Source organism: Gossypium hirsutum, chromosome A10 (genome assembly GCF_007990345.1).
Source record: "Gossypium hirsutum isolate 1008001.06 chromosome A10, Gossypium_hirsutum_v2.1, whole genome shotgun sequence".
Lineage (NCBI taxonomy): Eukaryota > Viridiplantae > Streptophyta > Magnoliopsida > Malvales > Malvaceae > Gossypium > Gossypium hirsutum.
Genome location: NC_053433.1, coordinates 7,049,681 through 7,121,769, shown reverse-complemented (window position 1 = coordinate 7,121,769; position 72,089 = coordinate 7,049,681). Strand labels below are relative to the sequence as shown.

Below are 72,089 nucleotides of genomic sequence, written 5' to 3'. Positions count from 1 at the left end.
AGTCCATTTGCAGATATTTCATGTATTGCGTATTATGAACTAGTCTATGAGTTCTATGCAACATTTAGCTTTAATATTAATGCATTGCGAACTGTTGAAACTCAGGATATTGTCTGTTTGTGATTACTTGGTAGAGATCTTAGGATGTTGATTTTAGATTTTAACATTATTGTGGGTTTCGCTAACCCTAAAGATGCTCAAACTAATTCATACCATATTGCTTTATTGGATATACCAAGTATTTTCGATGCTAATGATGCTTATTCTGTTTTAACTCAATCTAGGAATCATCATTACAATCCTAAAACCTCTAAGGATTTGTCAGTGCATGAACCAGTTTTAAGATATATCATCGGTTTTTAGTTTTCAATTATTCAGGCCGAAATGATTCATCATTTGTTTTAACCAAGACAGAGTTATTCTTCCTGTGGTGTATGCATTCTAGATATAAGCTTAATTTAGTATATTGGTTTGCACAAAATTTTCATGGTGTTTTATGCTTTAATCTACCTCTCGTACTTAATCTACCTCACATACTTGGGCTATATATTACAAATTTAATCTCCCAACTTTTTCCCGCCGAAGTCGATTTTTTCTCCTTTACATGTGCATATATTATGGATCATCTAGATGAGTATTGTTTAGATTCTATGGGTTTGCTTGTCGGCACCCCTACTGCGTATTATTTTGTTCCTCCAAGTATACAGATTGCTCACAGTAATAGGGTCTTTCACCAACTATAATATCCCAAATTTCAGCGATGTCGGAAATAGTGGTTCGAGACCACCAAATCCAAAAAATGAACCAAATCCGAAAAATGAACTCATAGATTATATTATTTAATATTTATGAGCAAAATGTAGCTTTTAAAAGATTTTTGAAATAATAAATTATGTTTTATAAAGATTTATTTGGTTAAGAAATTGAGAAAAAAAGTATCGAGATCTCGGTGTTATAAACTGAGCCATAAATATTTTTATAAATATTTATGAAATGTCAATAAGGTAGTATTAAAATTTCATTAGAAAATTTTGACGTTTGGGTGATTAATTAAAAAAATGACTAAATTGAAAAAGGTGTAAAAGTTGCTAGAAGGATTAAATAACTTAATTGTCAAATGAGGAAGGACCCAAAGTGCAAATAAGCCCAAAGAAGATATTTTGGGCGGCAATAGCTGAGAAAAATCAGGAAATGGGTGAAATAAGGGCAAAATTGAAAAATTGCAAAAATTAGCTAAATAAAAATAGGACCAAATTGGAATATCTAGAATTCTCTTCATTTCTCTTCATTTTCATCCGCTAAAAAACAGCCATGGAAGCGGGTTCAAGTTGGTTTTCATACTCTAGCTTCATGTAAGTTTAATTCTTGCTTTCTCCTTGAAATTTCTAAGATTTTGGACTTTTACAATTGGGCCCAACTTAATATGTCATTAGTTTTTGATTCCATGGCTAATTTTTAAAGTTTCTATGGATGAGTGCTGGAAGCATATGATGAATAAATATAGAATTGAATCTTTAATTTGATATATGATGATTTTATCAAGTAAAATTGATGGAAATTGATTTTTGGACCTAATTATGAAAGAGTTTGGAATTAAGGTCTAGTGCTAAAGTTTTGATTTCCATGGGTTCTGAAGTAGTTTAAAATGATAGACTAAAGTATTAATTGTGAAAAAATTAGCTCAATTGAGAGGCTAATTGAGAAAGGACTGAATTGTATGAACTATAAAATTTGGGGTAAAATAGAAATCAATATTTTGCATTAAAACTGTTTTGGATAGCAGCAGTAGACTAACTTTGAAAAAGTACCAAAAATTTTAGAAATAGAACTAGAGGATGAATAAAATATGAAATTAAAGCTTATTGGGTATAGTTTCTTATAGATGAAACGATGTAAGCAATGGAATTGTAAATCATGAGATATAATAAATTTTATGAGATAAGGTCAGAATAATTTTGGGTTCCCCTGTTCTAAATCTGGAAAATCATAAAAAATTGAATAAAAATAATTAGTGGCTTAAATTTATATTTTTAGAATCTTGAATGAGTATATTTTCAATTGAAACAAACGAGAACATTATTCAAATCCCGTACGAGGAGATAATTAATTTTTACTGAAGAAGTGTTGGAATTGTCAGACAGCAGAACAAGGGTGAATTTAAAGAATAAATTGTACTTATTGGTTAAACCAAAAATTCTGAAAATTTTATGGTAAGAATATACATGAGTCTAGTTTCATGTAAAATTAGTAGATCTTAATTTGGAGTTCTGTAGCTCAAGATAAAAATAATTTAGTGACTATGACACAGATGAACAGCTTGAATATTCATATAAGTAAATAGTAAAAATTATAGATAATGTTACTTACAAGTGTGTTATATACATTAAGGATGTGGAATGGAGAGGAGGAGGAGGAAAATATGTGAGTGACTAATGCATAAATTGATCACATGCTCGATTATATTTGGTAAATGTTAAACTTTGTTGAAATGAAAAATGTATAAATTCGTGTTTGAATTAAATCTTATACATTTTAAAGAATAATTTGAATATTTGATATTGCCTAATAAATGAATATCCGATATTGCTTAGTAAATGCCAAGCCAAATATAAAAAAAATATGTTATAAGTGGAATATGTGTGAAAGAATGTGGTAAGTATTGTCATGGTTATTATTGAGCTCATTCACATGAATTTGTCATTTAAAATTGTGATAGACAGGAAGAAATAGTGAATGGCATGCTTATGTATGGTTATATTTATTTATCTGAAACATAAGAAAATGATGGTTATATATTTGATATATAGAGACATGAGACTACGATATATGAACATGGAATATATTTTATAGATGTGTTCGTTCATAATTATAGAATTGTGCAACTCAAGTGTACTATTTGTATAAAGATAGTATTTCAAATGATTTGATGGGTGAAGCTCCAATGTGAGATAGTTTGAAATCAAGAAAAATTGTTATGAAAGCGTATTTAAAATACATAGATATGATTGTTATAAGTTATGTGAATAAATGATGTGTAAAAGTATATGCATATGAGAAATTTAATGAAAGTTGAGCCCATACATGTTTCTTGATATTTATATGAATTATGTGACTAACAATGTGATAAGAATAGGTATTAGTGCTCATGATCAATTCGAATAATTATGCTTTGCATAATTATGTTGAATATAGAGAAGTGGTAAGTTAATTACTATGTTATACGAATTTGTTAAATATTACATGTTTAATTTGTTTTATTTTTTCCCCTAATTAATAATGATTCGATAAGCTCAAATAATGCCTCGTACCCTGTTCCGATGACGGATACGGGTAGGGTGTTACACAAACGTCATAATTTTGCTACAAGGGAGCCAGAGAAGCAGCCTACTTCATGTCGAAACCATTTTTTAAAGGGATGTTTGAAAAATGGGGATTGACTTTTAAAAAACGAAAACGGGAGTCGCCACCAACCTTTTTAGGTGTGATTGGATCACCTTATAAAACGTTTTGGTCTACGAAAATTAAGAAAGCAGGTTCGGGAGTCGGTTACGTACGAGAAAGGATTAGCACCCTCGCAACGCCCAAAATTGGTACCAAATTGAATAGTTTTCTGTCTTAATGTCAAAAATTTGAAAGGATTTAAAAACAGGATCCCTTTTTTAAAACCGGAATTATTTAAGTTGAAAAATCGAGATTCCTTAGCTCCGAAAGAATACAAACATCACATCCAGCATGATAGGACACGATATTTTTAAACTCTCGTATCTGAAATCATCTCGTGATTTACAATATCTATTTAGAAGGATACTTTAGGTATTTAGACAAACGGGAAATCGCAACCCAGCATGTTAGGGCACTATTTCTTGAATTCGTAAATACGAAAAACATTGCCTCATTTTAGAAAAATTTTGGATAAAATATGACAATTAAATGAAATATATATTTTTTAAAATAATGATTTGAATAAAATTTTAAAAAATAATTTACTAAGAGTAATACTAAAAACAATTATTAAAAAAATTAAAATATATAAAAAAATCAGGGAAACATGGATTAAATCAAAATAAAAAGGGTTGAAAAACGAAGATGAACAAAGAATAAAATAAGAACCAACCGTAGAAAATAAGAACGTAAGAGGGAGAGAAATTTAAGTGAAAGCTCTCAAAAATTTTTATTGTTTCCCAAAACTTCAGTGTGTTTACAATGAAGGGAGAGGCCTCTATTTATAGTTGAACCTCCTCAAATCCAATGGTACAGATCAATTACATCAACGGTTAAGATTAAAATGTATCTACAAATTAAATCTCTAAGATTACAAAATCATATCTTCTAAGATTGCATATCATATCTAATATTGCAATCATATCTAAGATTGTATCATATCTAAGATTGCATATCATTGAAGATTATATTTCCGTATGAGTCAAGCTTGTAGATGGACCTTAAATCTTTTCAAGTAATGGGCCATTCCGATCGGGCCAAATTATATTTGTAATTCTGGACTGAACTTGGTCTTCGTTTTTTTTTGGGGTTTATTATTTTTTTGGACTTATTTCTGGGCCCGGGCAAAATTGAGTGTCTATAGCTGCCCCTCTTTGCTCATTACTATGTAATAGGAATAGAGCAAAGACTATAAAAGGACCAATTTTGCCTGGGCTCGCCGAGTTTTGAGTTCTTGATCCTTGATCTTCTTTAAATGGCCTCTTGACGGCTTCAATCTGCTTCACTGCAACTCAGAAGGTGATATCTGCTATCTTTGATCTGCTCCCCATCTAATACAGAGACGCCAAATCTGTTATCTTTGATTTGCTCCCCGTCTAATACAAAGACGCCAAATCTGCTTCTTCAATCTGCTCCCCGTCTAATACAGAGATGCCAAATCTGTTATCTCCAATTTTCTCCCCGTCTAATACAGAGATGCCAAATCTGCTATCTTAGGTTTGCTTCGATGTAAACACATGAAGGTCAGATCTGCTATGTCTTCAATCTGCTCCCCGTCTAATACAGAGATGCTAAATCATCTTGGATCTACTTCAATGAAGGTCCAATCTGTTATGTCTTCGATCTGCTCCCCGTTTAATACAGAGATGCCAAATCATCTTGGATCTGCTTCAATGAAGGTTAGATCTGCTGTGTCTTCGATCTGCTTCCCGTCTAATACAGAGATGCCAAATCATCTTGGATCTGCTTCAATGAAGGTCAGATTTGCTGTGTCTTCGATCTGCTCCCCGTCTAATACAGAGATGCCAAATCATCTTGGATCTGCTTTAATGAAGGTCAGATCTGCTATGTCTTCGATCTGATCTCCGTCGAATATGGAGATGTCAAATCTGTTTCTTCGATTTGTTCTCTGACAGTACAGAGATGCCAAATCATCTTAGATTTGCTTCAGTGTAAACACGTGAAAGCCAAATCTGTTATATCTTCGATCTATTCCTTGTCAATGCAAGGATGCCAAATCATCTTGGATCTACTTCGATATGAAAACATCCGAAGGTTAGATCTACTATGTCTTCGATCTGCTCTCCGTCGAATATGGAGATGCCAAATCTGTTTCTTCGATTTGTTCACTGACAATACAGAGATGTTAAATCATCTTGGATCCGTTTCAGCGTAAACACCTGAAGGTCAAATCTGTATACTTTAGCCTGTTACCCTACTGCTTAGGGGGTTAAGGCACATCAATCTTCATTGTCCCTTGAAGGACATAACCTGTATAATATGTATGAGTTCATGCCTAATGATTAGGATGCTATGATCGAAGTGAGTCAAATGCTCCTAATTGAACCTGTTATAATGCAAAATGTTTATGAATATGACCCCTATTCCAGACGTCACCACTCATTCTTTCGTCGTAGTTTATCCTTATTTCTCTCGAAGTATCATTCCTATTCAGCCTGTGGGTTTGTACCATTCTTCAAATGCTATGACCCACTAAAAATGCCTGTAAGATGATCCTCTCTTAGGATCGAATCGTTTGATTTGTCCAATCATCATTTTGGACTAAAGAAAGAATTTCCTCGAGTTCTTTCAAACCTCACTTACGTGAATTCTTCGAACAATTGTTCTGTTTTAGTTTCTTATATTATCTAGAAATTTCCAGAGTAATGAGGAAAACTTCATTTGTGAAAATTATTTAGTTCATCTATCATTATTTTAATACAACATACTTTAAGAATAATGGAAGATGAATTTAATCTTGAGAATAATTAGATTTGAATAAATTTGTCAAAAATACAAAGGAAATTAATCTGAAAGCCTATCTTTGAGAAGAAAAATAATCTAAAGATAGCAAACAGGACAAAAGTTAGATGCCCTAGATATCGCAGCTTGAGCGTTTATATGCCAGCTCCATGAAGACTTTCTTGAATTCAACATGTGTTTAAAAGATCCAAAGAACTTTGTTTATGTCCCAATATGCAACGCGTTTCACTCTTCGTTGAATCAGATATAGCAAGATTACCGTGTGCTCTTCAAAATTTAAGCTACCCTTTCGGGTTTTCAACTCAAAACCCCTTTGGTCACAAGGCGCCCTTTGCGGGTTTTTACCTTGGCCTCTCTATTTTTTTTTTGAAAACTCAAGGCGCTCTTTGCGGGTTTTCACCCTGAATTCTTCTCTCCTTTAGACAAAGTACTTTTTGACTGAGTCTGAATTCACTGGATTAGGCAAACTCTTCCCATCCATTTCCGTTAAGATCAATGCACCCCTAGAGAAGACCTTCTTCACGACATACGGCTCTTTCTATTTTGGCATCTATTTTCCTCTAAAGTCCTTTTGAATAGGGAGGATCTTTTTCAGCACAAGATCCCCCTCGTGGAATTCTCTTGGTCGCACTTTCTTGTTGTAAGCTTGCATCATTCGCTTCTGATACATCTGACCATGACGAATGGCCTTTAGCCTCTTTTCCTTAATCAAGTTCAATTGATCATATCGCGATTGTATCCATTCAGCTTCATTCAACTTTATCTCTGATAAGACTCGAAGAGACAGTATTTCCACTTCAATGGGTAACACTGCTTTCATCCCATAAACCAACGAGAAAGGAGTTGCCCCGGTAGAAGTTCTGACAGACGTTCGGTAAGCTAAGAGTACAAATGGTAACTTTTCATGCCAGTCCCTATAGGTTTCAGTCATTTTCCCCACTATCTTCTTGATGTTTTTGTTAGCAGCTTCCATTGCCCTATTCATCTTTGGGCGATACAGCGAAGAGTTATGATGCTTAATCCTGAACTGACTGCAAACTTCTGCTATCGTTTTGTTGTTCAAGTTCAGTGCATTGTCTGATATGATCCTTTCAGGTATCCCATACCGACAAATAATCTCTTTCTTCAAGAAACGACTTACAGCCGACTTAGTAACATTCGCATAAAAAGCAACCTCTACCCACTTTGTGAAGTAATCAATAACCACAAAAATAAAACGATGCCCATTTGAAGCTTTTGGTGATATTGGCCCAATGACATCCATGCCCCACATAGAAAAAGGCCATGGAGAAGTCATAACGTGTAGAGGTGAAGGTGGTACATAAATCTTGTCTCCATAAATCTGATATTTATGGGATTTTTTGGCGTAGTTGATACAATCCCCTTCCAATAATATCCAAACCTCATGATTTGTCTAGCCATCGTGAAACCATTAGCGTGTGTCCCACAAACACCCTCGTCAACTTCTTCCAAGATTAACTTAGCTTCCACGGCGTCAACACATCTCAACAGTATTTGGTCATTTCTTATTTTGTACAAGATGTCCCCATCCAAAACGTAGTCGCAGGCTAATCTCCTTAAAGTTCGCTTATCATTTTTAGTTGTCTGTTCTGGGTATTTACGATCTCTCACATATCGTAATATATCCTGATACCAAGGGTTATCATCTTTTTTTTCTTCCTCAATGTTACAACAGTGAGCTGGAGCCTCGAAGATACTCATCTGAATGGGTCTCATCTCCTCCTCTTTATTCACTTTAATCATTGAAGCCAAGGTTGCTAGAGCATCTGCCATCTGGTTTTCGTCTCGTGGGATATAATTGAAAGTCATGTCATCGAACTCCTCAAGTAACCCCAAAATTACCTTTTGATAATTGATCAATTTAGGATCCCTTATCTCTCATTCACCTTTAAGCTAGTAAATTACCAACGCGGAGTCTTTATAAACTTCCAAGGTTCTTATTCATCGCTCTATAGCCGCTCGGAGTCCCATGATGCACGCTTCATACTCGGCCATATTGTTTGTGCAATCAAAATCCAACTTGTACGTGAATGGATAATAATCACCATTTGGGGATACCAAAACTATCCAAATTCTATTTCCCACTGCATTGGATGCCCCATCAAAGCTCAACTTCCAAAGATAATCCTCTGTAGCTGCTACATACATCAACTCCTCATTTGGGAAATCAAAATTCAATGGCTCATAGTCTTCTAGAGCTCTACTAGCCAGAAATTCCGCAATCACAATTCCTTTTATAGCCTTCTGGCTCACATAAACTATGTCAAACTCTGAAAGCAGAATTTGCCACCTCGCCATTCTTCTATTCAAAGCTGTTGGGTCCATCATATACTTCAGAGGATCAAGTTTTGAAATAAGCCAAGTAGTATGATACAACATATATTGCCTCAACCTTCGAGTCGCCTAGATTAAAGCACAGCACAATTTCTCAATTGGTGAATATCTCATCTCACATTCTGTGAATTTCTTGCTGAGGTAGTATATCGCCTTCTCCTTTCTTCCCGACTCGTCATGTTGGCCAAGCACACATCCCATAGAATTGCTAAACACTGATAAGTACAGAATTAATGGTCTACCTAGATTAGGCGGAGATAACACAGGAGCATTTAACAAGTATTTCTTAACCTTATCGAAAGCACTCTAGTATTTCTCATCCCAAGTACCTTGGTTGTGTTTTCTAAGGAGGCGAAATATAGGGTCACATTTCTCAGTTAATTGTGAAATAAACCGAGCAATATAATTCAACCTTCCAAGAAAACCCTAAACTTCTTTCTGAGTACGCGGTGAAGGCAAATATTGTATGGCTCTAACTTTGTCTGAATCAACTTCTATTCCTTTTTCACTGACCACAAAACCTAGTAACTTCTCCGACCTGGCTCTGAAAGTGCATTTTACCGGATTAAGTTTTAACTGAAACTTCCTTAATCTCAAGAATAGTTTCTTTAAAACCTCAATATGTTCCTCCTCTGTTTGAGATTTGGCAATCATATCATCAACATACACCTCAATTTCCTTATGTATCATATTGTGAAATAAGGTCACCATAGCCCTTTGGTATGTTGCCCCTACATTCTTTAGCCCAAAGGGCATTACCTTGTAACAGAAAGTCCCTCACAAGGTTATGAAGGTGGTTTTGTCCATGTCTTCAAGATGCATCTTTATCTGATTGTACCTTGAAAAACCATCCATGAAGGAGAATAACGAATATCCCGCTGTGTTGTCTACCAAAGTGTCTATGTGAGGCAGAAGGAAATTATCTTTTAGGCTAGCTTTGTTCAGATCCCTGTAATCAACACACATTCTTACCTTCCCATCCTTCTTAGGAACTGGTACAATGTTAGCTACCCATTTAGAATACTTCACCTCTTGTAAGAATCCTGCATCGAACTGTTTCTTGACTTCATCCTTTATTTTTAATACGATATCTGGTCTCATTCTTTGCAACTTCTGTTAAACTGGTTTACAATCCTGTCTTATTGGAAGACGATGCACCATAATATCAGTATTTAACCCTGGTATATCTTGATAGGACCATGCGAAGATATCCTTGAACTCACGTAACAACTCAATCAGTCCTTGCCTTATATCATCAGTAATATGCGCGCCAATTTTCACCTCTTTCCCTTCCTCTAGGGCTACATTCTCTACTGCCTCTTTCTCATGTGGCATGATTTGTTTCTCCTCCTGTTTTACCATCCTCAAAAGATCTAGAGACACATCACAATCCTGGTCATCTTCAAAATCCTGTGATTCCTCTAAACACATGTCTTGCTTACGAGAGAAATCAGGATTTGTAATATCAATGCTCATGTCATTGATATCTAGGGATCTGTGAAGTATAAAGAATGAATGAATTTAAGAATGATTATTTATGTGCTATGAATGAAAGAATAAGAATTGTTAAAATTTAATGGAATGTTGGTTGATAAAAATGAAACAATACTCGTTCAAATTGATAAAAGTTATGCTTTATTAAAAAATAATAGATTATTGTAAGCCCATTTCACAAATGAAATCCTATTACTCCTAGGCTCTAGAGTAGCAAGAATGTTTTGAGAATTACTCTGAAAATTTCCTAAAGACTACAGGAAGTTCCTCTATAGTCCAATTGTTCAGAGAGCTTCCAGTTTGTAAGGGCGAATGCCCTCAAGGTTTCCTTACTCCGATCCTTTGTCGTGTATAGCATTAATCAGATGACCTTCTTCTAAAAGTAACCCTCTTGATATAAAGGTTTGGGATATTGAAGGGAATGTCATCGGCTCCCACTCTACTTCTCTTCTATTAAGGCACGCCTTTCTTCCCTCTTGACGCTTCTCAACTTCCTTCCTCCTTTGCTTATTATCTGGCTTGAAGCCCAGACCAAAGCGATCTCTCTTCTCTTTTAGTTCTGGGATTTAAGTCCCTCATTGCAGGTATTTTCCTAACCCCTTTCCTGCCAAGGCTCCCTTTCCCACTATCATTTGTAGAGCCATCCTCGTGGCTCTTGCTATCTTTGGCGCATGTGGCTCACTCCCTTCTGAAATGAAGGTTGCATTCACAAATTCTAAAGAGTGAAAGGAACACTTAATAGACTCTTCGTTTGTCTCAACATAAGGGGTCTTGCTAGTGACTGTGGCTATAATATCCTCCTCTACATTGATGGTTACTAACCGTCCATCCGTCACTAACTTTAATTTTTGGTGCAACGATGAGGGCACTGCTCCCGCTAAATGTATCCATGGCCTTCCTAATAAGCAATTGTAGGAGGGCTTGATATCCATCACCAAGAAGTCTACTTCGTATATATTCGGCCCAATTTCCAAGGGGATGTCAATCCTTCCCATCACCTTCCTTTCTGTACCGTCAAAGGCTCTTACCACATTTTGACATGTCTTAATGTGAGAATCATCAATGGGTAATCTGTTCAGAGTAGACAACGGTAGAACATTCAAAGCCGATCCATTATCGACGAGCACGCTTGGGAGTGTGTACCCCTTACATCGAGTAGTGATGTGCAGGGCCTTTGTTGACCCCCTGCCCTCCGGTGGGATTTCATCGTCATTAAAATAGATGAAATTATCCGCACTTATGTTATTCACCAACCGGTCTAGCTTGTTAACGGATATGTCATGGGTGACATATGTTTCGTTGAGCACCTTCATCAATGCATCCTGATGCAGCTCAGAACTCAGAAGTAGAGCCAATACTGATATGCGAGCCGGCTGCTTACGCAATTGCTCGACCACACTATACTCGCTATGTTTAAAGAACTTTAGAAATTCCTTAGCCTCTTCCTCCTTTACTGGCTCCTTGATATGTGCTTCAGCCTCTTTCTCCTTCTCTGTACTAACATTCTTTGTTTTTGTGGGCTCCTCTCTGACGCCCACTGTATCATACTGCTTCCCGCTCCGTGTATGGGAACCCTCACCCTGAACTTCCTTAGAAGCACTTGCTATATCCTCTCTCTCCGGCATTGACACATGGCAGTTATAACTCCATGGTACCCTCTTGTTATCCTTATAAGAAAAGGAAACAGGTTTATGAATGATGACTTTCGGTACCGTCGATCTTTCAACTTCATTACTTCCTGGTAAAGAAATAATGATCCTTGGCCGGTTTTGATTCTTCGGTGCACTTTTTAATGTGCATATATGTCTCTCATTTGGCCCAGCTTCATAAAATCCAGCTCCTTGTTGTCCATAAGGCTTTGTATCAATACCTTAAACTCGTCGCATTCTTGAATCTTGTGCCCCTCTTCGGCATGGAACTTACAATAGTCCCTTGCTTCTTCATTCCTCTCTTTAGAGATTATCATCTCTCTTTTTACCATTTCTTCCCAAATCATCTTCATCAGCGTTCTCACCTCAGCCACGCCTTCCTTTATTCTCCTCTCACTGGTTTCACCAATGGCGTTCACTCCTTGATTTGGTAATGGATTTTCAGTATTCGGGGTATTATTGAACTTCACTACCCCCATCTTAATAAGCCTTTCTACGACCTTCTTAAAACCAGTACAGTTTTCAATCGAATGCCCCGGTATTCCAGCATGGTATTCGCATCTGGCATTTGCGTCATACCGTTTAGGATATGGGGGCTGCAATAGCTTAAGGTGAAAAGGAGAAATAACATGTGCATCGTATAAGCTTTGATAGAGCTCACGACACGTCATGGGGATAGGTGTGAATTGCATCCTTTCAGAATTCTGCTTTGTACCTGACTCTTGCCTTTGAGAACTCTGTTGCTCAACCGCATTTGTTTTAGGTTGACCAACTGTGATTGCCTTCGTGTTGAAAGTGCTTGTGTTATTCACTTCACTATCCTTTCTCTTTGGGGCCGATCTTTTAGTTGTTTCCCCCTTAATTTTGCCACCCTTTATAGCATTCTCAATTATCTTTCCCGCCATGACTATATCCGTAAAACTTTTGGTGGTGCTCCCAATCATGTGAGTGATGAAAGGAGCGTTTAGAGTATTGATGAACAACATGGTAGTCTTCTTCTTCAACAACGGTGGTTGAACTTGTATTGCTACCTCCCTCCATCTCTGTGCATATTGCCTAAAATTTTCATTAGGCTTTTTCTCCATGTTTTGCAGCGTGATCCTATCCGGAGTCATGTCAGTCACATGATTGTACTGCTACATGAAGGCCTGTGCAAGATCCCTCCATGAACTTATTCTGGCCCGGCTCAGTTGATTATACCACTTGGCTGCTGCTCCAATTAAATTGTCTTGGAAACAGTGAATCAACAATTGATCATTATTCACATACCCAGTCATCCTCCTACAGAACATCGTAATGTGAGCTTCTGGGCAAGTAGTCCCATTGTACTTCTCAAATTCTGGCATCTTGAATTTGTGAGGAAGCACCAAGTCTGGGACCAAGCTTAGATCTTTGGCATCAACCCTATGATGCCCATCAGCATTCTCTAAAGCCTTGAACTTTTCCTCCAACCATTTACAGTGATCTTCCAACTATCTTGTAGCCTCAGTTCTTAGATCCTCTTTTTCAGCCATGTCTAAGTCAAGAATGCCAGGATTTGCAGGATTGTCACCCGAATTGAATCCTGAACTAGTTGGGAAATTCATGGGGATCCCAATATCGACCGACCCTTGTTGGGGCCTTATAGTGACAGATGGCCTCCTAGGAAGTGCCTCGGTTTGTATAAGCACGTGGGGTGGGGTGAAACCTGGAGGATGATCCTCACCCTCCTCGCCAGTAATTGCCATGGGAGCCTTTCCCTTATCAGTGGCCCTCAGAAGTTGGGCCATCTCAACCATCATGTTCTTTTGTGCCTCCAACATTTGCTCCCTCATGTTGTTTTGCATCTTTGCCAATTGCTCTTGCAATTGTCCTGCATGTCCTTTTGTAACTGTTCAAATCTTTGGTCCATGTTCTTAGTTTTTGCACGAGTTTCATAGTGATGTGTTGCTTCTAGATTTTCTTTCTCTTACTCTCTTTCTCCCTATTAATTTTAACTAATTAGGCTCTTTCTATAAACTTGAATGCATATGATACAATGAGATGCTATGAAATGCAAATGCATGAATGCAAAAAGATATCGATTCTGATTCAATTTCATTTTAGAAAACGTTATTTAAGAAACAAAAATCTTTTCATAAAACGGATTACAAATACGCTTCCGCCCGTAGGCCTAGAGTCTTAACCCTATCTAATAACAATGTTAACTCTCGTCCTCTGTCTGACGATGACTCATACATTATACTCAGCGTTCTAGCTTGTACAGCCAAATCCTGCAAGTGTTTAGCAACCTCTCGAATCTGAACTAAGGCTTCTCCCATGAGATAATCCCTATTTTCAACTTGATCCTGAAGATGGTGAAGTTCTCCCTTCCACTGTTTTTCTCTTGCCTCGAGCTGTTCAATCTGTAGCTCACAGCCTTGTAGTGCTGCTTACAACCTTTCAATATCGTGCTTCATTTCCTCGATCTTATTCAAGCTTGCCTGTAACTCGATTGCAAGGTTACGACTTTGGTGATGATGAAGAGATCGTCCAAGTTCAACCACCTTAGTTTTTAATCCTTGATTTTCCTTCTCTAGGGCCTGATTACGCGACTGCATCTCTTGGAACTTCTTTTCTCAATACTCGACTTTGGCTCTTTCTTCCTGAATCTCTTGCTGCCACAGCTCTGGAGATCTCCCTAATCCGACCCTTTTCAACATTACCTGGGCCTTTTTGTAGTGTGCCTTTAAATCATCTCGATCTTCCTCGATCTTTCTCTTTTCCTTTTTCACTTCTCGACTTCCATCTTTTGAACATCGACGTCGAGACTTAAGCACATTTTTTCCTCTTCGAGCTTCTCAATCCTCTTTTCAATCTTCGAATTCTTTCTCTCAAACTCTTTCTTCATAACCTCCAACTCTGATGGAATCACTTGCAAGCTCTCCTCTAATGATCGAGCCACTCCCAAAATTGGCCTAGGGACATTATCGTTGACTCTCCTACTAAACCACCCTTTATACTCAAGGATTAGCGTCGAGCCTTCGGTCAAGATCTTCATACAGAAAGGCTTCTTCCAAGCCTCAGAAATCTCTCGCATCTTCTTCTTATAGTGATCTCTTTTATAAGAGAAATCACTTTGAGCTAGACCTTGTGTAACAGGTATGAACTGCCTTGCTCTATATTGCCTAAGAACAAGCAATGGTGCATATCCAACAACTCCCCAAATTCCTGGTAAAGGGACCCAATCAAAACTGTCACAGCGATAAAGGACTTCACTAGGAACCAACCAAGGAGCCTTCCACATAACATCTTCCTCTCGAAGATTCTGAAGAATGTCTATCCACCTCTCATCTGAAATGTCATCTCTCATCGGCATGTCTACTGCTTCTTTTAAGGGAGAATAACCCTTAAAGAATACTCGACAAGGAACCTTATCAAGCTTCCAGAAATGACTGTGGAACCAAACCAACAGCAACTGTGCACATCCAATGAATCTACCTTCACCGGCTCTCCGACATGCACTCAAAGATCTAAATGTCTCAGCTAGGATTGCTGGTACCGGTGTATTCTGCTTACCAATGCGATCGAACAAATCCACAACTGCCTCATCTATGTGCCCCAACGCCTTTGGAAAAATCACCATGCCGTAAATACTCAAAGTCAGGACGTCGACCCTTTTCTTTACACAAAGCCAGGACGTCGACCCTTTTCTTTACGTCTGGATGTGTCGATATCAAATCCCTCAAAATGGCCCATGGAACGCACTAACTATCACCCTTTTGCTGTATATGAGCTACAGCCCACTGCTCACTCATCCCAGTAATCATCACCAACTTCTTTGCAAAAGTTGGAAGACTAGCAGGCCTAACATAAGCCTTGTGACCCTGAATCCTCGGGCAACGCAGTAAAGTCGTATACTCCTCCAAAGTAGGTGCAAGATCAACATCACCAAATGTAAAGCAACTATAAGCAGGGTTCCAGAACTGTACCATAGCTCGAAACAAGTGCCTATCTATTTTGATGTCTAGCAAATGGGGAAGGTCTCCATAATTCTGATAGAAAAACTGCTTAGCCTCGTCATCCCATTGGGCCCAAATGTTTCTCAGCTCCTGAAACTCATTCTGCGTCAAATTAATACGGGTGAAGTCCCATAACTCTGACGTATATCCCTCGGTGACACTATCTCCTTTCTCTAACTGGGTTTTCTCTAACCAGGTACAGACAGAAGCATTGTCCTCCACTCTATCAAGGTATGCATTCCTCATTACAAAACTTTCTAATCTAGAAATCAAGCCGTGAATCGAAACCTTTAAATGCCAAATGACATGCAATGACAGCAAAATAAAAATAGGTTAGTATCATAAAAAAATGATAAACAAGTACTTACAAGGGTAGCTTATTAAAGGTTATCACTATTTTTCCTAAACTCTTTAAAGTTCACTATATGAGTTTTAGCTCTAAAGCTAGGGTACCTGAACCAGCAAATTCCTTGGTCTTCACCAATTATAGACTCATATAGACCAAGTTCAGTTCAAGGGGACACATTTCCCTATGGCCATACGGAGATGAAAATCTTACGAAGACATAGGTACAGCATCCCGGAAGCAATCCACTAGCTCATACGAAGGTGAAAACCTTACGAAAGCGTAGCTTCTCACTCGCACTTAAGGGTGTGACCACAACGGTCATGGAAATGCAATGTACAACAATAAGGTAACAAACATATGCAGCAAACACATGTAAAAGGATCCAATTTTAAATTTTCCAAACTTCCGACATTAAGACAGAAAATACTCAATTTCTTGGCCTGACTCTCTTAAGTCCCCAGCGGAGTCGCCAAGTTGTTGAAACCTTTTTTTAAAGGGATGTTTGAAAAATAGGGATCGACTTTTGAAAAACAAAAACGGGAGTCGCCACCAAACTTTTTAGGTGTGATTGGATCACCTTATAAAACGTTTTGGTCTACGAAAATTAAGAAAATAGGTTCGAGAGTCGGTTACGTACGAGGAAGGATTAGCACCCTCGCAACGCCCAAAATTGGTACCAAATTGAATAGTTTTCTGTCTTAATGTCAAAAATTTGAAAGGATTTAAAAATAGGATCCCTTTTTAAAACCGAAATTAGTTAAGTTGAAAAATCGAGATTCCTTAGCTCCGAAAGAATACAAACATCACATCCAACATCACATCCAACTGAAATCATCTCGTGATTTACAAAATCTATTTAGAAGGATACTTTAGGCATTTAGACAAACGAGAAATCGCAACCCAGCATGTTAGGGCACTATTTCCCAAATTCCTAAACACGAAAAACATTACCTCATTTTAGAAAAACTTTTGGATAAAATATAACAATTAAATGAAATATATATTTTTTAAAAATAATGATTTGAGTAAAATTTAAAAAATAATTTACTAAGAGTAATACTAAAAAAAATTATTAAAAAATGAAAGAGTTTGATATGATACTAAAATTATTAAAAAATTAAAATATATAAAAAAATCAGGGAAACATGGATTAAATCAAAATAAAAAGGGTTGAAAAACGAAGATGAACAAAGAATAAAATAAGAACAAACCGTAGAAAATAAGAACGTAAGAGGGAGAGAAATTTGAGTGAAAGCTCTCAAGAATTTTATTGTTTTTCAAAACTTCAGTTTGTTTACAATGAAGGGAGAGGCCTCTATTTATAGTTGAACCTCCTCAAATCCAACGGTACAAATCAATTACATCAACGGTTAAGATTAAAAGGTATCTACAAATTAAATCTCTAAGATTACAAAATCATATCTTCTAAGATTGCATATCATATCTAAGATTGGAATCATATCTAAGATTGCATATCATTGAAGATTATATTTCCATATGAGTCAAGCTTGTAGATGGACCTTAAATCTTTTCAAGAAATGGGCCATTCCGATCGGGCCAAATTATATTTGTAATTTGGACTGAACTTGGACTTCGTTTTTTTTTTTGGGTTTGTTATTTTTGTTTTTGGACTTATTTCTAGGCCCGGGCAAAATTAAGTGTCTACAAAATTAATTTAAATAAATTAATTTCTCAATTAAATCTTTTTCTCAACCCAATTCTAATTTCTTTAAAATCATGATGACTTTACTATAAAATAACTTATGAGAAAATATGTTTAATATTTCTACATTCAATGGATTCACCATGACCAATAAATTTATTTCCAATTTTGAACTTCATTTATTTGAAAATCATAAATTCATTTCAAGTCATTTTATTTTTATTTAAAGAAAACCACATTCATTTCCAAATGTTTCTCATTTCTCTAACTTTTTCATTTCTATCCATTTCTATTCATTTGATTCAACATGCAATTCATTTCTTGTTTCAACGAGCTAGAGAAGGAACCGATTGAATATGCAATTAGGGCTCAAATGATTTATAATTAAGTTCTAGCTTTTCACCTGTTAATTATAAATTTATTTAGTCTCAAATTCATTCCACTATAGTATCGTGGTTGAGCTCTTCCAACGACATACCATTACGAAAGCAACTCAATCAATGCTCGTCCAATGACCTTGTCACAAGTGTATTACTCTCATAGGATATCTTTAATCTCTTTGGGATAAATTTGTTCTCCCAATATGATCTTATTTTATCTTATGGTAACCATTACATTTTCTTTCATGAAAAGTCAAATACTATCAAATAGTAATCAAGTCATTCATCACAAAAACAAACGACCCATGGCTACATTTACTTTTCATCAACCATGTAAAGCCAATGAGAGGATGTAACACCCCTAACCCATATCTGTCGCCGGAATAGGGTTACGAGGCATTACCGAACAAAGCACAACAGATAATATACATTTCTAATACATTATTCTAATTACATAATTATCAATCTAACACATTCACATTGTCTCTTATAAGGCTTTACGAGGCCTTAAAACATGCTTAGAAAAGGTTCGGGACTGAACCGATCACATACAAAAAATTTCTGAAACTTAGAAAATTATCTTGCATTCAGAGGTCACACGCCCGTGTGAACAGGCCGTGTGCCTCACACGGCTATCGGACACGCCCGTGTCACAGGCCATTGAAAACAAGGCATACATACTGACTTAGGTCACACGCCCGACTACACGCCCGTATGTATAGCCCGTGTACCCTTCGAAATGGCCATACACGCCTGTGTGCTAGGCAATGTTCCATTTAAGGGGTATACTGACTTATGTCACACGGTCAGTCACAAGCCCGTGTGTGAGCCCATGTGACACACACGGCCAGTAGACACATCCGTGTGTCTAGGTCGTGCCAAACCTGTAGGTATATTGACTTAATTCGTAAGGCTACCCTAGGGGACACACGGCTGTGTAGCATGACCATGTGTCACACATGACTGAGACACACGCACGTGTCTCTACCCGTGTGGACAAAAATAGGCTATTTGCAAAGCCAATTTGCCACCCTTTTTACATGCTCACCTAGCAACCAAAATGACACCATTTTACACATTTATAGGCAGCCAAAACATGTCAATTCATATACCATTCATGCCATCTAGTCTCAACCATTTCAACTATTCAATTCCATAATCAAAACATACCAAGTCCTTATGCCAAAATCATCAAAACTTACATAGCTTTTAAATGAATTTATTCAACATTTTGTCATCTATTTTATGTCTCAAGATCAATCCACAACATATCATCTTCCAAGCATTAACTTACCAAATGGAAACTAGCTACTTAAGCAACCATATAACCAGATCAAAACATAAGGCAATTTATACATCATATATTATTCATCTAACTCATAATTCAAGCCAACTTAAATGGCTAAAAACACCTTAACATTATTAAACAAGCCAAATCACATGGCTAATATCATAGTTTAAAACATACCAAAATGACACTAGCCTATACATGTCATATACCATATATACAAGCTTCAAAAGTACAAACAAATTGATCGATAGTGTGACGATGCTCCAGACGATCCTCGAGTTCGAGCTACCTTTGATTATCTATAAAACATAGACAAATAACACACAGTAAGCTTCATAGCTTAGTAAGTTTGTAAACGAGTAACTCAATTCATCAAACAAATATAACACAAGCATTTACATATTACCAAATCAACATCGCATTCACACAAACCATTCTGATGTCTCAAAACATGATTACCATCTCATTGAACTTTTTCAATATAATACTTGAGTAGGTTTCATGCGTACATGTATCACATCATACTAACCTCTTTCTCAACCACGCCATTTTTTTACCCATTGAACCATTCAAAATAGAAGTAGAATTCTCAAGGATCTCAATCGACAAGTACCTATACCATGGCCCGAAGCCAAATCAAGGTAACTTATCTCGGAGTACTTATACCATAGCCCGCAGCTAAATCAAGGTAACTCCTCTATGAATACCTATACTATGGCCGGTAGCCAAATCAAGGCATTTTTTGCACCCGAAGTGTCGATATCATGGCCTGAAGCCAATACATTAACCTAAAGACATTTCACTAGCATTCTATCTATTTCTAAGGTTCGACAGAGAAGTTTTACTTGTTGAGTTCATCTTCGAACACCTCCGTAGAGTCGTAATCACGATTCAAACATTATCTAAAATCTCATAATCACATTTTATGCAATATCAAAGCATTTAACATGAACTTATAATGAAATTACCAGATACGAACTTACCTCGGGTATGAAAATGGCAAAATGAGTAAATTACTCGATAAGCTTGCCTTTCCCCCGATCTAATTTTGGATTCTTTCTTTCTTGATCTATATGTATTCAAAATTAATCCATTTAATCACCATCTCAATCAATTTCATCCACAAACACATATTTAAGTAAATTTTCACTTTGGCCCTAAACTTTCACATTTATTCATTTTAGTCCCTATTTTATAAGTACACAAAATTCAATATAACCCATGCTTAGCCAAATTCTCTATAGGTCTTTAGCAGCCCATATTTTTCATTTATTTCACAATTTAACCTCTCAATTTACACTTTTCTCAATTTAATCCCTAATTGACATTTTTGTCAAAAATCACTTTATAAAACATGCATATCAAACGCCAAGCTTGCATAATTCATGATCAAACATCATAAAACTCATGGATTCATCAGTGGTATTTTTCAAAATCACCAACAAATTCAAAAATTAGGGTACGGGCTAGCTAGTACTCAAAGCAACGATCACAAAAACATAAAAATCATCAAAAACCGAGCTAAAACCATACCTTAATCAAGCTCAACCATGGCCAAATGGATGAAAGCTCAAAACCCTCTTTTCTTTCTCTAATATTCGGCTAAGGAATAAAGAAATGAGCTAAATTTTGGCTTTTGTTTTAATTAAATTAACCTTAATAACCAAATTACTATTTTTAACCTTAATTAAAACATTAACAAAACATTTAATGGTTGGTCATTTATGTCAAATTCCACTAATCGTGGTCTAATTACAACATAAGGACCTTTCATTTAATAATCCATGGCAATTAAGCGTTTTTAACTAATAGCATACTACTTTTGCATTTTACGGATTAAGTCCTTTTTCTCGAATTGAGCTATTAAACGATAAAATTAGCTCACAAAATTTTCACACATACATACTCACATGCTATAAAAATAAAAAATAATATTAAAATAATTTTATGACCTCAAATTTGTGGTGCCAAAACCTCTATTTCGATTTAGTTAAAATCGGGCTGTTACAGAGGATATCATTTACCCATATCTTGCGCTATGAATTTCACTATTGTGAATGACGCTACATACTACATAAGCCATATACTCAATGCACCAGCTTTCGGTTCTTTTTTTATTCAAACTCAAGCTTTTACTTATATCCAAATATATGAGTCACACATACATAGTCCATTATCCTCTCAGGATTAAGGTATGCCACAATTTGAAAATTACAAGTGAATTAATCCATAAGTAGATTTAGAATCTATTCTTTTTAGGTCCAGTCTGATGTGTTGTTAGTCTAGTCAGTCACCTCTATGTCTCTATCTTTTGAAAGTCACCCGCTCCAATGCCCAAGACAAAATATCTATCCAATTGGAATTGATAGACAACATATTAGTTTTTCAACCGGTTTGTTCATTTCCAATTAGACTAAGAACATATTTAGGTTCATCTACTAATGTATGTTATTTTTTGTATTACGATCCGACCACGTAACACCGCTTAGTATTAGTTTAAACATTAGACAACTAGGGAATCAATATTTGCTTCTATTTTTCTTTGCATGCAAAAACCACATAAGGACAATTAACATATGGCCCAAATGAATTTAAGTTTAATGTTCATAAAAGATTCAAAGTTTTTAAAAGACAAGGGTAAAGTACGAAAAATCATTGTGTACTTACTAAGCTCTCTGAGATTACCGCATTAGTTGTTTAAAAACTTATGTGAAAGCTTTTCTTGTGAAGATTGAACTAGCATCTTCAGACGAACGCATCACCATTTGAAGTTTTAAAGAGGGTAAACATGTAATGTTGTAACATATTTTAGTGTAACAGCATGCACATAAATGCTTAGACCATTTAAAGAGTTTATAATTATATTGCCTTGTATTAATAAGTGAAAAATGTATTCAATTTTGATAATTTATAAGATAAATTTTGGTTTTTTAATTAGTATGAGCATGTTCCATATATGAAACTGAACACTTGGAGGCTCCACAAATCACAATATCAACTATAATATAATCTTGCTCAAGGAAAAACTGCACTTTTGTCCAACTTGGAAAAATGAAAAAAATTGAAATTTTAATCCTTATACTTTTATTTTTATTCAATTTAGTTCAAACTTTATTTTATTCCAATCTAGTTTCCTAGTCATATGTTACTTTATTAATAATCATTATCTCGTTTCTTTAATCGTTGGATAATTTACACTTTAGGTTATTCTACTTTTTTACTTTATAATTTGTTTTTTTTTCCAAAATTTCATAATCATAATCATTTTCACAAAATTTATTTTCTACAAATAAAATTAATTCCTCAAGAATTCACTTAATACACTTATTTTCAAATTTTACCTAGAATTTCATGGCATCAAGTTCCAAAATAGTACCATTTACTATACCAAAAATTTGGGGCTTTACATATTGTTACCCTAAAAAAGACAACAAGCTTCTGGTATTCTTCCTTAAAACCAGGGTTCGTATCAAATTTCAAAGAGCTTGGATTGAAGTTTATGATCCATTTCTTTAACAACATTATCCACAAGAAGGCATCTATCACTTTGATGATAGTAAAGAAATGGGTGAATGAAACTTTAAAAGAAATGTTATCTGATTTAATGTTGAAACTCTCCAAGTAAAAAATTTAGACCACACCATCGAAATTGCAATATTTACTAATGGATTAAAGGATTAGAGACTTCAAGTATCTTTTAAAGAAGTCGCCAAAGGTCTTCCTGTACCTACTTGTAAGGGCGGAAAAGTATATCAATGCTGAAGTAACTATGGCGGTCAAGCAACAACGAAATGAGTAAAAGAGGAGAACGGACATGGGAGAATTCTTTAGACGACGGTCCCCTCAATGCTTCCAAGATAATAAGGCAAGGTGATCACCTTTGCAAAAGTAAGATATTTATATACCCCTCAATAGATCTTGATGAAAAGTCCTTTTCGCTATAAAAAGAGACAATCTCACCAAACACGCAGAGAAATTAAGGTTAAGTATTAAGATAGACACCTTGAGGTATTGCCTTTTCCATAAAGACTAGAAACACAACATGGAAAAGCGTATCCATCTATGGAACCAAATCTAAAACTTGATCAAGAAAGGGTACCTCAGGTACAAAACCTACTTGATTAGGATTGTGACAACCTGATTTTCAGTGGTGTCGAAATAGTGGTTCGAGGCCACTAAATTCGATGATTAAGCTCGTAAATTTTATTATTTAGTATTTATGAGTCAAATGTGGTTTTAGAAAGATTTTTAAATTAGTAATTTGTGTTTTATAAGGATTTATTAGGTCAAGTGGTTTAGAAAATGAGGTATCGATACCTCGATTCTATAAACTGAGCCGTAAATATTTTTATAAATATTTGCAGAGTGTCATTAAGTTAGTATTAAAGTTTTGTTAAAAAATTTTAATATTTTGATGGTTAATTAATTAAAAAGGACTAAATTGAAAAAGGTACAAAACTTATGAATTATAAGAACTAGTGATTAAATGGCTTAAATGGTAAATAAGGGAGGACTTAAGAAGCAATTAGGCCTAAAGGAGATGGCTGAGGCGGCATAAGTGTGAAAAAATAATAAAATAAAGTTAATTAAACGCAAAATCGTAATCTAGTTGAAATTAAAAATAAAACAAATGGCCAAATTAATTTCTAGACATTTCATCTCAAAATTTTAGCCTAAAAACGCCATAAGAGAGAGCTTAAGGAGCTGATTTCATATTTTTACTTCAAGTGAGTCCAATTCTTGCCCTTTTCATGAAAAACTATTTCATTAGTTTTTTATTTTATTGGAAATTTTGAAAGTTACCATTGATGAATAATGGATTTTTTAACCAAAAAAATGGATTTAGAGCTTTTTAATTTTTTTGTATGATAATTTTACATAGTAATTTTGTTAGATATTGATTTTAGGACCAAATTGTTAAAAGGTTAAATATTAGGGTTTGGTATTAAATTTCTATTTATCAAGGGCTGTATGATAGCCTAGAATATTTAGATAAATTATCAATTGAGAAAAAATTAGTTCATTTGATAGACTAAATACTTAAGGGACTAAATTGTAAAAGTTGTAAATGTTGAGGTAATTATGTAAATTTGAAAAATTGAGGGGTATTAATTGTAAAGTGAATTGTGATTGAAATATATGCTAATGAATGAGTAATTTTATATTTTAGATATACTCGTGAAAAAAGAAAATTAGCAGAATAGTCCCTGAACTTCTGCAAATACTACAAATTAATCTAGGTAAGTTCGTACAGATAGCTTAACTATTTATATTAATTTGATGAATGGTATTATGTATTTATTCTATTTTTGAAAATAAAATATTGTTAAAGTTATAAAAATTTGAATTGAATATTGGGATTAAATGGAACGCGAGATATGAGTACATTCAGCATTCAAGGAATTCACAACATTGGAGGAAAATGATGGAAAATTACCCAAGTAAACCGAGGTTCAGCATTTGTTGTAAACTTTCATGTTTACTTTCTGTTTAGCTCTCACGAGCTTCTGTTTAACTCATATGAGCTTCTGTTTAACTCATATGAGCTTCTGTTCAGCTCTTTTAAGCTTTTATTTAACTCTTATGGGTTTCTATTCAACTCTTACGAGCTTTTGTTCAACCTTTATGGGTTTCTGTTAGCTCTCATGAGCTTCTGTTTAGCCTTCGGCCTTTTGAAAATGATATACTCTTATTCGTATGCCGTTCTCCGATTTGGTAAGATTTGGTAAGTGACTTATGAAATTAGAATTGGAAAACTTATTGATGTTTTTTTGGTATTGATCTGAAATAAGTGAATTCATCACTTGAAGTTGTGATTGGCAGGGAGTTTATATTGAATGATTTTATTTAATTGATGTGTTGTAGTAGGTTCGGTAAGATTTATGTTTAACCCATTAAACTTACTAAGCTTTATTAAACTTGTGTTATTTAATGTCTTTGAAGATTATCGCGAGGTCGGGAGATCGGATCAGCACATCAAGTCACATTATCTAACTTATTCTAGTAGCTTTTGAAACGTACATTATGGTTTATATGGCATGTATAGGGTTGGAATGGCTTTGAGTAAAGTTGGTTTGTGTAAATATTATAGATTACATTTTGTTTATATTTCCAATCAATTTATATAAATATGTGTAGTGTTAGCATGCTTGATATATGTTTGATGTGATTAATTGATGGATAGTTTATAGGCATAGTGGTGAATGAGATAGTGTAGTATAGTTGGTTTAAGTATGCAAATATGTGTTATGATTAATATAGTAAATTTTATATGTTGTGATATATGAGATAATTTGACATGTTTAGAGCTTAATTTGATTGTATTGATGGTCTTGTTATATCCTATAAGTATGAAATTTGAAGTGTTTAGGTTGAAATCAAACATGGGTGAGAAATGTGGCCTTAAAATCACCTATTTCCGTCCACACAGACAAAGACACAGGCATGTGTCTCAGCCGTGTGTGACACAAGGCCTAGCACATGGGCATGTAGTCTAGCTGTGTGTCCCCTGCATCTTTAAAATTGAGAAACAAAATGCCCAGGTATTTTCACATGACCTAGCACACGGGTGTGTAACTTGGCCGTGTGACCCCTGCACCTTAATTTTTACAAGTCAGTATGCTCACACGGCCTAGCACACGGGCATATGGCTTGGCCATGTCACCCAAGTCAGGGAGTTACACGGGCATGGACAAGGGCTGGGACACGGCCGTGTGCCTCTATTTTGAATGCCCACACAGCCTGAGACACGGGCGTGTCTCTTAACCGTGTGAGCCACAATAGCGTATGTCCCCTGCACCTAAGAAAAATTTTGAAGTTTTTCGAAAAATTCTTTGAGTTTCCGATTTAGTCCTGATTTATTTCTAATGCGTATTTTAGACCTCGAGGGCTTATACAAGGGAAAATATGAGTGATTTATGATTAGTTTATGATATTTATGTTAAATTATATAAAATGTTCGTATTTGATTTGAAAAGTCCAGTAATGTTCCGTAACCTTGTTTCGACAATGGGTAAGGGTTAGGAGTGTTACAAGGATTGAAGGATAGGCATGACTCTCTTCAGTCTACTAACAATTAATGTCTTGTTAAAGAAATGATCAAAACGACCCCCATTCAAAACCTCACGTACTATGTTGCACACAGAGGAGCTAATAGAATCCCATTACAACTAAAAAACTGAGTTCCTGATGCTTTTAGAAATGGCATATTAAATTAAGCAATTTTAATCTTCTCATTAGAAACTTCTATAAACAACACACCAGTCTCTTAGACCTTTAAGCCTAGGAAGACCTCTTTTTGAGACAATACCTAGAACTACCCATAGCTGTAACAGTTTGTTTTCAGTGCAATTGGAATAGTGGTTTCGTGACCACAAATCCGAGTCCATAAGAAAAATTATTTTAAAATATTTTATGGTCTAAATTATGATAAAAATATCGTATGAAAATTTCATTAGGAAAATTTTACCGATTACATGTTTAATTGATAAAAGAACCAAATTGCATAAAATGCAAAAGTTGAATTATAGCAGCTAAAAGGATCAAATAGCTATGGAATTCAAAATTGGAGGTCCTTATATGGCAAATAGACCATTAAGAGGAGTTAGTAGATAAGTTTGATGATTCATTTATGGAATTTTAAGAAAAGAAAATGATTAAATTGGAAAGTTGAAATAATAAAAGATGATAAATTAACTAAATAATAAAATATCATATTCTTCATCTTTCCCAAATTTTTTTATGGAAACCCTAGCTAAGAGAAGAGAACTCAAGCAAGCTTATTTGTCTTAATTGGGTAAGCATTCTTGTCCTGTTTTTTTTATGATTTTTATGTTTCCGAGATCGTAATAGTTTAATCTAGCTATCTCGGGGATTAATTTGTAAAGTTATCAAAGTACTAACATTTTTTCATGGATGAATATGCATGAATTATGAAATTTATGGTAGAAAATGGAACTTTGTTGATAGATAAACAATTTTCGTAAAGTGAATTTTGATGAAATTATGATTTAGGGACTAAATTGTAAGGATGTAAAATTCATGGAAAAATTCTAAATTTTATGAATTACATGGGCTGCAAATGTTATATGTAAAAATCGGCTAGGCTTGGAATAAGGATTAAATTGCATGAATTTCATTTTCCGAGCCTAGGGACGAAATCAGAATTAATTAAAAGTATAGGGGCAAAATGATAATTTTGCCTAAGATATGAATTGGATTGTATTGAATATAAATTGTATTTAATTGATGTTAAATTTATTCGTATAATTCCGGATAACTAAAATACTAAGATAGATCGAGGAAAAGAAAAAGTGTCAGATTAGTAGGATTTTGCATACACGAACAATTGTCAAGGTAAGTTCATGTAACTAAATTGTGAATATTTATATGTTTGAATTGAATGTTGAATATGTGAATTGTATAAATGTTATATATATGTATGTATGAAATTGATCACATATTCGACAATGTTCGATAAATATTAAGTTCCGTTTGAGCAAATGAAATTCAATGGATACAGGGTTCCCCAATTGGTTCTGGTCCTGCATATGTAACACCCCAAACTCAGCCTAGACGTTATGGCCGAATCTGCGATGTCACATTGAAGTGAGTTTTAGAAAGCATCATTCTGCTCAAATAAAAGTTCGTACAATATTAAAACCCTTGTAGTGATCTTTTAAAAATAATTCCAAGTATCATGTTTGTTTATAAAAACTCAAATTGTTTAGACAAATGTTAAGCATATTGAATTGTTATTAGTTTTTGAAAACGTTCTTTCTTGCGGAAGCTAGAGAAACATGTTTGTGTATTCGTGGTGTTTTGAAAATATATATCCTTTTGAAAACTCGTGTCCTAAAGCTAGCAAATCTAATCAAACAATTGGAAATCCCAAAATTTAAAAATAAAACTTTAAGAGGCCTTATTACATAACCAAAAACCCAAATTAATTAGTCTTAATGGATAAAACTGAGACAGTAATCACAATCAGTTGTGTGGCCCTCATCGAGTCCCTCGCAGCACCGACCCATCTAAGGATTACCTGCACAGGAAAGCAGAGGGGTGAGTTTATAAAAACTCGGTGTGTAATCCTTTTTGTAACGACCCAAATTTCTATAATTTCAACTTTTATGGAATTGTAGCGTAGGGGGATATCTTAATATAAATTTTTGCATGAATTTGCATAATATTAGTCTGCTTGTGTGGTTCTGTGCTCTAGGGTGTGTTTGGGAGGTCCTAAGTTCAAGCTTTAACTTGGGCTGAATTTTGGTTTTATTTGAGTAAAACCTGACTTTAGGTCAGTGGGCTTATAAGGAATTTATGGTAAAAACCTAACAGAATGGGCCTGCTGGTCTAGTGGTTAAGATGTGTGTTGGTGTGTTGGAGGTCTGGAGTTCGATTCCCTGCAGTAGCGATAGGATTATTTTTACTGCAAGTTTCAGTTAAGTGTTGGGTTTTATTAAAAATTCTAAGTTGAGGGTTTTAGGAAAAATTAAGGGTTTTCTTATTTCTTTCTTTTTGGAAAATTATTTTCTTTGTTGTTCTTCCTCTTCCAAACCCTAGCTGCCGAAATTCTTTTCTTCTTTTTTCTTTCTTCTCTATTTTTCTTCTCCTTCGTTTTCTTCTTTTTTGATAAGCTTAGGCGTATTGCTAGCGGTTCTATTGATTCGATAAGTATCGCTTTATCAAGTTGCGTGATTTTCTTTGGAGATTGTTTAAAGGGGTTTCTATTTGCAATTTAGAGGATATTCAAGGTTCTGTCAGTCATTAATCGGTGTTTTAAATAGTGAGAAATCACTGTAATCATTGAAGGTAAATAGATCTCTCTTTCGGGATTTAGCAGTCCTTAAGGGATTTGATTTAAGTGATTGATATTGGATTCGATATTGTTGATTTTAGGCTTTGGAGTGCTCGTGGTTGGATTAGCAGCGAAAATGAACCAGATGTGTACTCCGATCATGTAGAAAACGAGTTTTGGTGAAAGTCAAAAAGTGGCCTGGCGATGCCACTCGGGCGTGTAGTCTGCCCGTGTGGTAGCCTGCGTCGCGAGACATGGGCATGTGTTTGACGAGCCAGAACGTGCGCGTGCCGCACGGGCGCGACGGACACGGGCATGTGATGGCTTGTAGGCCGCGTGCGAGGCACGGGCTCAAGCAAATGGCCTGTGTGACCCACACGGGTGAACCACACAAGCGTGCGAGAATCTGGGCCATGCGGTGTGACCCACATGGGCAAGGCCAACTTGGGTCGTGTGACCCACATGGGCAAGGCCAACTTTAGGCCGTGTGACCCACACGGGTGTGTGGGCCCACACGAGCAGGGTACACGGGTGTGTGAGCCCAATTTGTTTGAAATGTTCTGTAAGGTTGCACGGGTCGCCTAAGTTGACTGTAACCTGGCTATAGGGTCGATAAGCATCACTTAGACCCTATACTCTGGTTTATTACTGGATTGTATGCAAAAGCATGTAAAATTTAAGCATGTGTATCTGTCTGATTTGGTATATTGTTCTGATTTGACGATGGTATGATTTGATGCCTGCATAAGAGCATGCCATATTATTTATGCTACATTGCATTGGGTTGGGATTGTTGTAGTGAATGAAGTATTTGAAGGGCTTCACAACCCTATTATCTGGCAACTAAGCTGCATACTTATGATATATGCTGCAATGCGGTACCTTATGATGTGTAGGGTTGGATGGGTCGATTATATCCCCATATATGGTGTGCGGGGATGGGTGGGTCGATTTTATCCCCATATGATGTGATGGGTTGGACAGAGATGCTGTGCAGGGTTGGTGCCCATGATATTTCTGATATCTGATCTATTATGCATATGATATATGTATGGCTAAGGCCTAAATCTCTGTATTCTGTTATCTGTTTGTATGCATGCTATGTGGGGATGTACACACTGAGTTTGCGAAAACTCACCCCTTTGTTATTTTGTGTGTCAGGTAATCCTCAGCAGTAGATGGACCGATGACGGAGGGTTCGATGGTGACCACTGGTAGACATTTACGGATTTTTGAGTAATACTTCATTTTGTCTGTTTTATTTAATGATATGTTTTGGTATTAATATGTGTTTGGTCATGAACTATTCTTGGGTTTATTTTGGAACTTTAAATTGTTAAATTATTTGATTTATGACTTAATGATGTTTTTGCTTCCGCTTTAATGAAATGCTTCACTTAAATGATGTTTTAGCTTCCGCGTTAATGAAATGTTTCACTTAATATCTGGATTAGAGATTTCACGACTTTAAGTAAAGATAACAAATTGAACGATTTTTTACTTGCTAAGGTTTTTTAAAAAGCACTCACATGTGACATTGCCAGATTCCGCCATAGCGTTTAGGCCGAGTTTGGGGGTATTATATTTAGTGGTATCACAGCCAGATTCAAAACTCGGCTGTAAATTTTGGGTTCCAAAATTGGTTATAGAGAAACATTTTTGGATATTTTCGAATACTTTGATTAAGTATGTGGTACATCGAGCCTCCAGCACTGATCCTGTAAGTTCTCTGAAACTCTGTTACGTATTGTCTGAAAGCAAGTTTATACTGAAATTTTGTCTATATTTGTCAGAAAACACTGTATATGTATTACGAAACTACTGTAGGCAGTACTTTACTAAAACACTCTAGGTAATGTAAACTGAAACTGTAGTAAACTACGACTTGCGATAATAGACTCTGAATACTCTGATAAACTTTACTGCATAAAATATCTATTAACAAATATCGAAACTGTAAATTGATTTGCATAAAATATTTAATACAGATTAATTCAAAATTACAATGAGCACACGTGGCACTTGTGGACGGGGTACTAGAGGCCGAAGTAGAGGCTGAAGAGGGATTCAAGCTGAGTCATTTACATCTGATACGATCCCTAATCTAGACACTAGCGAGATGCCGATGTCACCTATAACTGAGACTGGTGCTGAGTCTCAGGACCGTGCAGCTGGGGATGACGCATAGTCCCAAGCCATACTGCGAATTTTGGAAAGGGTTGCTGGGGCTAATGTTGGGCCTGGAGGTCGTAGGTCAGTTACGGAACGACTCCGTTCAAACAAGGTTGAGATATTTAAGGGCATCGCTGGAGTTGCTCCGAGTACTAGATGGAGGCCATGAAGTGTATCATGGACGATTTGGACTTCTCTGATGAGTAGAAGCTCAAGGGAACTGTGTCATTGCTACGGGATGAGGTGTATCAATGGTGGCTGACTGTTAAGGAGGGTACTCAGCTCGATCGATTGACTTGGGATCTGTTTAAAACCACTTATCAGAGTAAGTACGTGGCAACCAGCTAAAATGACGCTAGGCGATGCGTATTCCTGAATCTTACTCAGGGAGATCGTTCAGTGGCCGAGTATAATGTCGAATTTCTGAGACTGAGCCATTATGCGCGAGGCATGTGGCAACTGAGTATGAGCGCTGTGTTCGTTTAGAGGATGGCCTTAGGTATAACTTGAGGGTCCTGATAGCTCCATAGAGGGAGCGTGAGTTTGCCGTGTTGGTTGAGAAGGCCAAGATTACGGAGGAGGTTAAACGCCTTGAGCGCCAGAACCGTGACAGAGGGAAGACTAAGAGGGATGTAGAGTCTTCGAATGCTGGGGTAAGGCCTAGGAAAAAGGAAAGATCTGATGGGCCCGTGAGACTTGGGCCTACTGTTGCACTTGCTGGGGTGGCAATTTGTCAGCTTTGTAATAAACACCATCCGGGCGAGTGTTGGAGGTCTATTGGAGCTTGTCTTAGATGTGGGTCTTCTGAGCATCGTGTTAAGGACTGTCCATTGGGGACTAATCAGATGCAAGCTCCAGCTACTGAGACTGCACAACCGCCGAGAAGAGTTCAGCAGCCACCTAGGGGCCGACGTCAGGCTAGGGGTGGTAACGGTATGGGCCGAGAATAGAGAGCATCGGTCAGAGGCACTGGGCCGACTGAGGCGAGGTAGCCTGCATGTAATGACCCAAATTTTAAGGTCATTGGAAAAATTGAAATTTTTAGGTCATTATTTTTGCAAAATGAATTCATAAATATTTCTAATAAATATTTACGAAGCTAGTAGTGTAGTTGATTAGACTTTGATTAAGTGAATTAGCTTGAATCAAGGCTAATCTAGTGAAAGGACTAGATTGAATAAACTGTGAAAGTTTAATTATAAACTGTAGGAAAGCCAATGGACTAAATTAGCAATTAGGCCATAAGGTGACAAATGTTTGGTAAAAATAAATAAAATGTGTAAAAATATAAATGGTACATATGTAATAAACATGTGTATTTACTTATTTTATAAGAAAATAATAATAATGATTAAAGTATATTATAATAATATAATATAATAAAGTAATTAAATAAAACAAATAAAATAAAAGAAAGAATGAAAACGAAACAGAGCAGGGAAAGAAAGAAAGAAAAAGAAAAGGAAATTTAGGGTTTTAGAGTTCCAAACTTATTGGTAAGTCAATTTGATCTCTTTTCTTGTAATTTTGATGTCTATGGAATCCTAGGAAAGAATACTACTTGAGTTATGTCGAAATTTAGAAAGTTATTAAATTTTTAGATGTTGATTAAGTTGAATAAATAGAAGAATTAAGTGTTAATTTGATGGAAATTCAAGTTAGAAGTGGGAGAATGATTAAATTGTGAAAGAAAATATGTCTTGCAATAATAGGGATTGAATTGAGAAGATGTTATAATTAGTGTTTTATACCGTAAATTTAAGAGTTGGAATAGTTTAAAATGATAATTGGATGAAAATATAGGATTTGTTTTGAAGAAAAAGAATGGTTATGGTGGAAGGAGTAAATTGGAATTTAAGTAAAAGATACATGAAAATACAAGAGTGTGTTATTAAATAATATATATTGATAATTTTAAATGTTAAATTTTATGCAACCAACGTAGCACCGAAAACATCATCGACAAAGGGAAATGAGAAAGTGAACGAGGATATCGAGTAAACTCGAGAAATTCAGTTTGTATTTCTATAAACTATGCTTATGTTTTAATACAATGTAAATGATATTTTTAATAATTAGAATGTATATGACATGATGGAAACTGTTACTGTTTCTGTATCAAAATAATATAATTTGAATACCCTATTAACAGTGTTAGGCTAGTCGGATATAATTGGCATGCCATAGGGTTGGAAGTGTTTAGGGATATTCCGACTGTGTGTCGATGAGACACTATATGTGTCGACTACTGTGACTATTCCGGATTTGTTCTGAAGAGGTACTCTGTGCCTGACTATGACTGTTACTGCTACTGTTACTGTTACCCTACAGTGTATTCCGATTTCAGCTGATGAAACACTGTACATTATCCCCGGTGTGTGGGTTGGATCCGTGTATCTGTCCAGGTCCGAGTTATGTTAATAGGGGCAATTGAAAATAGTAAAGACAAAGACTGACTGCTATTGATTATGTGACTGTGACTGTTATACAAGTATTGAAAGATATTGAATGATATGAAAAGTATAAAAAGAATTGTTTAAATACATTTAAGAGCTATAAGTTAAAGGTAAGTGATGAACCTAACAAGATTATGAAATAATAAATTATGTTACAGTGTATATGTATAGCTTATTATTGTATTAAGTATTAGTTTATAGAAATACCACTGAGTGTATACTCAGTGTACAGTATGTTTCCGTGCGCAGGTCTAGGTACGAAAGAAAGTTAAGGACTCAACATCCAAGCCAATCCCAGACTCAAAGTGGTGAATACTTTTCTTTGGTAAAATTGCATGTACCTAGGTTGTTAAGGTGTTATTTTGTATATGATAGTGTATAAACATGAAAGTTGTTGAAGCACGGTATGAAATATGTATATTTTGGAAGTTAAACTTACATGAGTTTGACTAGTATGAAAATGTTGTATAATTTTTATATGAATTGTGGTACATAATTCTTAAGAGGTATTGAAGTGAATGAATGAATATTTGCTAACTTTGAATGGCATAATAAATGATATTTGATTTAAGAACTATTAGTAAATGTTTGGGCATGAAATAGATATGTTTAGCATGTCAAAATAGCTTAAAAATGGTTAAAAATAATGTTTTCACACGGCCAAGTCGCACGGGCGTATGCCCAGGCCGTATGACTAAGTCAGAATCTGCCCATGGCCTGGCCCCACGGCCATGTTCCAGGTCACACGGGCATGTCTCAGGGCACACGGGCGTGTGCCCCTATCTCCAAGGAAAAGTTTCTAAAGTTGCTAGTTTAGTCCCGAATCACTTCTAAAACATATATTGGGCCCCGTAGGCCCATATTAAGGACTTTATGATGAAATTTGATGAATATTGATCTGGAATGTAAAGTGTATGACTGGGTTTTGTATAAATGTTAGTGTATAAGTCTGGTAATATCTCGTAGCCCTATTCCGGTGACGGTGAGGGGTTAGGGGGTGTTACACTGCACTTGTCTATACTGCACTTCGTCGTGAGGATGGAGATGCTCCGGACGTCATCACGGGTATGTTTTTAATCCTTAATGTACTTTATGTTGCACTGATAGACATAGGCTCTACACATTCCTACGTTGCATGTTCTGTGTCTGAGACTTTGGGAATACCGTATGAGAGCACTTCTAGTGAAATTTCAGTGGTGAGTCCGTTGGGGCAGTCTATTAGGGTTAGTAAACTGTTCAGAGACGTTCCGTTGGAAGTCCTAGGGGCGATATTTCTAGCTGATCTGATAGAACTTCCGTTTGGGGAGTTCGACTTAATTCTGGGTATGGATTGGTTGGTGAAGCATCGTGTAAGTCTGGATTATGCTGAAAAGGGAGTTGATCTGAGGACCAAGGAGGATAACGAGATAAGAGAGTTGTTCTGAGTACAAGGAGGATAAAGAGATAGTTGTGATTGGTGAATGACAGAATTATTTGTCTAATGTGATATCTGTGTTAGTGGCAAAGAAGCTGGTGAGGAAAGGATGTAAGGCATTTTTTGCCTACATTAGTGTCTCTGATTCTGTGTCATTATCGGTTAAGGACATCTATGCGGTGAAAGACTTTCCAGATGTTTTTCCAGAGGAATTACTAGGATTGCCTCCAAGCCGTGAGGTAGAATTTGGGATTGAGTTGATTCCTGGTAGAGCTCCGGTGTCTATCGCCCCTTATTTAATGGCACCGAGGAGTTGGTAGAACTGAAGGCTCAAATTCAAGAGCTTTTGGATCATGAGTTTATTCGTCCCAGTGTGTCTCCGTGGGGAGCACCTGTTCTGTTCGTAAAGAAGAAGGATGGTACAATAAGGATGTGTATCGACTACTGCCAATCGAACAAGTTGATGATTAGGAATAAGTACCCACTTCCGAGGATAGAAAACTTATTCGATCAGTTCAGAGGGGCTTCAGTGTTTTCTAAAATCAATCTGCGGTCAGGTTATATCAGTTGAGGGTTAAGGAGGCCGATGTGCATAAGACGGCATTTAAGACTCGTTATGGTCATTACGAGTTTCTAGTAATGCCGTTTGGGTTGACTAATGCACCAGCGGCATTTATGAACTTGATGAACCGTGTGTTTCAACCCTACTTGGATCGATTTGTGGTGGTGTTCATCGATGACATTTTGGTGTATTCTAAATCTGAGGTCGAGCACGACGAGCATTTAAGAGTGGTTCTGCAGATCCTTCGTGAGCAACAGTTGTATGCGAAGTTCATCAAGTCTGAGTTCTGGCTTCGAGAAGTGACATTTCTGGGTCATGTGGTTTTTGCTGAGTGGATTCAAGTCGATCCTCGTAAGATTGAGACTGTGTTGGATTGGAAACATCCAAAGAGTGTGTTAGAAATTTGCAGTTTTCTGGGACTGGCAGGATATTATCGACGTTTCGTAGAGGGGTTCTCGTTGATCACAGCGCCGTTGACTAAATTTTTACGTAAAGGAGTTCCTTTTGTTTGGACTGACGCACAGCAGGAGAGCTTCCAGAATCTCAAAATAGTTTTGACTCAGGCTCTAATTCTGATTCATCCTAAACTCGGTAAGGACTTCGTGGTTTACAGTGATGCGTCACATGTGGGTTTGGGTTGCGTTTTAATGCAAGGCGGTAAGATAGTTGCTTATACGTCTCGTTAGGTCAAGACTCACAAGGCTAACTATCCAACGCATGATTTGGAGTTGGCTGCAGTCGTCTTTGCATTAAAGATTTGGAGGCATTATCTGTATGGAGAGAAATGTACCATCTACACTGATCACAAGAGCCTCAAGTATCTCCTCACTTAGAAGGAGTTAAATCTTAGGCAGCGGTGATGGGTCGAGCTGCTTAAGGACTATGACTGCAGTATAGAGTATCACCCTGGTGAGGCCAATGTGGTGGTAGATGCGTTAAGCCGTAGGGCTAAAACTGATCTGAGAGCAATGTTCGCTCGATTGAGCCTTTTTGACGATGGGATTCTCCTAACTGAGTTGTAGATTAGGCCGACGTGGCTGGTTCAAATTAAGGATAAGCAATTAGGAGATGAGTCTCCTCAGTTGCGATTTCGTCAAGTTGAGACTGAGACTACTACTAACTTTGGGATTAATAGTGACGGGTTACTATATTTCTGAGGTAGGATCTGTGTACCTAATGATAAGGATTTGCGACTGTCGATTCTGAGGGAAGCACATAGTAGTCTTTACGCTATGAATCCTAGTGAAAACAAGATGTATCGAGATCTCTGAGAGTTGTATTGGTGGCCAGGGTTAAAACGTGAGGTTACCGACTTTGTTGCTCGCTGTATGACTTGTCAGTAGGTTAAGGTTGAGCATCAGTTACCTTCGGGTTTGCTACAACCGATTAGGATACCGATATGGAAATGGGAGCGAGTAACGATGGACTTCGTTAGTGAGTTGCCCCTAACACCCACTAGGAAGAATTCTATTTAGGTCATCGTGGATTTTTGACCAAGACTGCACATTTCATCCCTATTAGGACAGACTTCTCTTTACAGAAGTTGGCCAAGCTGTACATTTCTGAAATAGTGAGGCTGCATGGGGTACCGGACTCGATCATTTCCGATAGGAATTCTCGTTTTACGTTTCGATTTTGGCAGAAACTTCATGAGGCTTTAGGTTCTCGTCTTGACTTCAGTACTGCATTTCATCCTCAGACAGATGGTCAGTCGGAGAGGGTGATTCAGGTATTGGAGGATATGTTAAAAGAGTGTGTTATGGATTTCTGAGGTAGTTGGAAGGAGTACTTGCCCTTGGCAGAGTTCGCTTACAACAACAGTTATCAGTCTAGTATACAGATAGCACCGTATGAGGCATTTAATGGTCGTAACTGTCGCACTCCTTTGTGCTGGATTGAGTTGGGTGAGCGACGTGTTCTGGGTCCGAATTTGGTATCAGAAATTGAGGATAAAGTTCGTTTGATTCGAGAACGTCTGAAAGCGGCTTCTGATAGACAGAAGTCCTATGCTGATCTAAGGAGGAAGGATATTGAGTATTCTGTGGGGGACATGGTTTTCCTTAGGGTCTCACCATGAAAAAAGGTTCTGAGGTTCGGTCGCAAGGGTAAGTAGAGCCCTCAATTTATTAAGCCGTACTGGATTCTGAAGCGAGTAGGGCCAGTCGCATATCAGTTAGAGCTACCTCTAGAGTTAGATCATATTCATGATGTTTTCCATGTCTCGATGTTGAGACGTTACCGCTCTGATCCCATACACATTATGCTTGTGGAGGAGATTGAGGTTAGGCCGGATCTGACGTTCGATGAGGAGGCAGTTCAGATTTTGGATCGCGACGTCAAGGTTCTACATAGGAAATCTATACCTCTGGTGAAGGTGCTGTGGAGGAATCATAGCACTGAGGAGGCTACTTAGGAGGCAAATAATTCGATACGACAACAGTATCCTCACCTTTTCTGATCAGGTAAATTTGAGGACGAATTTTCTTTTAGGGGGTAGAGTTGTAACGCCCCAAATTTCTGTAATTTTGGCTTTTGTGGAATTGTAACGTAGGGGGAATCTGAATATAAATTTTTACATGAATTTGCATAATATTAGTCTGCTTGTGTGGTTCTGTGCTCTAGGGTGTGTTTGGGAGGTCTCAAGTTCAAGCTTTAACTTGGGCTAAATTTAGGTTTTATTTGAGTAAAGCCTGACTTTAGATCAGTCGGCTTATAAGGAATTGATGGCAAAAACCTAACAGAATGGGCCTGCTGGTCTAGTGGTTAAGATGTGTGTTGATGTGTTGGAGGTCTGGAGTTCGATTCCTTACTGTAGCAATAGGATTATTTTTGCTGCAAGTTTCAGCTAAGTGTTGGGTTTTATTAAAAATTTTGAGGTGAGGTTTTTAGGAAAAATTAGAGGTTTTCTTATTTCCTTCTTTTTGGCAAACTATTTTCTCTGCCGTTCTTTTTCTTCCAAGCTCTAGCTATCGAAATTCTTTTCTTCTTTTTCCCTTCTTCTCTGTTTTTCTTCTTATTCGTTTTCTTCTTTTTCGATAAGCTTAAGCGTATTGCTAGCAGTTCTATTGATTCGATAAGTATCGCTTTATCAAATTGCGTGATTTTCTTTGGAGATCGTTTAAGGGGTTTTTTTGTTGTTTAGGGGATATTCAAGGTTTTATGGGTCATTAATCGGGGTTTTAAACAACGAGAAATCACCGTAATCATTGAAGGTAAGTAGATCTCTCTTTCGGAATTTGATAGTCCTTAAAGGAGTCGATTTAAGTGATTGATATTGGGTTCAGTATTGTTGATTTTAGGCTTTGGAGTGCTTATGGTTGGATTAGCAGCGAAAACAAACCAAGTGTGTACTCCGATTATGCAGAAAACGAGTTTCGGCGAAAGCTAAAAAGTGGCCTGTCGACGCCACACGGGCCTGTGGTCTACCCGTGTGGTAGCCTGCGTCGCTAGACATGGGCGTGTGTTCGACGAGCAAAACTGTGCGCGTGCCACACTGGAGCGACGGGCACAGGCTTGTGATGGCTTGTAAGCCGTGTGCGAGGCAAGGGCTCAGGCAAATAGGCCGTGTAGGCCACACAGACGTATGAAAATCTGGGCTAGGCCGTGTGACCCACACGGGCAAGGCCAACTTCGGCCATGTGACCCACACGGGCGTGTGGGCCTACATGAGCAGGGCACACGGGCGTGTGAGCCCAATTTGTTTGAAATGTTTTGTAAGGTTGCACGGGTCATCCAAGTCGACTGTAACCTGGTTGTAGGTTCGGTAAGCATCACTTAGACCCTATACTTTGATTTATTACTAGATTGTATACAAAAGAATGTAAAATTTAAGCATGTGCATCTGTCTGATTTGGTATATCTGTTCTGATTTGACGATGGTATAATTTGATGTCTGCATAAGAGCATGTCATATTATTTATGCTGCATTGCATCGGGTTGGGATTGATGTAGTGAAGGAAGTATTTGAAGGGCTTCACAAGCCCGTTATCTGGCAACTAAGCTGCATACTTATGATATATGCTGCGATTATGGTGTGTAGGGTTGGATGGGTCGATTATATCCCCATATATGGTGTGCAGGGATAGGTGGGTCGATTTTATCCCCACATAGTGTGATGGGTTAGACGGAGATGATGTGCAGGGTTGGTGCGCATGATATTTCTAATATTTGATCTGTTATGCATATGATATCTGTATGGCTAAGGCTGAAATATCTGTATTCTGTTATTTGTTTGTATGAATGCTGTTGTGGGGATGTACACACTGAGTTTGCAAAAACTCACCCATTTGTTATTTTGTGTGTCAGGTAATCCTCAACAGTAGATGGATTGGTGACAGAAGGCTCAATGGTGACCTCTAGTAGACATTTACGGATTTTTGAGTAACACTTCATTTTGTTTGCTTTATTTAATTATATGTTTTGAGATTAATATGTGTTTGGTCACGAACTATTCTTGGGTTTATTTTGGAATTTTAAATTGTTAAATTATTTGATTTATGACTTAATGATGTTTTAGCTTCAGCGTTAATGAAATATTTTCACTTAATATCTAGATTAGAGATTTCACGACTTAAGTAAAGATAACAAATTGAACGATTTTTGACTTGCTAAGGTTTTCTAAAAAGCACTCACATGTGACACCGCCAGATTTGGCCATAGCGTCTAGGCCGGGTTTGGGGATATTACACCTTTCCACTAATCAAACAATCTATAGGCAAAACGGTTTGGGCCTAAGCCCGATTCAATAACAATCCAGTATCAGTGTGGGCCTTAGCCCATTATAATAACAGTATCAGTGTGGGCCTTAGCCCATTACAGTAACCAGAACAGAAATGCAACAAAAATCCTATCCAACCATCCTCTACACTCTGCTCCGTCCAGCCTTACACTCCATATGGGGATAAAATTGACCCACCCATCCCTACACTCTAAATATAGTACTGGTTGCGGCGCTATTTAGTAATTACAGCAAAGCTATCAGTAATTGCAGCAGAGCTACCAATACAGTACACTTCCTCTAATATATATATCAAACCCACCCCCATGCAATGTGTCATGTCATAATATATACGTGTATGCAAAATGTCATCCTCTACTACAGTCAAATATAATATAGGGGTATATCAGTTATTTTTCCTCTAGGCGTATAACAATTATTTCAACAGTACAGGGTCTAAGTGTACTTACCGACCCATCAGTAGGCCTATAGTCGTCTTAGGCGACCCATGCGACCTTAATTAAACAAACAGTGAAAGTGAGCCGAAAGCCCATAACACGGCCAATGTGGGCCCACACACCCGTGTAGCCTATTAAGCTCAATAATAACCTTGGTTGCGTGAACTACACAGCATGGCCCATTATACTCCATACATCCGTGTGGGCCCACGAGCTCGTGGGGCACACACGACCTATTTCGGCCTAACGTGGCCCAAAATGACCTAAGCCCACGAAATCGTTCGTGATGGTCTCTACAATCACATGCTCGCACTTATGGGTTTAGATGACCATACGAGCGAGTGCATGCCAGCGTGGCATTGATGGTAATAGTTTTCTGGTTTTTTCCGTTTTACAATTGAAGCAGTGTGATTACACACCTGTTAAGAGAAGAACGCCAATCGCCACGTACTGCAACCTAGATCCAAATATGATCTAGTGTTAGTCCTTAAATCGTTAGGTTAACACCCTCTTATTAACACTTAAATCCCCAATCGTACCATTCACTTACCTTGATTAAGCAAGTAGGGTTTACCCCTCCCTTAAGCTAGTGATCACCCACTCCTTGTCAAGGATCTGCATTAGAACCTAACTTTGTTAAGTACCACACTAAATGTAAACCACTTGAACCAAGTAAACCACTTACCGAAATGCAGAACCATGAGTGGAAGGAAGTAATCGGTTCACAATTTCCTCCAAAAGAACGCCACTACAAAAAGGCAGCACTAGCACAAATGCTTCCCTAACAATCGCCGGTCAGAAAAGAAGGTGTTAAAAAGAAAGCTATGGATTTGGCAAAAAGGCAAAGGGGTGAACAAAACAAAATTAAGATAGCAGCACTTACTACCAAGATCAGTAGAGAAAAACACAAGAATGATTCAGTACACAAATGGTAAGTGCAAGAATAATATTCGGTCAAAGAGTAAATTGTACTTGGGAGGCGAATGAAGAAGAGAAGGAAAGATTCGATCACCCCAGGCTAAACCGAAATGATTTGAAAGATAGGGAAATACTAGATGTTTGGCCAAAAAGGGTAAGTGTTGAGAAGAGATGTGAGGGAGAAGAAGGAAAACACAAGCTACAAGAGCTGAAAGGTACTTTCAACAACATAACTCATCTTCTGAAACAAGCGAAAGGAATCACAATTGCAAAAACCCGAAATAAAGGGAAATAGAGAGGAAAGTAGTAAAAGAACAATAGCTATCAAAATGAGAATCCAAAAATCACTCAGTTTCGGCACCCCCTAGCTATGACCGAATTAGCATCATGGGGACTCCCACTTTCGGCCAACTACTACCACCCCCTTAACCTCCTTTAATTTTCTCTTTGAATCCCTCTCTACATCACTCCAACCAAACACAATCCCAATCCCTTCTAAATCTCCTAACTTTTCTCCCCCAACACTTCTAAAATCTCTCCATCCTTCCCATTACTCAGACTTTTACTGAAACACAACCTTTTGCCGTCCAGCTCAGTAAAAATATTAATCTCTTTGCTTATACAAGCACTCGAACTCAGGTCTCCTAGCAGAAGTAACACGCCCCTATCCCTTTGACTAGCAAGCTTTTTATGAAACATCCTTACCATATTTATTTAAGAACCCTACTGCCAAGAGATAGGGTTTAATCAAGCAAAAAGAAAAATATTGCACAAGACAAAGCTTGAACTCAGAATTTCTCTAACACTTCTCAGGACACTTTACCACTAAAGCAAGCATGCATTTGTGCATCCCAACACACAAACAAGTTAATAAATATTTAGGGCACTATAGCATATGTTGCGAACACACCGTAGATCGAAAGAGCGCCCTAATATTTGGCCCTTTCGAGCTTCCTGTTATATGGTTTTTGTGACCTTCCCGTTAATATCTCTTCAGAGCATCCCGATTGGTTGTGATTCTACATACATTGTAGACACACCACAGCTCTTATAAGCATCCCGTTATATGGCTCTTTGTGAGCTTCTTGATATGGTTCGCTTGAACTTCCTGATATATGGCTATCTGGAGCTTTCCGTTAATGGCTCTTCGGAGCCACCCATTATTGATTCTTATGAGCTTTCTGATTATGGCTCTTATGAGTTTCCCGATACATGGCTCACATGAGCTTCCCGTTATATGGCTCGAGAGAGGGCTTTACAATTTTGTGCTTTAACAAGCACTCTTAAATATGAATTGATGGATTATATATTTGTACACTTTGTGTGTACTACCCGTGCATCCATCGATATTTCAAATGGTTCAACGGACAACATTCTGATATAAGTTAAGATGAATTCTGAATGAGATACTACCTGTATACACTTGAAAACACATCGAAATTTGATATTTGATGAGCTCATCCCTGATTCTTGATATTCACATGAACTACATGACTAACATGTTTGATGAAATTGTGTGTTTAGGCTATTAGCCAAATTTCTTGGATGCATTTTTGCATGCTTACCTTAAATATAAACGAATGGTAAGTTAATTTCCTATTATACAAACTTACTAAGCATTAAATGCTTACTTTGTTTTATTTTCTCTGTTTTATAGTACTTCGAAAACTCGTTAGGTTGGAAGCTTGGCAGAGATACATCACACTATCCATCAGCTCATTTCGGTATAAAAAGTAAAATTTAATTTTAGGATATAATGGCATGTATAGGCTAAAAGTGGTAAAGAATGGCATGCATGTGTTTGGTTGAATTTTTCTATTGGAATGGCTTGTGATGAATATGTTTTGATGTGTAAAATATCTAAAGCTATATCATGTTTGGTGTGAGATTGATATGGTTAATTTGATAATAATCTTATAAGTATTTTATTATACATTTTTGGTCAAATAGGTAAGTTTGAATATATAGATTTATGAAGTGATATATCATGTAAAAGACTTGATCTTGGTTGGTTTTGAATGTCTTGGATTGGCTTGTGAATGTGTTAAAGTGTTAATGTAGGTGCAAGGCAAGATTGGGTGAGAAATATGGCTTGGAAATGACCTTATTTCGTCCACACGGGCGTGTGTCTCAGCCGTGTGTGGCACATGGCCTTGCACATAGGCGTGTGTTTTGGCTGTGTGTTCCCTGCATCTTTAAAATTTAAAATAAAATGCTTAAAATTTTTCACAAGGCTTGGCACAAGGGCGTGTGGCTTGGCCGTGTGGCCCCTGCACCTACACACAGCCTAGTACATCGGCATGTGGCTTAGCCATGTAACCCCTGCATCTACACACGACCTAGCACATTGGTGTGTGACTTGACCGTATGACCCAAGTCAGAGAGTTACACAGGTGTGGACACGGACTGGAACACAGCCGTGTGCCCTATTTCGAGTGCCCACACAACCTATGACACAAGCATGTCTCTTGGTCGTGTGAGCCACACGGCCTGACCACACGGGTGTGTGTCCCTTGTACCTTGGAAAAATTTTGAAATTTCGTGAAAAATTCTCTGAGTATCCGATTTAGTCCCGACTTGTTTCTAATGTATGTTTTGGGCATCGAGAGCTCATATAAGGGACTTTATGAATAATATTTGACATGAATGTTAAATAATATGAAATGTCTGTATTTGATCTGTTTATTCCGATAACATTCCGTAACTCTATTCTGGCGACGGATATAGGTTAGAGGTGTTACAAAAGCCCTTCCCTAACCCATAAATAGGAGGATAATGTATTTCAGCGCACTCGAACCCACGTTGTCTTGCATTGACAACAATACTCGTATCAATCAAACTAAGATTCAATCAACTAACCTTAAATCTTTTATATATGTATATATATATCATCTCTCCACTTTATCCTTTCCACACCAAAGTCAAAGCTAAAAACTTTAAACTTTAATTCCTAAATCTTAAATTATTTATATACACAAAACTTAAATCATTAAACATTAAAAGAGTGATCCTAAATCTTTTAAATAATAATTTTGGTACATTTGTTAAGGAGATTTTTAACATAAAGTAGAGTGAAATTGACACATATTGTTAAATTATATTTAAATAAATAATAAATAAAATGCGTGACAATTTTTTATCGAATGGACCGAATAATAATTTAAACTTATAAATTTTATCACCACTTGAGAAATATTAATTTTTTTTAGAACCCTTGGTCTCTAAATTGAAACCTAAACTTCAATTTTTCAAATATAAATTTCGTAAATGGTACAACTTACACAAATGAGTATATTTAGAAATGACTACAAGGCACGAACTTTAAACCTTAAACGCCAAGGAAAACAGTCAAGTCATGCATAGGATCAGGCTGCTGATGCGTTAATTGTTGGAACATTTTCAAATATTCGTAGTGATTTAATAACTATAAATGAATGGGTGTAATTAATCAAAAGATAAATCTTTTGGTCATTGCTCAAAAGTTAGGAATAAGATTTGATTTGGAAATCATACCAACAAATTCTAAAATTCTTTCTTTCCTTCTTCCATTTTCTAATATTATTAGATTATTCTATAAAGTATTACTGCAGAAATCTTTTGTAGAAATTTAGTTTATTGTTATACATTGCTTAGTACTTAGTGGACTATTCTCGTCAGTGCAAAACGTAAATTGTCATTGGCTTCAGTGTATCCTCGAGGTTAATTTGATTGAAACTCTTTTGCACACTGAAGATAGGTGGGGGCGAATATATCTTTAAAAATAGTGGCTTGATACAAAACTTAAAACCTTGTCCTATTTCTTTTTTTTTCTGTTCGAGTTCCATTCGTATATTCGAAATTTTCCTCATTAGATATTCGTATTAGCATTAACAAGGTCATTTTTCTCTAAAATAAGGGGCAAGCTGAGAGTAGTGGAAGTTTCCAAGCGGGAGAAATCACAGAGAAGTCTGTTAAAATATTAGTGAAAGGTTATTATAATTTCTGGAAAACAGATGATAGAAATAATTTTCTTCATTTTTGTTATGTATATAACTTCAATCAATCATAAAAGAATCCTCAGAGATTGCGTATTTTATATGGATTTGTCTTTAAGCTTATTAATAATTAATTTTTTAAAATATATTTTTTTATTCTTTGTCTGCTTCTTGTCAGTTAATTGATTTATTATTTGGCTATATCCTAGAAATTTTTGGTAGCAAAATTGTGTTTTTGCTACAATTCTTTGATGCAGACAGTTCGGATTAACTCACAGAGATATTTAATAGCAATGGTGAATTAATCTCTATCATGACTCTTTTTTTTACCCATTTACTTTGACTAGTTTATAAAATGTGTTAGTACTTATTCCAACTAAACTCATTGATTTGGGAAATAATGTTTGTTGAAAAAGATTTGGAAATTGAGATAGTCGTTGGTACAAAGAACATTACAATAAATAATATAAAAATGGGTTTTCTATTCAAGGTAAACATTTGATACTCTCATTATATAGTCTTCCTTTATTCATATGGAAAGAATTGGTACAATGAGCTTGAATCACTACAAATTATCATGTATTCCTCTACCTTCCTAGAGATCAATAAGAACGGCTCTTGTAAGACTCTGGAAATTTTCTATTCAAGATAATAACAGTACATTTGATCTTATTTTCATGCCAATATTTGTTCTAATCATTGATAACTGCTAAAATTTTTATATGAATTCCTCCTGCAACTTGACCAATATTCAGCTACTAGCTTAGAAAAGGAAGATTTTGTTGTCATAAGGTTTGAAGGCTCATCATATTCCAACAATTTACCTGCACATATAATACTCAATCAACATTGAATTCATTTGGTTGGTTTAGTCTCTTAGTATAAGAAAGGATTTCAGGGACCCGAATCCCAGATTTGCTAGTGAAATTAGAGTTCAAAATAATACATGCTGCAGTAAAGTGATTATAACTAGGATCATTTGATTGATATTAGAAGTAGGAAAGAAGAGCTTTACCATAGGAGAGGACCATGACCATGTCACTGTCTATAACAGTTGGAACTCTATGAGCCACTGTTATGACGGTGCAATTTGAGAACTCTTCTCTTATAATTCTTTGCAAAATGGCATCAGTTGCAGAGTCTATTGAAGCAGTGGCTTCATCCAGCACCAGGATTCGGTTCCGTTTCAATAGAACTCTTCCAAGGCAAAACAGTTGCTGCTGCCCCACACTCCAATTCTCACCTTCATCACTCACTGTCAATTCAACAACGACGGTAGAACAATCATTTTTGGTCTGTTTAACTGAGAAAAGGAAATTTATCACAACTAAAATTCAACTCACCAGATGAATCTAGCTTGTTTGGCAGGGCACTGATTGTTGTTTTAAGTTGACACTTCTCCAAAGCCTGCCACAGGAACATAAAGGTAAATTCCAAAAGCTCATTGTTGGAAATTTTTTTCTGTTAATATCCATGATTAGTTAGTTCACCTTCCATATTTCATCATCTGAATAGAGGCCTAGGGGGTCTAAGTTAGTTCGAATGCTGCCTCTAAATAGAGTTGGCTCTTGAGGAATGATGCTAAGCTTCATTCTCAAATCTTTCAGTCCCATAGAGCATATATCAAGTCCATCTATAAGTATTCTCCCACTTGCAGGCTCTACTAGGCGAAACAAGGCGCTTATGAGCGTAGTTTTTCCACTTCCAGTCCGTCCAACAACTCCTACTCTGGTCCCTTCTTGGAAAGTGCAAGTGATTCCTTTGAGAACTAAAGGAGCATTGGAGCGATATCTTATCTAAACAAAGCATTGAATCAAATAACATGAATTAGTTGTATGAAACCATACAAGACATAGATTTGGTTCAACTTCAAAGAAAACAAGTTCATCAGACTTTCAGCACCCTTTAAACCATTTTCCAGTTCAGATTCTTTTATTTACCTTCAGTTCTTGCAATTCGATCCTACCCTTATAGGGCCAAGAAGATGGTGGCCTGTTATCTTCTATAATTGCTGGAGGTTCTTCAGGTATGTTCATGAACTGTTTTATCCTTTCAACCGAAATCAAGTAGTTCAATAAGTTGCAGTACCAACGAGAAGCAAAAATTTGCGTGCTGGTCAGCGATAAAGCATAAGAGAGAGAAAGACCAACAAGTCCTGCAGATAAATTTTTTTTAGATTAATGGCTTTGAAATTCTCTACTTTTCATGAAGATTGGTTAATACAAATTATATTACCTGGTCTGGATTGGTTTTTTGGAAGCAGAAGAACGAAAAATGCAGCAGTGAATACAGTAAGGTTTTGGAGTGTTTCAATCCTTAGAACTAGCCATTCCATGGCCGCATTAGAAAGAAAGAAAAGTGTGGCATCTGTGTTGACAAGCTTCAGATTATATCTAAAGAATCTATCCACCATGTTAAAGGCTCTTATGGTGACCACCCCAAGCGAAGTCTCGGCTGCATAATTCATAACGGGAGCTTTCGTTGTTCCGTTAATTCTTATGAGTTCCCTTGCAGAGGACATATAATACCGCTGCGGTTTGACGAACAAAGATGTTAGCTCTTTCACCTTGGCGGTGAATGAGATTTGAGCAAATCAAGTGAAAAGAAAATGCATCCACCTGAATGTAGTTTACTGCTACCATAGCAAGAACAGCAACAATGAGAACTTGCCATGTAATGAACGCCATGGCTCCGATTGTTGCTATGAAATCAGTTGCACCAGCTGCCACAAAGACAATGGAAAATGGTATGTCGAAATCAAGGATACTCATATCTGATGAAGCCTGCAAAAGTTTATATAAAATGAATTTTAGTATCTCCGGAAAACACTCCAAGGGTACATGAAACATTATGTTAAGTCCGGGCTCATTGATAAATTTGGTCTTACTCGGGTCAGAATCCTCCCAACAGGAGTCGAATCAAAGAAAAACATTGGAGCTCTGAAGATGGAATTGATGAGTGTTGTTCCAATAGGGTCGAAAGCGTGTAAATTATTGTACTAAAAAATCACACAAAGTTCAATTCCCAGGGAAGAGAGGTGGATCACATGGATCTCTTAAATACCAAGTCTTTCCTTAGACAGAATATCCCTTCTATAGTAATTTAATAGCACAATTAAATACTACTATTATACCCTCAAATATTGAAAGAAAAATAGGACAAGAAAGAACACAAGAGATTTAACGAGGTTCGGTAAATTATACCTACGTCCTCGGGCACTAACACCAGATGATAACTTTACTATCTCCAAAGTATTACAAACAAATAGAATTCCTTAAGAATTCTCAAATGGGAGAAGAGAGAAACTAAGAGAGAAAGATTGGTTGGGATGAATTGAAATGAGAAATGAGAAGGCATATTTATAGTTGAGGTTTAAGGACCAAACAATAAATAGCCCATTATCTCAAGGACCAAAAAAAAAATTATCCCATGCCACTTTTTCAAAGTCAACTTTAGGGTGCTAAACTTGCACCACTTTGTATTGTTTGCCATTAATGTTGTCTCCCATTAATGTTAACAATCTCCACCTTGAAGATTTGATTAGGATAATCACATCTTCACACACTTCCTTCAACTCCCCAAATTCGATAAAGCTATCTTTTGTAGTGCCTACAAATGCACTCTCGAGCGCCATACACCTGAAGGTGCTCAAATTCTCAGGATGTTAATCAAGTTCAAACAATGATTAAACTTGATTGTTGTTACCACCTTGGTCATCATATCTGCGGGATTATCTGCTGTCGGAATCTTCTGAAGTAGAATTTTTCCTTTTTCAAAGACTTCCCGCACAAAGTGATATCTTACGTCGATATGCTTGGTTCTTGAATGATAGACTTGATTTTTCGCTAAATGAATAGCGCTCTGACTGTCACAATATAAACTTATGTGACTTTGAACAACTCCTAAGTCTTTCAACAATCCATTAAGCCAAATAGCCTCCTTAACAGCTTCTGTAACTGCCATATATTCTGCCTCTATAGTAGACATAGCTACTGTAGACTGTAAGGTAGACTTCCAACTCACTGGGGCTTTCGCAAGAGTAAACAGATACCCCGTAGTTGAACGAAGTTTATCTAAATCACCAGCAAAGTCGGAATCAACATATCCAACTACAAACTGACCAAGTGCTTCATCCTGTTCAAAAATTAAACCAACATCTACGGTTTTTCGAAGATACCGTAGAATCCATTTCACAGCTTGCCAATGTCCTTTTCCAGGATCATGCATATACCTGCTCACAACTCCAACAGCTTGTGAAATGTCAGGCCTCGTACACACCATCGCATACATCAAACTCCCAACTGCATAAGCATATGGGACTTTCGCCATATATTCTCTTTCTTCTTCAGTTTTCGGAGATAATTAAGCACTAAGTTTCAAATGAGAAGCAAGTGGGGTACTTACATGTTTTGTGTTTTCATTTACACCAAAACATTGTAATACCTTTTTCAGATATTGCTTCTGATTTAAACAGAGCTTGCCTCTCGGTCTATCTCTACTTATCTCCATGCCGAGAATATTCTTGGCCTCACCTAGATCTTTCATCTCGAACTCTTGATTCAACTGAGCCTTCAGGTTATCTATCTCATTTTGGCTCTTCGAAGCGATTAACATATCATCAACATACAAGAGTAGATAAATGAAAGATCCGTCATGCAGCTTCTGCAAATATACACAATTGTCATATTTGCTTCTTGTGTACTTCTGCCTTCTCATAAAGCTATCAAATCGCTTGTACCACTACCTCGGGGATTGCTTCAATCCATATAGCGATTTGTTCAGCTTACAAACCCAATTTCTACCACCAGCATCTGTGTATCCTTCGGGCTGAGTCATATAGATCTCCTCTTCTAACTCACCATGCAAGAAAGTTGTCTTAACATCAAGTTGAGCTAGCTCCAAATTCAACTGTGCTACCAAGGCCAACAAAATTCTAATGGAGGAATGCTTCACAACAGGGGAAAATACATCATTGTAGTCAATTCCCTCCTTCTGAGCGTAGCCTTTAGCTACCAATCTTGCCTTGTAGCGAATATCCTTCTTGCTAGGAGATCCATCTTTCTTTGCGAATACCCACTTGCATCTGATTTCCCTTTTACCTTTCGGTAATTGCGCCAACTCCCAAGTATTGTTCTTCCGAAGAGACTGCATTTCTTCATCCATGGCGCTTTTCCATTTATCACTTTCTAAGCTTTGCATTGCTTCTTGATAAGTGATAGGAATATCATCAACAACGGGAAGGGCGTAGGCCACCATATCAGTAAATCGAGCAGGTTTACGCATTTCTCTCCGTGGCCTTGCAACTGCAACTGGTTCTGGTGTACTTAGTGGTTCTTGGGTCAGAACCTCTTCAACCTCTAATTCCTCCATTGTGGCTGGAGAATTAGACTTATTAACTGGGCAAATCCCCATCTGCTCAAACTCCACCTGTTTTGGAGTACACTCCACCTGCTGTGGAGTATTGCTCGTCTGAATATCTTTATCTGCTACCTTTTTCAATGTGGCAGATTCATCAAAGGTAACATCTCTGCTACAGATCATTTTCTTTGTGCTTAAGCACCAAAGACGAAATCCCTTCACTCCAGAAGTGATTCCCATAAAGAGAGCTTTCTTTGCCCTCAGATCTAACTTTGACTCCTTCACATGGTAATATGCAGTGGTTCCAAGCACATGTAAGGAATCATAATCTGTAGCCGGTTTTCCAGACCATACCTCCATAGGAGTTTTTCTTTCTAATGCAGATGATGGCAAACGATTAACAAGATGGCCAACGTATGTCACAGCCTCAGCCCAAAATTGCTTGCCCAACCCAGCATTGGACAACATACATCGAACTTTCTCCAGCAATGTTCGATTCATACGCTCTGCCACTCCATTCTGTTGTGGTGTATCCCTAACTGTGAAGTGTCGAACAATACCATACTCTTGGCACACATCGAAGAACGGATCACTTTTATATTCCCTCCATTGTCCGTCCTAAGCCGCTTGATTTTCTTGCCAGTCTGGTTTTCGATCATAGTTTTCCATTTAAGAAAAACTCCAAGCACTTCATCTTTAGTTTTCATGGTATACACCCAAACTCTTCTGGAAAAGTCATCAACAAAAGTAACAAAGTAGTGTTTTCCTCCCAACGAAGGTGTTTTGGAAGGCCCCCACACATCTGAATGAATATATTCCAAAATACCTTTTGTATTATGGATAGCAGTGCCGAATTTCACTCTCTTTTGCTTTCCCAGAACACAGTGCTCAAAAATTTTAATTTGCAAGCCTTTGCACCTTTCAACAATCCTTGCTTTGCCAGAATTTGCAAGGATTTTTCGCTGGCATGTCCCAACTTCATATGCCACAACTGCATTGAGTCCAAGTCTTTGTTACCGGAAGCTGCAGCGACTGCTCTAATAACTGTACTACCTTGGTAGTAATACAAGTTATTTTTCCTGATGCCCTTCAATATCACAAGTGCACCAGATGTCACTTTCAAAACCCCATCTCTCATAGTAACAACTGAACCATTGGATTTCAAGGCTCCCAATGAGATGAGATTTTTCTTCAAACTGGGCACGTACCGAACATCAGTCAGAACTCTGGTTGATCCATCTTTATTCTTTAATTGGATTGAACCTATCCCAACAGTTTTACAGGAATTGTCATTGCCCATATAAACAACTCCTCCATTTAGTTCTACTAAATCAGAGAACCACTCCCGGTTAGGGGACATATGATAGGTACAGCCCGAATCCAATATCCACTCATCTGAATGGAACGACGATGATGATGCAACCAGTGATAGTTCAGAGTCACTAGTATCATGCTTAGCAACATAAGCATCTACAGCAGCTTTTCCCTTATTCTTCAGCTTTGGACAATTTTTCTTCCAGTGGCCTTTCTCATGACAAAAAGCACATTCATCTTTCCCGAGTCTGGACTTTGACTTTGATCTCCCCTTTTGAGTTTTCTTCCGAGTGTATGAACGACCTCGGACTACTAAAGCTTCTGTATCTTTGATTGAGTTTTTCTGTTTGTCCTTCTTTCTCTGTTCATAACTGTATAAGGCCGCACAGACTTCGCTCAGAGATATATCACTCCTGCCATGAAGTAGAGTAGTTTCTAGGAACTCAAACTCCTCAGAAAGTGACCCCAACAGCATCAAAGCCAAATCTTCATCTTTGAATGTCTCATCCATATTCAGCAAATCAGTGACTAACTGATTAAATTTGGTGATGTGATCATTCATTGTGGTACTTGGGATGTATGTGAAGCGAAACAGTCTTTTCTTCAAGTGGAGCTTATTTTGACTGTTTTTCTTCAAAAAATTTTCTTCAAGTGCCACCCACAACTTATTTGCGAAGTCTCCTTTGAAAAAGCATACCTCTGCTCTCGAGAAAGGCATGATCGAATTGTGCCACATGCCAACCGATTGATCGCCTTCCAATCTTTCTCCTGTACATCATCTGGTTTCTCTTCATCAATGGCAATGTCTAGACCCTGCTGAAAAAGGGCATCTAGAACCTCACTTTGCCACATACCAAAATGGCCCGTGCCATCAAAGATCTCCACGGCCAATCTTACATTTGCAATTGTCGGTCTTGTCCACATGGACGATGTTGAAGCTCCTACATCGACCGTTTTCTCCATAATCTTTCAATATACCTAAGGAAATCTTTTCTGATGTGGAAGATCAGTTCAAACTGCAACCACAGAGCATACTACGATTAACCTTCGGCTCTTGATACCACTTGTTGTTCCAATAGGGTCGGAAGCGTGTAAATTATTGTACTAAAAAGTCACACAAAGTTCAATTCCCAGGGAAGAGAGGTGGATCACATGGATCTCTTAAATACCAAGTCTTTCCTTAGACTGAATATCCCTTCTATAGTAATTTAATAGCACAATTAAATACTACTATTATACCCTCAAATATTGAAAGAAAAATAGGACAAGAAAGAACACAAGAGATTTAACGAGGTTCGGTAAATTATACCTACGTCCTCGGGCACTAACACCAGATGATAACTTTACTATCTCCAAAGTATTACAAACAAATAGAATTCCTTAAGAATTCTCAAATGGGAGAAGGGAGAAAACTAAGAGAGAAAGATTGGTTGGGAGGAATTGAAATGAGAAATGAGAAGGCCTATTTATAGTTGAGGTTTAAGGACCAAACAATAAATAGCCCATTATCTCAAGGACCAAAAAAAAATTATCCCATACCACTTTTTCAAAGTCAACTTTAGGGTGCTAAACTTGCACCACTTTGTATTGTTTGCCATTAATGTTGTCTCCCATTAATGTTAACAATGAGACCAGAGGAGAATGCTTTAGAAGCTTTTAATCCTAGATGAGCACCATAATGGGATCTAAAAAACACAAAAACAGTACTAAGCGTGGCAATTCCAGTGTAAACTCCTATCAACATGCTGCTGGTAATGTTAGGAATTTGAATAGCAAACGCCAGCCAGTAGGACGAAGCAACCCGAAGAACGGAAAACATAGACTGAGCCAATATGATTAAAGATAGATAAAGAAATCCTTTCGAGATCGAAACATAATCCATGAATGGCTTCCATCCAACATCGCCGATCTCTATTTCTTCATCTTGTGTTAATTGTATTCCAGACGAACCTTTCACCGAGCTCTCCCCTTCACTGATCTGTTTAGTTGGATAACATCTGTTACATCTCTGCAACTGTCTCTTGAGATTCTCCTCCACCGTCACCATTCAAAGTACCCAACGCAGTTATGGAATCTCTATGAGCATTCACAAGTTGCTCAAATGATGTCCCAGCCATTAATAGCTCTTCATAGCTCTCTGATTGAGTAATTTGTCCACCATCCATAATGTTAGTACAAAACTCCGGTAAGGAAAAAACTCGAACACACGATCGGAACTCGAAAAGAAAAAGAAGAAATAGGACAGGCTCCAAGGCGTGTATCAAGCCACTATCTTTAAGGTTATATTCGCCCCCACTTATCTTCAGTGTGCAAACGAGTTCCAAGCAAATTAACCTCGAGGATACAATGAAGCCAATGACTATTTGCGTTTTGCACTGACGAGAATAGTCCACTATGCACTGAGTAATGTATAACAAAAACTCAATTTCTACAAAGGATTTCTGCAGCAATACTTTATAGAATAATCTAATAATATTAGAAAATGAAGGAAGAGAAGAAATAATATTAGAATTTGTTGATATGATTTCCAAATGAAATCCCATTCCTATTTATAGGAATTTTCATGTCTCTTCATAGAGACATCTTTCAATAGGTGTCTTTATGAATAAATAAATAATAATAATTATTCATTTAATTTTGTAACTATTCAAATAATATTTTTTGAATAGTTATAATTCTTTTTTAAAAAATCAAATGATATAACTTTTGACCAATGACCAAAAGTTTTATCTTTTGATTAATTACACCCATTCATTTATAGTTATTGGGATACTATAAATATTTGAAAATATTCCAACAATCTCCCCCCATTTTCAAAATATTTATATTTTGATATTCTTGGAAATCAATTTGCATAAATAAAGGTGTCTTACGATTGAACCTTCACTTAGTGAAAACATGTTAAAGTTAATCGAAATTGTATGGTAGACTAAGCTTTGAACCAACTATTCCATTTGATTAACTGAACACATCTCACACAATGATTTCAACATCAGTCAATGCATAGTATCTAGGGACACTATTATAGCCATGTGTCTATGTCCTCTTTTCATGAGTGCTGTCAGAGCCAAGCCCTTAAGCTCCTAGAAGCGGCCACACTTCCACTCACATAGGTAGATCCCATCAAAAGTGTTCCCGTAATTATAACACTCTAACATATTTATGTTATGGGTCCATTAAGAGTACATTACTCATCCTTCCCTTATCATTACGGGTACCTAGCACTTTAATCTTAGGATGGATTTATTTATAGTGCTAACAGTCACATACTAATGATGTACTTTTCTCATTGAACTCAAGACTTGACGTTATACCAAGCGTTGAGTCGAGTTTCCATCATGGGTGACTCTAATTAATAGGCTTGAGTCCCATCCCTTTTGAGGTCCTTTTTACTGCATCTCTAGCAAGACTTTTTGTCAAAGGATCTGCCAAATTTTCACTTGACCTCACATAATTAATAGTGATCACTCCATCAGAGATTAATTGTCGGACATAACTATGTCTTAATCCAATGTGTCTAGACTTTCCATTATATACTTGGCTATATGCCTTTGCTAGAGTAACCTCACTATCACAACGGATAGAAATAGGTGAAATTGGCTTAAGCCATAAAGGTACATCATAAAGCAAATTTCTTAACCATTCTGCTTCTTTAGATACAGCGGCTAATGCAATAAATTCTGCTGCCATGGTGGAATAAGTAATACATGTTTGTTTCTTGGAACCCCAAGAAATGACTCCTCCACCAAGAATGAAGATCCACCCACTAGTAGATGCATGATCTTCCAAACTTGTAATCCAACTAGCATCCGAATACCCTTCTAAAACTGGAGGATATCCATTATAACACAATCCATAGTTAATAGTTTTCTTTAAGTACCTAAGTACTCTATTTAAAGCTTGCCAATGCAAACTACTTGGATTACTTGTGTATCTACTCAATTTTCCAATAGCATATGCAATATCTGGTCTTGTACAAGTCATTATGTACATAAGACAACCAATTAGACTTGCATATTTCAATTGATCAATTTTCCTACCAGCATTAGATACTAATTTTAATTGAGGATCCATGGGTGTAGATGCTGGTATACAGTTGAAAAGATCAAACTTTTTAAGCACATTTTCAATGTAATGTGATTGTGATAAAGCTATAGTGCTTTCATCTCGGGTTATTTTAATCCCAAGAATAACATCTGCTACACCCATATCCTTCATAGCAAAGTTGTTTGACAAGAATTTCTTTGTGTTTTCTATTTGTTCCAAATCCGTGCCAAAAATGAGCATGTCATCTACATATAAGCAAATTATAACACCCTTTCCATTATCAAATTTACTATATATGCACTTATCGGATTCATTTATTTTATAGCCATTAGCTAAAACAACCTTGTCAAACTTTTGGTGCCATTGTTTTGGTGCTTGTTTAAGCCCATATAAAGATTTAACAAGCTTACATACCTTATGCTCTTGTCCTGGAACAACAAATCCTTCCGGTTGCTCCATGTACACTTCCTCTTCCAATTCACCATTTAAAAATGCAGTTTTAACATCCATTTGGTGAACAACCAAATTATATATAGAGGTAAGTGATATTAATAGTCTAATTGTAGCAATTCTTGCTACTGGAGCATAGGTATCAAAGTAATCAATACCTTGTCTTTGTGTAAAACCTTTTGCTACCAACCTTGCGTTAAATTTATCAATGATTCCATCGACCTTCATTTTCTTTTGAAGATCCATTTACAACCTATTGGTTTGGAACCTGGTGGAAGATCAACTAAGATCCAAGTTTGATTTCCCATTATTGAATCCATTTCATCATTTATTGCTTCTTTCCAAAAAGCAGAGTCTTGAGATTTCACTGCTTCTTCAAATGTAATAGGATCAGATTCGATATTATAACAATAAGGTATCTTATTGCATATACTTTCACCTTTTCCTTCTACAAGAAACATAATGAAATCTGGTCCAAAATCTTTGACCTTTTTAATCCTCTTACTTCTTCTTAATTCTTGACAAGATTCATCATTATTATCAATTTGTTTCAATGGAATCTCATTCTCATTTGAAGAATGAATCAATTGTTGTGGTTGTAATTGTCTTGATATAGAATTAAATCTATTTTCATCAAAAATAGCATCTCTTGATTCAATAACCGTATTAATTGAAATTGAATCATTTGGTTCAATTACTATGAACCTATATGCCTTGCTATTATGTGCATAACCTATAAATATGCATTCAATTCCTCTTTCACCTAACTTTTTACGTTTAGGTGTTGGAACTTTTACAATAGCTCTACAACTCCAAACCTTTAAATAATTAAGGTTTGGTTTCCTTTTCTTCCATTGTTCATAGGGGGTTATTTTAGTTTCCTTATTAGGAACTCTATTCAATATATGACAAGCTGTTAGAACAGCTTCTCCCCAAAAACCCTGTCCAAAACCTGAATATGATAACATTGAATTTACCATTTCAATCAAGACTCTATTTTTCCTTTCAGCTACACCATTTTGTTGTGGTGTGTAAGGGGCTGAAACTTGATGGACAATTCCAGTGAGTTCAAAATAACTTGGATTATAGTATTCTCCACCTCTATCCGATCTTAAGCACTTGATAAATGATTCACACTGAAGTTCAACTTCAGATTTATAAACTTTAAATTTATCAAGCGCTTCATCTTTTGAATGCAATAAATATACATAACAATATCTAGAACAATCATCAATAAAAGTAACAAAATATTTCTTTCCACCTAATGTAGGAGTATTATGCAAGTCACATAAATCACTATGTATCAAATCAAGCAATTTTGTTTTCCTTTTAACCTTAGGGAAAGGATTTCTTGTAATTTTAGTCAACATACAGGTATTGCATTTTTCAATATTATTATTAAAAACATGAATTAAATCTAATTTATACATGTCATTCAATTTTCTATAATTCAAATGACCTAATCTATAATGCCACAAACAAAATGATTCAACCATATAAGCAGAAATAGTATTTTTATTCTTATTAATAATATTAAGTTTGAACATGCTTTCATACATATACCCTTTTCCCACAAAAATTCCTCCCTTAGACAAAATAAACTTATCTGCCTCAAAAACAAGTTTGAAACCAAACTTATTCAACAGACTTCCAGACACTAAATTTTTCCTAACTTCTGGTACATAATATACATCATTTAAGGTTAAAACCTTTCCAGAAGTGAATTGTAGTTCAACAGACCCTTTGCCTTTAATTGTTGCGGTGGAAGAATTTCCCATGTACAAGACATTGTCATTTTCACATTGTGTGAACTTTGTGAACATGCTTTTGTCTTTGCACACATGTTTGGTTGCTCCGGTATCAATCCACCATGTATTATCATCTTGTGCCATATTAATTTCAGATATCATTGCAACGAACTTTTCGTTATTATCAGCCTTAGAAGATGATTTCTTCTTTAAAAATCGACATTCATTCTTGAAATGTCCCGGCTTTCCACAATGATAGCATGAGCCTTTTTGTTTCTTTTTGAACTTAGGTGCTCTATCAGTCTGATTGAACTTTCTCTTGAATGATTTAGTAGTCTGTACTTCCTCCGTAACATGTACTTTGGCATTTTCAGAATTTAGGTTCTGATCTTGTTTTCGATACTCTTCTTCAATACGAAGATGATTTGCCAAAGCCTCAAGAGATATTTCCTCTTTCTTATGTTTTAGACTTCTTTTAAAGTCTTTCCAAGATGGAGGAAGTTTGTCTATTATGGAGGATACCACAATCATTTCATCCATTTTCATATCATATTGCTTAAATTGATTCAGCATCTTTTCAATATCACGAAATTGTTCCATAACAGAACGACCATCAACCATTTGATAATTATTGAAACGAGTGACAAGAAATTTCTTACTTGTAACATCTTCGGTCATGTATCTTGCCTCCAATTTGTCCCATAATTCTTTAGCGGTGACGTCATTTTGGTAGGTGTCGAACAAACCATCAGATAAACCATTCAATATGTGGCCCATGCACATGTAATCAGCATTGTCCCATTTTGTCTTTCTCGGGTTGCAGCAACAGATTCATTTTCATTCTCTTCAGGTCTTGGAGTATCCAAAACATAAGCAATCTTCAAAGTTGATAACAAAAAGTGCATCTTTTTCTGCCATCGTCGAAAATTGCCACCATCAAAACGATCAAGTTTAACAAAGTTGGAAGCCAACTCCCTTAGTGTTCCACTTTCATGTGTTGTGGTAGTCATCATGAAATATAACCTTAAAATTGTTAGTACAAAACTCCGGTAAGGAAAAAACTCGAACACACGATCGGAACTCGAAAAGAAAAGGAAGAAATAGGACAGGCTCCAAGGCGTGTATCAAGCCACTATCTTTAAGGTTATATTCGCCCCCACTTATCTTCAGTGTGCAAACGAGTTCCAAGCAAATTAACCTCGAGGATACAATGAAGCCAATGACTATTTGCGTTTTGCACTGACGAGAATAGTCCACTATGCACTGAGTAATGTATAACAAAAACTCAATTTCTACAAAGGATTTCTGCAGCAATACTTTATAGAATAATCTAATAATATTAGAAAATGAAGGAAGAGAAGAAATAATATTAGAATTTGTTGATATGATTTCCAAATGAAATCCCATTCCTATTTATAGGAATTTTCATGTCTCTTCATAGAGACATCTTTTAGTAGGTGTCTTTATGAATAAATAAATAATAATAATTATTCATTTAATTTTGTAACTATTCAAATAATATTTTTTGAATAGTTATAATTCTTTTTTAAAAAATCAAATGATATAACTTTTGACCAATGACCAAAAGTTTTATCTTTTGATTAATTACACCCATTCATTTATAGTTATTGGGATACTATAAATATTTGAAAATATTACAACACATAACCTAGGCAAAAAAGAACAAATAATTCTTTTGATAAAGCCAGAAAAACATATGGATAGATTAAGAAAATATAAACATAGATCCGAACTCCGTATTTACCAAAATTCTATCAGCTTGTGAGAGAAACTCCACTTGATGAGTCACCAAGATGACAATTTTCTTCTCTAGTGCAGTCATAACACAATCCTGCAATCATAAAAGTTAGTTTGATTATGGTATAAAGAAAATAAAACATTGTATCTGTAGAGAGTTCTTCGGTTGAAGCATTATAAATAAGTGACATGGGATGTATTGAATAACGATGGAAAGGAAGACTAGAGCAGACTCGGTAGTTGGTAACAATGAGTGGAAATACAGGTGGTGGTTATAAGGTGGATAGGACTGGAGGAATAGACTAAGCGTGACCGAGCAATGACTGAGCAAAAGTAGAGATTGAGAGAGCTCTAGAGCCAAAACTAAGTGAAGAAGCTTTCTCACATTGAACAAAACAAAAGCTGTATGTGCATCAACAGCACTGAAGGGATAATCAAGAAGATAGACATCGGCATCATTATAGACTGCTCGAGCGAGTTGAATCCTTTGCTTCTGCCCTCCACTCATGTTAATCCCTCTCTGACCTATTTCTGTAAGATCAACATGGTCAAAACAATTGATATCTTTATCGAGAGCACAAGCTTTAATGGCCTTGTCATATTTGTCTGCGTCCATTGGCTTTCCATAGAGTATGTTGTTGCGAATTGTCCCACTCTGGATCCATGAAACTGGAGAAAAATAGGCAATGGATCCAAACACGCTAACCTATAACAAGCATTAAGGGAAAAAGAACTATAATCAGTGACAAAAAGACATAATGCTTACTAAATATGCATGTTGGAATACTTGTTTTGCAACTCACAGTTCCTGAAAGCTTCGGGATCTCTCCCAGCATTGCATACAAGATTGAGGATTTTCCAGCCCCGATTGGTCCGCAAACAGCTATCTTCTGCCCTCTTTTTATTTCTAGCTCCACATTTCTAAGTGTCGGACTTGCAATTTCAGGAACCCAACTGAAATTGCCTGCTTCTACTGTCACACTTTTATGAGAACTTTGTGGGGAAATCTCCTTATTTCATCATTCCTGAGTTCATCATCAAGCAGAAAAGTGTTGATTCTATCAAAAGAAACTTTGACTTGTATAAGAATCGAAAGTGCCTCAGGTAACATTCTAACAGGTTCTGACATGCTTCTTAGAGTTGCAAGAACTGTAAAAACGGTTCCAGCATTCATTGGGGCACTCCCAAATAGAGCACATCCCAAGAAGACAATTGAAGAAACAATGGTTGGAGAGATCCAATACAGGAAAGTGCCATAAGGCCTCAAAAACTGTTGTTTAGAAAGCCATTTGAACTCATTGCCGCGTAAGGATTCGATCGAGCTCTTGAATTTCTCCTCCCAGGATTGCAACTTAATGATCTTCACGTTGTTTAAGATCTCAGAAATGGCTCTCAATCTCTCATCTTGTGAGATCATAAATTCAGATTGGCACTTTTGTATGATCTTTTCAAATGGTGTGTTAAGGAATCCACATATGGCAAGAGGGACTGTACCGAGTATAGCACCAAAACCAACAACAGAGAAAAGCATTCCAATAGACATGAAAAGCTGCAATACAAGACTCCAAGTCGAATGAAACCACCATGGAAACTCTCCCATTCTGTAGGCATCTACAGCTATGTAATTCACAATGTCCCCAGTCGAATGTCTCCGCCTTCCTGAACTCGAAAGCTTCAGCTGTTTCTGATAGACTGCCACCATTAGTGCCGATCTCATCCTCATTCCAGACCTCCTTAACGAAAAATACCAATACCTCTGTGACAACGACTCGGTAACCTTCGAAACAACAAGGCATCCTAGTAAAACAAGACCCTTCTGCAGGTTTTCCTCTTCCTGGTTTGAATAATTTACAAAAGCATATAGCAATAATGGAAGTGCTGCAACAGCAATTGTCCTAAGAACTGCACAAACTGCTATAATCATATTTTCCATAAAGTAGACTTTTGTTATGGCCCTAAGTACCAAGTTATTTCTATCACTTGAGCCTCCCTCTATTATAAGGGACTCTCATGCATTAGCAAACTTTTGGTATGCCAAATTGGATTCATCTTCAGCACTAATAGAAGGGATGTCTTCGAGAGCTAAGGGTCTCAAGTAACCCCTGGAAAGAAAAGGATTAATCCAAGAAAATGACAATTTGCTAAAGAAATTGACCTCACAAACTTCTATCTGGTCTTTTTCTTCCTTTTCCTCTAATAGAGATTCTGATAGACTCTCATGTTTCCTATCCAAATCAATGAAGTTTCTAACGGAAGAAAACAACAGCAATATGTTCACAAGCCATGGGAAAATGTCGAATATTTCTATCCGGTGTGTTCTATATAGGACTTCAACATGAAGAATCGAAACCAGTAAAGTGAATGACACCCACCACACGGAGATGAGAATTTTCACCGGTTGTGATGTATGAACAAGCAATGAAACTGATAATGAAATCCAAATTAATCCCCTGAAAAGCTCAATCGACCAGCTCAAGCTATGAAATCCACCATTTCTTGCTATTAGATTCCATAAACCAACACTAAGATACAATACACTAATGAGAGCACAACAGATAGAAACAACAATGGAGATTCTGTCCCTTCTGTAAACAACGCTGCGTTGCTGTTTTATGACTGAACATACATACAAAAGTAGATAGAAAACAAAGAGGAACACCAGGTTTATGAAATCTATGATGGTTCTTTGAATGCAAAATGAACCAAAATCAAGTTTCCCTTCACAAATTAAAGCGAACCCCTCTGCATATCCATCACAATATTTAGAATTAGCATATTTTCGTACAGTAAAATCAATAATAACAAAGGTCAGTCCTACAGGAAGACACTGATATAGATTACGAACATATTGTCTGCATTACAAAATATTTGAACGTGTTGAAGCCGTGGCCTGCATCGCAACAAAGAACCAACAGCAACAAATTGGTCAAAAGACCAACAGCAGCAAATTGTACAATTTTAGCTGCTATACTGTTTTGTAGCAAAGAAATGGAGTTGGTTCAGTTATAAAATTACTTTTTTGAATATTTGTTCCTATGGAACTTAGCCTAAATCTTTGTAATGAGTTAGCTAAGTTAGTAGGAAAGATTGACTGATGTAATAGCTGGTATGCCAGCTTTCTTTTGTATACAAGTTGCTATATTTTTTTTGGTAAGTAAGAGCAGTTAAATTAGTAGGTAACTGTCAAATACTTTTGTAACCATCATATATTCAAAGTTTGAATGAAATTATGATGACTTCTCAGTTACAAATTTTCTTGCTGAGTTATTTTTTTTTGTTTTTCTTTCATTCGTTTTTGCTTTCTTTGCTACTGCCATTTATCCAACAAATGGTATCAAGAGCTTTCAGTCTTTGAGGGCCTTGGTTGTACACTGTCACTAAGCAAATTGTGTTTGAAACAAAAGAAGAAGAGGTTGTTTTGCTTGCTGAAAAATGAGTTTTACACCACCTCCTCCACCTGTCTTTGCTGGAGAAAATTACAACATCTGGGCAGTGAAAATGAGAACATACCTGCAAGCACACGACCTGTGGAATGTTGTTCTCAATGACACTGAGCCACCACCATTAAGAGCCAACCCGACCATAGCCCAGATTAGGCAGCACAATGAAGACTGTGCCAAGAAGTATAAGGCTATGTCGTGCCTTCAAAGTGGAGTTTCTGATGTTATTTTCACAAGAATAATGGCTTGTGACACTCCAAAGCAGGCCTGGGACAAACTCAAAGAGGAGTTTCAGGGGTCTGACAAGACCAGACAACAGCAACTGATCAACATGAGAAGAGATTTTGAAAATCTCAAAATGAAGGACTCAGAAACCATCAAGCAGTATGCTGACAGAATCATGACTACTGTCAACAATATAAGGCTGCTTGGGGAGGAATTCAGTGACCAAAGAGTGGTTGAGAAGGTCATAACAACCATGCCAGAGAAGTATGAAGCAAAAATTTCTTCTCTGGAAGATTCAAGGGACTTGTCAACAATCCCTTTGACAGAGCTTATAAATGCTCTTTATGCTCAAGAGCAGAGAAGGGCAAATAGGCAGGAGGACCACTATGAAGGAGCTTTTCAGGCTAGAAGCAGAGAAAGCTCAAGTACAAACTTAAATGCCAAAGGCAAGAAGCCTTGGACTGAGAAGAAGAAGAAAGAACCTGTCAAAAGGAAGTTCCCACCTTGTGTCCATTGCAAGAAGACTACTCATCTTGAGAAATACTGCTGGTACAGACCAGACATTCAATGTAGAGCCTGCAAGCAATTTGGCCACATCGAAAAGGTCTGTAAGAGCAAGCCAAAACCACAACCACAATTTCAAAACCAAGCTCAAGCTGCAGAAGAGGTTGAATCACCTGAAGAGCATGTCTTTTCAGCATCATGCTTTGCAAGCTCGAGCAAAGTTAGTAAAATATGGTTGATTGACAGTGGATGTACCCACCATATGGCTTCTGAGAAGAGTATATTTAAGGAGCTTGACACCACCTTCAAGTACAAAGTTAAAATTGGCAATGGTGAGCTGCTGGAGGCAAAAGGGAAAGGCAAGGCCTTGATAAGCACCAAGTCAGGTATTAAAACCATTTCAGAGGTTCTCTATGTACCTGACATTGACCAAAATTTGCTAAGTGTTGGCCAGCTATTGGAGAAGGGTTACTCTCTGATTTTTGAAGGCAAAAACTGTTTGATCAAAAATGCTGCTGGTGAAGTGTTGACTACAGTGGCTATGCAAGACAGAACCTTCATTGTGGATGTGAATCAACTGCAAGCCAAGGCATATGCATCTCAGTCTGATAAGACAGACTTGTGGCACAGGAGGATGGGGCATGTGAACTACAATTCACTGAACATGCTGCACAAAATGGATTTGGTCAGTGATATGTCCAAAATTGAGCCAAAGGATGCTGTATGTGAGGTCTGTCAGCTAGGCAAACAAACCAGATTACCCTTTCCAGTCAACAAGGCATGGAGAGCACAAGGGAAGCTTCAGCTTATTCATACAGACATCTGTGGACCAATGAAGACTACCTCCTTAAATGGCAGCAGGTACTTTGTACTCTTCATTGATGATTATTCAAGGTTCTGTTGGGTAAATTTTTTGAAGCATAAGTCAGATGTTTATGACTCCTTCTGCAAATTTAAAGCCTTGGTTGAAAACCAAGCAAATTGCAAACTAAAATGTTTGAGGTCTGACAATGGTTCTGAGTATGTATCTCAGAAGTTTCAAAAGTTGTGTGATGATGCTGGAATTCAACACCAATTGACTACTGTGTACACACCACAGCAAAATGGTGTTTGTGAAAGGAAAAACAGAACAGTCATTGATATGGCTAGGTGTTTGTTATTTGAGGCTAAAATGCCTAATGTTTTTTGGGCTGAAGCTGTGAATACAGCTATTTACCTATTGAATAGGTTGCCAACTAATGCAGTCAAAGGAAAAACTCCCTTTGAAGCCTGGTTTGCACAGAAACCATCTGTCTCTCATTTGAAAGTATTTGGCTGTCTATGTTATGTGTTGGTACCTGAGGAGAGAAGAACTAAGTTGGACAGGAGGTCCATGCCAGGGGTGTTTGTTGGCTACAGCAACGTGAAGAAAGGATACAGAGTCTTTGATCCACTGACCAAGAAGGTTGTAGTGAGCAGAGATGTAAAATTCAATGAAGCAAGTAGCTGGAAATGGGATGGAATTGAAGCAAATTTGTCTGGTGGAGAAGAGATTGATGTTGATCTGCAACAAGCTGAAAATGAAGAAGTAACTGAAAATGGCTATGATGATCAACCTGTTCGAGGCACCAGGACATTAACTGACATCTATGAGAGATGTGCAGTAACTATATTAGAGCCTTCATGTTTTGAAGAAGCTGAAAAAGAAAAATGCTGGCAGGATGCTATGGAAGCTGAATTTAAAATGATTCAGAAAAATGATACATGGGAGCTTGTAAACAGACCTGAAAACAGAAAAATTATAGGTGTAAAGTGGGTTTATAGAATTAAGAACAATGCAGATGGCTCCCTTAATAGACATAAGGCCAGACTGGTTGTTAAAGGTTATAGTCAGCAGCAAGGGGTTGATTTTTCTGAAACCTTTGCACCTGTTGCAAGGTTGGATACTATCAGATTGTTGCTAGCTTTGGCAGCTCAAAAGCATTTGAAAGTGCATCATCTGGATGTTAAGTCAGCCTTTCTAAATGGCTTTCTTAATGAAGAAATATTCATTGAGCAACCTGAGGGTTTTAAGGTCACTGGTGAAGAACAGAAGGTCTACAAGCTGAAAAAGGCTTTGTATGGTCTAAAACAGGCTCCAAGGCCTGGTATGAGAGGATTGATGGCTACTTAGCAAGGCTCGGGTTCATAAAGAGTATCAGTGAGCCTACACTCTATGTTAAGAAGGATCAGGAGGAGACCTTGTTAATTGTCTCCTTGTATGTTGATGATCTGTTGGTTATTGGCTGCAAAGATCAACTTATTGAAGACTTCAAGAAACAGATGCAACATGTCTTTGAGATGACTGACCTTGGTCTGATGACCTACTTTCTTGGCATGGAGATAAAACAAGGAAGTGATGGCATTTTCATAAGTCAGCAAACATTTGCTTCCAAGGTGCTCGAAAAATTTTGCATGTTGAAATGCAAACCAGTCACTACACCAGTTGCATTGGGAGAAAAATTATCAAGTGCCAGTGAACATGATCAAGTAGATGAGAAGGCATATAGAAGCTTAATTGGTTGTTTGCTTTATTTAACAGCAACTAGACCAGACATTGTCTATGCTGTTAGCCTACTTTCAAGGTTTATGCACTGCAGTAATGTGGCACATCTGAAGGCAGCAAAAAGAGTATTAAGGTATGTCAAAGGAACCATCGATACTGGTGTGAAGTTTTGGAGGGCAAAGGAGCTGAAACTCGTAGGCTATTCTGATAGCGATTGGGCAGGGTCAGTTGATGACATGAGGAGCACTTCAGGTTATTTTTTCACCTTAGGCTCGAGTGTTTTCAGCTGGAGTTCGAAGAAGCAACAAACTGTTGCACAATCTACAGCAGAGGCTGAATATATCTCAGCTGCAGCAGCTGTGAACCAAGCCATTTGGCTTAGGAAGATTTTGGATGATTTGAATGAAAGTCAAGTTCAGCCTACTGAGATTAGAGTGGACAATCAATCAGCTGTGGCCATAGCCAAGAATCCAGTCTTCCATGGTAAGACTAAACACTTCAAAATCAAATTTCATTTTGTTAGAGAAACTGAGCAATCTAGGGAGGTTAGCTTAATTCATTGCAGCTCAGAAATTCAGCTAGCTGACATTTTAACTAAACCATTGGGAGCCAACCGATTTAATGCTTTGAAGGAAAGGATTGGTGTTTGTTGCATACAGACCAAGGAGGAGTGTTGAAGCCGTGGCCTGCATCGCAACAAAGAACCAACAGCAACAAATTGGTCAAAAGACCAACAGCAGCAAATTGTACAATTTTAGCTGCTATACTGTTTTGTAGCAAAGAAATGGAGTTGGTTCAGTTATAAAATTACTTTTTTGAATATTTGTTCCTATGGAACTTAGCCTAAATCTTTGTAATGAGTTAGCTAAGTTAGTAGGAAAGATTGACTGATGTAATAGCTGGTATGCCAGCTTTCTTTTGTATACAAGTTGCTATATTTTTTTTGGTAAGTAAGAGCAGTTAAATTAGTAGGTAACTGTCAAATACTTTTGTAACCATCATATATTCAAAGTTTGAATGAAATTATGATGACTTCTCAGTTACAAATTTTCTTGCTGAGTTCTTTTCTTTTGTTTTTCTTTCATTCGTTTTTGCTTTCTTTGCTACTGCCATTTATCCAACAGAACGGATCATGATGTTATCTTACACTTGGACAATAACTAAAGATGGTTTAAAAAGATCTTAGTCACACGTACAAGGCGATACATGTTCATGCAAGATGAAGTATATAATTAATGATAAAAATCCAGTAAGCATTAATCAAACAGGTGAAAATGAGCAAATAAAGGTCTACCAAGTAAGGTCCTGAAGGAAGCCATGGTTGATAGCTGAAGATTCAATGTCAAGCTGTCTGTAAATCGCACAGTAGATTAGTTCAGCGTTAAGGGCTCTATGTGTTTAGGCAAAAATATTTAAGTGGATAAAGTGTAAGGAAACCTACTCTCATTCACTTCAGCTATTCCACAGAAGATGCCATCATAGATCAAAGAAACCCCTCCCCCCCCCCCTTAAAAGTCCTCCAATTTATTCCATCTTATTGTGGTGTTCGTTGGTTGTTTTTTTGACCGCTTTCGCTTAGTAGATTGCTTCCACTTGATTACTATATGTATTCGAAGAAAGCATGATGGTGTAAAATATAATCTTTCAAAAATATTTTTAAAGCACATATCATATTTTCGTCCATAAATTCCGTTTTGTTTCCCCATAATTTCATAATCCATGTATTCACCTGTCATTATCCTTACGTTACGTCATGAACAAGGAATTAAGACACTTTTCTCGAAGTCAATGAAACAAAATACTATATAAATTCGCAGTCTTTTTTTTTTATGGAAAAGGCAAAAGTCAAAACATATTACAACTCATTATTTTGTCTGCTACCAGCTTCCAAATCATACTGCAAAAGGACTTTGACTTCCTCTGGAGGACACGAGAACTCATAAAAACCCAATTGCCTGTTATTCATCATGCCAGCCATGACATTAGCTGCCAAATTTAAGTAAACTACTACCGCTTGAAATTAAATAAGTGGGAAAAATAATATATATTGTTACAAATATATAAATGTAGATGTCCATATTCTAATCCCTTCATTCATGAGAAAAAATCTCCTCATTCATTATCAAAGTAAATATATGAATTGCTTAATGTATATGTTAATGAAGTACTTAAGTAAGATTCATTTACATGTGTTGCATTGAATGACAATGACTTATAAATAGAACATTTGTATGAGTGAAAATGAGATACGAAAAAAAATTTATTTTAATTTGATCGATTGTTTACTTTAAGTGTTCTTTTATTTGATTATTTTATAACATGTTATCAACACAAACTTCTACAAGTTCATAGTGAAGTTCACGTTATTGCGACTTTATATAACTTACTTGTATAGCTCCAGTTGAACTATATACGAGATTACAATGTCAGATCTTGCCAAACTTGAATTTGTGGCTCTAGACATTTCAAGCAAAAATTATTTATCATGGGTACTAGATGTTGAAATTCACCTAGATGCTAAAGGTCTAGGAAATACTATATTAGCAGATGAAGAAGTATCTAATCAAGACAAGGCAAAAGTAATGATTTTCATCCCTCAGCATCTACATAAAGGATTAAAAGTGGAATATCTCACTATGAAAGGCCCTCTTAAGTTGTGGAATAATTTGAAAGAACGATTTGACCATCAGAAAATGATGATACTCCCTGAAGCTCATTATGATTAGATACACTTACGGTTGCGGAATTTTAAAACTGTAAGTGAATACAATTCGGAACTTTTCAAAATAGTTCTCAACTGAAATTATGTGGAGAAAACATAACTAATGAGGACTTAGAAAATATTTTCAACCTTTCATACAACTAACGTGCTCCTACAACAGTAATACTATGAAAAAGGTTTTAAAAGGTATTTTGAATTGATTTCATGCATTTTGGTGACTGAACAAAATAATTAGTTGTTGATGAAAAATCATCGCATTCGTCCCACTAGTTTTGCATCATTCCCTGAAATGAATGTAGTAGTACACAATAATTACGAAAATGGAAAATATAGAGGTCATGGTCGTGGTCGTAATCGTGGATGTAGTGGGGGACGTGGTCGAGGACATACTAGTAATCGTTATCATAGTTGTCATAACAGTGGCACTTTTAACCACCAGAAAAAGAATAACAATGAAGGACAATAAAGAGGTGGTCAAAATAAATTTATGCTTCCGATGTGGTATGAAAGGGCATTGGTCACATACCTGTCATACGTCTGAGCATTTAGTGAAAATTTGTCAAACATCCATTAGAAAGAAGGGAAAGAATATAGAGACAAATTTTATATCCCAAAATAATGAAATGGGGACAAAATATGAAGATATTCACTATGTTACTAAAACTGATCATGCCTACAAAGCTGATGAATTTCATGACCTTAATAATAAAACTCACCTGGAGTGGCAGATTTATTTGAGAATCATTAGAAAAATTGATGTTATTTTGATATTTTATATTGTTTTAAATATGTTGTATTTTCTTCCATAAAGAATAAGTTATATATATTCAATAAATATTTACAATATTTCTTTTATTATATTTTGTTTATTTTTATGAAGAATACAGATATTCAATAAAATTTCATTAGACCAAAGATTAATGGAGACATGTCTCTTGCAAATAGTGTTCCAACACACACGATACTTAAAAATAAAAAAAATATATTTTTCTCATTTGACAATAAGTGATGTCCATGTTAATACAATATCGGGTAGTTCAAAATTTATTGAAGGCTCTGAAAGAGCTATTATATTATTACCTAAATGGACAAAACTTGTCATTGATGATGTTTTATTTTCCACTAAGTCTCAAAGAAATTTATTAAGTTTTAAAGATATCCGTCTTAATGGATATCATATTGAGACTATGGATTAGAAAAATATTGAATATCTATATATTACAAATATTGAATGTGGAAAGAAATATGTTTTGGAAAGACTATATGCTTTTTCATCAAGTTTATATTATACACATTTTAGTTCAATTGAGACACATGTTACTACAAACTAGAAGTTTGTAGAACCACATACTTTTACTATTTGGCATGGCCGATTAGGCCATCCCTAATCTATTATGATGTGAAGAATAATCGAGAATTTAATTAGGCACCCATTAAAGAACTAGAAGATTCTTGAATTTAAGGATTTATCTTCTGTTGCTTGTTCTTAAGGAAAATTAATTATTAGACCATCGCCAGCTAAAGTTGGGATTGAATCTCTCGCATTTCTGAAATGTATTCAAGGTGATATATGTGGGTCCATTCATCCACCATTGGATCATTCAGATATTTCATGGTATTAATAGATGCATCTAGTAGGTGGTCACATGTGTGTTTATTATTGACTTGCAACCTAGCATTTGCAAGACTACTTGCTTAAATAATCTGATTAAAAGCACAATTTTCAAATTATGCAAGCAAAATTATCTGTGTTGATAATGCTGGTGAGTTTGCGTCTCAAGCTTTCAATGATTATTGTATGTCAATTGGGATAAATTTTGAATGTCCTGTAGCTCATGTTCACATGCAAAATGGTTTAGTTGAATCTTTTTATCAAATGCCTCCAACTAATAGCTAGGTCATTGCTTATGAGAACAAAACTCCCTGTTATAGCTTGAGGATATGTTATTTTGCATGCAACAGCACTTGTACTCATCAGACCAACAAGTTAAAAGAAATACTCCCCATTACAATTGAATTTTAGTCAAAAGCCAAATATTTCCCATCTTAGAATTTTTGGATGTGGGGTATATATTCCAATTGCTCCACCACAACGCACAAATATGAGACCTCAAAAGAGGTTGGGAATATATGTTGGTTATGAATATCCTATAATTAAGTATATTGAA

At 36.6% G+C, this 72,089-nt stretch overlaps 2 protein-coding genes across 2 annotated transcripts; one reads left to right on the top strand and one right to left on the bottom strand.

Annotated features, from left to right (window-relative positions):
- Positions 1 to 46,296: 46,296 nt before the first annotated feature.
- LOC107897398 (ABC transporter C family member 8-like) lies at positions 46,297 to 62,499 on the bottom strand. The gene is given in 14 exon segments (XM_041079710.1): positions 46,297 to 46,655; positions 46,847 to 47,086; positions 47,175 to 47,238; positions 47,322 to 47,627; positions 47,772 to 47,986; positions 48,067 to 48,361; positions 48,450 to 48,614; positions 48,719 to 48,783; positions 54,127 to 54,512; positions 54,514 to 54,683; positions 60,514 to 60,600; positions 60,892 to 61,212; positions 61,310 to 61,501; positions 61,504 to 62,499. Coding segments are annotated over 14 exon segments (3,570 nt in total). The 5' UTR covers positions 62,440 to 62,499; the 3' UTR covers positions 46,297 to 46,527.
- A 1,439-nt stretch (positions 62,500 to 63,938) lies between these two features.
- On the top strand, positions 63,939 to 64,608 carry LOC121207927 (uncharacterized). Its single transcript, XM_041078479.1, has 2 exons — positions 63,939 to 64,435; positions 64,530 to 64,608. The coding sequence occupies exons 1-2, from the start codon at positions 63,939 to 63,941 to the stop codon at positions 64,606 to 64,608; spliced, it is 576 nt and encodes a 191-aa protein (XP_040934413.1).
- The last annotated feature ends 7,481 nt before the right edge of the window (positions 64,609 to 72,089 follow it).

Bases quoted from the DNA above. Each gene is read 5' to 3' on its own strand.
- LOC121207927 (XM_041078479.1), top strand. From the start codon at position 63,939: ATGAGTTTTACACCACCTCCTCCACCTGTCTTTGCTGGAGAAAATTAC. The intron at 64,436-64,529 runs GTATGAAGCAAA...GCTCAAGAGCAG, and splicing joins ATAACAACCATGCCAGAGAA to AGAAGGGCAAATAGGCAGGA.